Source organism: Thalia democratica, chromosome 1 (genome assembly GCF_965202585.1).
Source record: "Thalia democratica chromosome 1, ktThaDemo2.hap1.1, whole genome shotgun sequence".
Taxonomy (NCBI): domain Eukaryota; kingdom Metazoa; phylum Chordata; class Thaliacea; order Salpida; family Salpidae; genus Thalia; species Thalia democratica.
Window position 1 is genome coordinate 31,649,356 of NC_139165.1, and position 72,089 is coordinate 31,721,444.

At 25.6% G+C, this 72,089-nt stretch overlaps 1 protein-coding gene across 2 annotated transcripts; it reads right to left on the reverse strand.

The window, feature by feature from the left end:
• Positions 1-21,896: 21,896 nt before the first annotated feature.
• Positions 21,897-38,576, reverse strand: LOC145830240 (NAD-dependent protein deacetylase sirtuin-3-like). Of its 2 annotated transcripts, XM_082938176.1 has the most exons (12): positions 38,528-38,576; positions 35,283-35,354; positions 32,715-32,773; positions 31,430-31,548; positions 30,614-30,763; positions 26,276-26,409; positions 25,685-25,786; positions 25,138-25,238; positions 24,543-24,713; positions 23,518-23,589; positions 23,125-23,268; positions 21,897-22,275 (listed from the first exon to the last, which is right to left on the reverse strand). In XM_082938176.1, the coding sequence occupies exons 2-12, from the start codon at positions 35,284-35,286 to the stop codon at positions 22,237-22,239; spliced, it is 1,095 nt and encodes a 364-aa protein (XP_082794302.1). In that variant the 5' UTR covers positions 35,287-35,354; positions 38,528-38,576; the 3' UTR covers positions 21,897-22,236. The 2 variants fall into 2 exon arrangements, with proteins under 2 accessions (XP_082794302.1, XP_082794310.1); XM_082938184.1 differs by lacking the exon at positions 38,528-38,576 and having other exon boundaries at positions 35,283-35,551.
• Positions 38,577-72,089: the final 33,513 nt, after the last annotated feature.

Genomic DNA, 72,089 nt, shown 5'->3' on the forward strand with positions numbered 1-72,089 from the left:
CACGAAGGTTGCTGGAGGGAATCAGTAAATTTATTTCAGAAAAGCGGCCGCCGGTGAATGGCTTTCAAGACTCCAATGGGAATCCTTTAATCAGCAGCTTGAATCTCTTTCACAGTGGAGTTAATGAAGGGACAAGTTTAAGTTTAGTTAACCTCAGTTGTGTGGTATATAAATAGTATTTTGGAGTCTTATGAATGTGTAAAGCTATTGATAACGAAGTTTTGTGTTGACGTATTTTGTGTTAGTACGTTTAAATAAACTTTTTTGTTTCAATAAAAAGTTTTGTTTTAAAGAAATATCTTATCATCATTTAAAATAGAACATTGCAAGCTTTAATTGATAGTTAAACAAATACGTACAGTATAACCTATAGTAGGAATATTTTACTGTATCTTAATTTAAACTATTTTTTTGTTTATACATTGTTATGATAATATTAAAAGTATGACTTCGTTTAATTAACATTTTCAGTTCGTACAAAAATAATATATCTAAAAAACTTTACCGCGAGATTTTAAGAAGTTTTATTTATACCGGCAACAACTGGAAAAACTTAAAATCACTTAAAATTAAAAAGACCATGTATGTTTTCTATACATATATATTAATTAAAGATATTACCTGGATCTATTCGGCATTTTACTTTTACTTTGTCCTAATTGTGTTTTAGATTCAAAAATACTCATGTTTTTTGTTTTGCAAATCAGCTTCAATTTCATTACTTTTTAATCAATAAACTAATACGGCAACTATGATAAACGTAGTTGAAACGACATAGTTGAATATGACCTACTTTTTGTACTAAAATCTTGTATAAACGTGAAAATTTATATTTTTAAATTGTTATGTAACTACAAGAAACTAAGTAACAAACTAAATATCTAGATAGATCTAGGAAGCGGGTTTTCGGCAGGTCATAATTATCATTAAGTCTGTCACAGGCGGAACTTGTTGAAAAACTTTTTGAAGATCTCTCTTTTGAAAAAAAATATATAATATATAAGAGATAACTTATTTTTAGGTAAACTTTTTAACAGCTCGGATAAAGTTAATGAAGTTACTGGGTATTTATTTATGACCAAGATATAAGATACAAATCAAATTAAACTAATATAAAATCAAATTTAATACACATAGAAGCATTTATAGTGTATGAAGATTGCAGTTTAACACATGTGGTACTTCAGAAAAATCTGCATAATACAGGTATCATTATTATAACCACAAAAAAACTTGAAAAAATTAACATTAGTGACGCATACAAATAAGTTTTCCTATAAAAACTAAATTTTCAAAAATTTAAGAAGGAGTAACAAAAAGTTTTTGTATAGATAAACTCAAATAGTATACAAACTTAGCTAAATCACCATACAGTGGTTTATACAAAAAGAAGAGCTGTAAAAGTAAAATTTAATAAGGTAATGCAATTTTGTTTTTTATTATATATATCAATTTGCTGTTGTAATATATGTTCATGTTTATATTACTTCTTATATATTTGGCAATGATTTTTTTGAAAATATTATCCAAATTTGTCATAATTATTTTTTGATTGTTTTGTTTGTTGAGTAAAATATGTTCTGTTTTAATTTGAGTTTAATTTTCAATTTCTTTACTGGTCTTTTAGATGCGTTGTGTCTAGTTTTTTTTTTTAATGTTGTGTTTTATTTTAAAAGCCGTTTGAGCCATTGAAACGTCAATATATGATGAAAGATTTAGTTTGGTTTGTTTGATTTATTAGAAAACTCTGTTTTGAGCTCTAGAAGTAATGTTAAGTAAGTTTCGAAACATTTATTAAAATACTATGGAACTTGTTTTGACTAGAACGCAACGAAAAAAGGCTTAACTACAAAACTAACATATGAATTTTTGTACAGTCGAAACACAACTTACGCGCATAAGTTCAGCACGGAGAGACACTTTAGCACGGTGTCACTACAGCACGGCGTCTTGTTAATACAGACGCCGTGACAATTTATCACAGAGTGTCACGTTAGCACAAAGTGAAACTTTAGCACGAAATGAAATTTATACGGAATAATTTTAAATCTTTTTTAAAATGCTGTTTTAAACAATTTTTATTAAATTTTCAACTATTTGGTTAACAATTGAACAAATGTGAAAATTAGTTCTAACACTTTTGGAAGCAATGTACCGTCTAAAAAATTTATAAATAAATTATTTACTAGGATAACTTCGAATTAAGTCGGTTGTTGAAATTTTAAACCAATAAAAACGAGTAATTAGCAATATGGGTAGAATGTTTATTTAATTTATTTTTTTTTACCCTTCTATTAGTACAAATAGAATTTTTATAACACATAGTTATGCGTGTAAAAAGTTACGAGATGCATGTACGAAGAAGTAAAAAAGAACTTTATTAATAAGTCTTTTTGCGTTATGATGTTGATAAGTTATGTATATTAAAATTGAAAAAAGTAAGTTTTATACTTTTATATATTTCACATTTTGCTCAAAATCTACTTTTAAAGTTAAACGTTATGAAAATTAATTTCAACCTGTTAAAAAGTTTTAAGAATTCTAAAGAGTGTATATATTGCTGGCTTTAGAAAATTAGTTTTAAGTCAAAAATCTAAAAATTAATGTACCAAATAAAATAGTTAACAAAGTTTGTATACACACAATTGTTTTAGTTTAACTTCTAGTTTAAATGTTGCTTAGTTCGCAAATAAACTTTTAACATAATAGTACTAATGTTATTTAAGCATATATGCAGAATAATTTGTGTGCTAATGTGACACACTGTGCTAAAGTAACATCATACTTTTCTGACCCGTTACCAAAAGGACACCCTTAGTTTTTTAAGCTTTCACGTTCAAAATTTTTAAAAACATTATTGATACATATCTAAAGGTTACTTTGTAATAGATAGATGATGATAAGAAGTTCTTTTATAACTTGTTAGCTATTGATACATAGGAATACAAATCAAGTCAACATATTACTGCGTTCAATATAATTATACACATTTACAAGACTAAAAAGTACTACTTATAACCTAGGCAATGTAAATAAATTAAACAAACAATACAATCTCGCTTACAGAAGCAAAATAATTACCCATCCCTTCTAACTTTGAACGGTTAAAAACTTTCGAAAATAAACTATACACCTCCAGGAATATTTTTTTCGGTAGAAGCCAAATATGCACGAAGAAAACTTTTTGCGGGAAGGGCGAAATATGCACGAGGACACTTTTGCATGGGTTAAAAATTTGTTTTTTTATTCACTTTAATTTATATAATATCTTAATTAACAACAGTTTCATTGAAAGTTTTTACTATCACTACAACCCCTAACCATTACCCTAGGTCAGTTTTTTTTTGATTTCAATTTAATAACTTTTGCATAAATTTTTAGTTTTCGTATTTTTAGTTTTTGATTAATAATTCTTATTAGATATATATTTTTTTATCACTAACCCTTTTGGTCGGTAACTTTTGTGTTCTTTTTTGGTTTATACTGTAATATTTTTATTTTTTAGTTATTTATAAAAAAAATGTTATTTTATATTTGTTCTTATTTGGTTTTTATATCACTCTTACCCTTAACATTTACCCTCGGTCGGTTATGTTTTTTAAATGATTTTTTTATATGTTTTTTTTTTAATTTATTTATTATTTTTTTACTCCGTGCAAAAATGAACATTCTTGCAAAAGAGACTCTTTATGCAAAAGCGCCTTCGTGAAAAAATGTTTTTATGCAAAAATATTCCTTCGTGCAAAAAAAGTCTTCGTGTAAAAGAGTTTCTGTGTGTATATTTGATCCTTGGTACATAAATGTTTTTGTGCATTTTTGACACTTTCTAATTTTTTATTCCGTGGTGCTAAGATTACTTAGTCTACTAATTTCTCCTTATAAAAGTTACACAATATATCATCTTGTATAAAGATTTGACATTTTGTTATATGAAAACTTATGCTTAGAAAATGTTTAATTTTTTAAAAGTTAGTACATTAAAACATAATTTAAAATATAACTATGACTTATAATACTCTACTTATAAATTTGATGCATTTGGAAAACATGATGGAAAACATATAATATACTTTTCTTATATTAACTTTTTACCAATCATTTACAAGTAATAATTATAGGATTTTGTTAAATTTCTTTTAATTTTACTAATATTACTCACAGTAACAAAACTTAATTTATTTTTCTAATAATTTTAACCTTTTTCTTTATTTTAAAAGCTATTGAGAGACATTTTTGATACTATTTGTATATAATAAATCCAAATTATGAAATGATAACATTAAAAAAAAATTTCAAGACATTCTATAAAAAGTCATTTTTAAGACAATACACAAAATGTTCTTAGTCGTAAATAAAATTTAGTTTATTATAAAGAGTTATTACTAAGAAAATACTTCATGAAAACATTTATAAGAAATTAAGAAGCATTTTGCAAAAAAAAATAAACTAGAACTAAATGAAAATCTCTAGCTAAAAATACACAACGAAAAAAACTAATTTATTAAACTTTAAATTAAATCAAACTAAACTTAAAACAACTCTTAAAGGCAAATCAATTTTTTGTGATTTTGTTTATAACTTATATAACAAAACCTTAAACAAAAATCAATTACAATAATGACAGTATAATAAAACGTACATTGTTTAATAAAGTATAGATGCTTGATGAAAGGTTTTACATTCATTTCAACAAAATATCTAACTAAATTCAAGTTAATTTAAAAATTGTTTAAAAACATTTTCATTCAAACAGCTTACAGTATTTGGAGGATTATAAAGATGCAGGTTATCATACATCTAGAAGGCAGTTTTCACGTGATCAATGTTCGAAACCAGCCTATTGAGGTGTCTGAGATCAAGCAACGCATCCACAGTGAATGCGGTGTGCCCGTCGCAAGCCAGACTTTGTGGGATTTTCAAGCGGACGGTATGAGGGTCTGCAAGAGTACTGACACTTTAAATGCGAACATGTCAAACGAACAGATTAATTTGGTTCTTCAAATGCTGGACGGAGTTAGCGCCTGGGCGTATTTTCATATTTGTTTCTCGCAAAGTTATGACAATGTTAATTTTGTTATGCGAATCGCTTATCACAAATTCGCGAAGATTGCCGCCTTGAAGCAATTTATCTCTTCTACAGCAGAGCGACCACTAAGTTGCATTCAATTGCAAAACGCAAACAGGAATGTTTTGAAGGACAATTCGAATCTCTATCAGTGTGGAGTTGCTAATGGAGCGAGATTGTATTGTTTGTTTAATTTATTTCCATTGCCTAGGTTATAAGTTATACTTTTATAGTGTTGTAAATGTGTATGAGCATTAATAAAGCAATTATATGTTGACTTGATTTGTATTCCTATGTATCAATAGCTAACTAGTTATAAAAAAACTTCTTATCATCATCTATCTATTACAAAGTTTCATTTAAATATCCTTTAAAAATTTTGAACATACAACCTTAAAAAACTAAAGGTGTCCTTTTGGTAACGGGTCAGATAAGCTCGGCGTTACTTTAGCACAGTGTGTCACATGAGCACACTAACTATTCTGCTTCAACAACATTTATACTATTATGTTAAAAGTTTAAATGCGAACTAAGCAACATTTAAACTAGAATTTATTAACTATTTTATTTTGCTACTTTAATTTTTAGATTTTTGACAAAAAACTATTTTTATAAAGCCAGTATTATATACATTCTTTAGAATTCTTAAAACTTTTTTAACAGGTTGAATTTAATTTTCATAACGTTATTTTTAATATTAAATTTTGAACAAAACGTGAAATATATAAAGGTATAAAACTGACTTCTTACAATTTTAAAATGCACAAGTTGTAACATCATAACACATGACTTTAAGTTCTTCTTGTTTCTGCATACATGCATCTCTCAATTATTTACACGCATAACTATGTGTTATAAAATTGTATTTGTACTAATACAATTATAAATAAAAAAAATTAAACACATTTACTACCCATTTTGCTATTATTTATTTTTATTGTTTTAAAATTTTAAAAACTGACTTAATTTATAAAATATCCTAGCAAAAAACTTTATTTTTAATGATATCAGACGGTACATTACTTCCAATAATGTTAGAAATAATATTAACTTTTGTTCCTTAGTTAACATAATAATTGTAAATTAATTAAACACTTTTTAAAACAGTGCTAACGTGACCCCGTTCTAAAGTGTAACTCCGTGCTGAACTTATAGGCGTAAATTATGTTTAGACTGTACAAAAGTTTATATGTTAACTTTGTGGCTTAGCTTTTTTTCGTTGCTATTCATTCGAAACAAGTACAATAGTGTTTTGATAAACATTTTAAAACTTTACTCAACATAGCTACTAGATCCAAAACAGAGTTGTTTAATGAATCAAACAAACCAAACTAAATCTTTTATCATATATTGTCGCTTCAATGACTCAAACGACTTTAAAAATAAAACACAACATCAAAAACAAAATCAAAGACAACGCATCTAACACGTAAGTATAAAACTAAAGGTTAAACTTAGATTAAAACAGAACATATAATATTTAAAAAACAAAACACTTGAAAAATATTTATAACAAATTTGGATAACATTTCAGAAACATCAATGCTTAATTTAAAAGAAGTAATATGAACTTGAGTATAAATTACTAAACTGATATGAAATATAAAAGAATAAATTGCATCAGCTTACTAAATTGTTCTTAATATTTTTTTTTAATATAAACCACTATGGTGAATTAGCTTAGTTTGTATTTGATTTGAGTTTTGTTAAAAGTTTTGTTACTTGTTGTTAAGTTAGTTTTTCTATGAAAGCCTATTTGTATGCGTCACTAACGTTAAGGTCTTTTTTTTGTGTTTATAATAATGTCAAATTTATTATGAAGGTTTTTCTGAAAAAAAAAATAGTTTTAACATAACAGCATAACATAAATCCTTTAATGTTTCAGCTATATACTAGATTATGGAAAATATTTGAGCCCTAAAAATTAAATTAGCTGTGTAATAAACTTGCGTTAACCTGTTACTTTAGTGACATTTTAACTAATTTAAGTTATTTCCAAAGTGCTTGTTGATTTTAGTATGAACTCGATTTTATATTTGTAGTGAAGTTAAACCAAACACATTTATTTAAAGTCAGTTGTCGGTACCTACATAGCTTACGTTGCAGTTCTGATTTTTTAACACTTCATTTTTAAAAGCTTAGTAAACGAAGATCTAAGTGTAGAATTAAATTAGAATCGGAATTATATAAAAAAATCGAGTTCATAAAGCTCTGTATAAGGAAGACGGGTAATTTTTCACGGGGGTTCTCTTTTAATTATAAAAAAATCAGTAGTCTGCTGCTATGATACCCATTGCTGCTCGAATTGTTAATATTGAATTTTATATTACTAAAATGTTTACCTTTGTTAAATTATTAGAAATTAATATGAAAACTATGACGAGTGTCGTTAGTTTATTTTATTACAACCTACATGTTATAGTAAAAACATTTATGTATATTTTAATTTATGTATTATTTTATAATTGTTTCAAAATCTTCCGAAACATATGAATAAAATATAGTTTGGCAGAAATATACACGGTCCTAAATCATATACATTTACAAGACACGTCAATTTAACAAAACACTAACTTTACTGAGGCGACTGAGATGCATTTACTTCACAATCGTTTTAAAGTGAGATTTAGATACGGTTTTTTAGAGTAATTAAAATGTTTCTTAAAATAAAGTTTGTAATAACTAAAACTAAAAAGTATTTGTTAATCGACCTATAAAGAAACACATTTCTACTAGTGGTTCGTAGGCACACATTGTATTAAGTACACACTTTATGCTGAGTCCGCACTTGCTATTCAGTGAGCGGTTTATATTGTATTCTATAGGTTTACGATGATTGACTTTCAGTTAATAAAGTCAAAATATTTAATCCCAGCTAGTATTAATGTCTACGAGTTTTTAAAAAGTAGTATAGCCTAATCAAAACGTCACTAAAGTTACAGGTAAAAACAAAATAATTACCCAGCCCTTTCAACTTTAAACGTTTAAATACTTTCGAAAATAAGTTGTTCAGCTCAAGGACTATTTGTTTTCGGTAGAAATCTTATATGCACGAAGACACTTTTGCATCGGTTTGAAATTTTTTTTACGTTTACTTTATTTTATATAATATCTAAGATAACAAAACTTTTATTAAATTTTATTTTACTATCATTGTAACCCCTAACCATTACCCTATGTCAGTTTTTATTTTTAATTTAATTTTAATAAATTTTTCATAATTTTTTCATTTTCTTATTTTTAGTTTTTGATTAATAATTTTATTAGATACACTTATTAATTTATTTTTATCGCTGTTACTCCTAACCCTTACCCTCGATCGATAACTTTTGTTTTCTTTTTTGTTTATATTATATTTTTATTATTTTTTCGATTATTTACAAAAAAAATTTTGTTATTTTTTTTGTTCTATTTTTATTTTAATATCACTGTTACCCTTAACCGTTACCCTCGGTCGGTAACTTTTTTACAAATGTATTTTTTATTTATTTATCTTTTTGTTCCTGCGTGTATATTTGACCCTTGGTGTATAAATGTTTTCTTGCATATTTGACACTTTATTTCGTGGTGCTAAGATTACTTAGTCTACTAATTTTTACTTATAATAATTACACAATATATCATCTTGAATAAAGATTTGACGTTTTTGTTTTATGAAAACTTATGCTTAGAAAATGTTTAATGTTTCAAAAGTCAGTACATTAAAACATAATTTAGAATAAAACTATGATTTACAATACTCTACTTATGAATCTAATGTATTTGGTGTGAAAATACACCCAGGCGCTAACTCCGTCCACCATTTGAAGAACCAATTCAATCTGTTCATTTGACGTGTTCGCATTTAAAGTGTCAGTACTCTTGCAGACCCTCATAAAATCCGCTTGACGATCCCACAGAGTCTGGCTTGCGACGGGCACACCGCATTCACTGTGGATCCGTTGATTGATATAAGACACCTTAATTGGTTGGTTTCGAACATTGATCACGTGATAACTGCCTTCTAGATATATGATAACCTGCATCTTTATAATCCTTCAAAACTGTAAGCTGTTTGATAGTAAATATTTTTAAACAATTTTTAAATTAAATTGAATTTAGTTAGATTTTTTGTTGAAATGAATGTAAACTGTAAAGTTAAACATATGTAAAACGTTTCATTAAGCATCTATACTTTACTAAACAATGTACGTTTTATTATACTGTCAATATTGTAATTGCTTTTTTGTTAAAGGTTTTGTTGTAGAAATTATAAAAAAATCACAAAAAATGATTTGCCTTTAAGAATTGTTTTAGTTTAGTTTTATTTAACTTAAAGCTTAATAAATTAGGTTTTTTCGTTGTGTATTTTTAGCTAGAGATTTTCGTTTAGTTCAAGTTTCTTTTTTTTTTGCAAAGTACTTCTAAATTTCTTAGAAATATTTTAATGAAGTATTTTCGTAGTAATAACTCTTTAATAAAAACTAAATTTTATTTACTCTTCAGAACTTTTTAATTATTGTCTTAATTATGACTGTTTATAGAAAGTCTTGAAATTACTTTAATTTTATGTTTTTATATTATGGATTTATTATATACATATTGTATAAAAAATGTCACTCAATAGCTTTAAAAATGAAGATAAATGTTAAAATTATTATAAAAATAAATTCAGTTTTGTTACTATGAATAATATTAGTAAAATTGAAAGAAATTTGATTCATTCCTATAATTATTACTTAGTTATGATTGGTAAAGATATAAAATAACAAAAGTATATTATATGTTATCCATGATGTTTTCCAAATACATTAAATTTATAAGTAGATTTATTAATAGACTATATTGTAAATCATAGTTTTATTTTAAATTATGTTTTAATATACTAACTTTTAAAACATTAAACATATTCTAAAAATAAGTTTAATATAACAAAAAAGTCAAATCTTTATACAAGATGATATATTGTGTAACTTTTATAAGTAAAAATTAGTAGACTAAGTAATCTTAGCACCATGGAATAAAAAATTAGAAAGTGTCAAAAATGCACAAAAACATTTATACACACAGAAACTCTTTTACACGAAGACTTTTTTTGCACGAAGGAATATTTTTGCATAAAAACATTTTTGCACGAAGGCGCATTTGCATAAAGTGTCTCTTTTGCAAGAATGTTCATTTTTGCGCGGAGTAAAAAAATAATAAATAAATTAAAAAAATATATATATAAAATTATCTAAAAAAACGTTACCCACCGAGGGTAAAAGTTAAGGATAAAAGTGATATCAAAATTAAATAAGAACAAAGAAAAAATATTTTTTTTTATTTTTAAATAAGCTAGAAATGAGAAATCTACAGTATAAATAAAAAAGATTACAAAAGTTACCGACCGAGGGTAAGGGTTAGTGATAAGAAAAAAAAGAAATAAATCTAGTAAAAATTATTAATCAAAAACTAAAAATAAGAAAACTGAAAATTTATGAAAAAATTATTAAATTCAAATCAAAAAAAAAAAAAAAACGAAATAGGGTAATGGTTAGGTGTTATAGTGATAATAAAAAACTTTCAATGAAACTGCTGTTAATAAAGATATTATATAAATTAAAGTGAATAAAAAAAACAAATTTTCAACCCATGCAAAAGTGTCTTCGTGCATATTTCTCCTTCCTGCAAAAAGTTCTCTTCGTGCATATTAGGCTTCCACCGAAAAAAAATAGTTCTTGAGGTGTATAGTTTATTTTCGAAAGTATTTAACCGTTCTAAGTCAAAAGGGCAGGGTAATAATTTTGTTTTTACCTGTAACTTTAGTGAATTTTTGATTTACTAATTAAAAAAACTCGTTGAAATTTTTACGAGTTGGATTTAACTATTTTTGTTTTATTAACTTAATGTCAATTATTTTAAACCTATAAAGTTCAATAGAAGCTGCTCACTAAATAGCAAGTGCGGAATCAGCATAAATTGTGTACTTAATACAATGTGTGCCTATGAACCACTAGTAGAAATGTGTTTCTTTATAGGTTGATTAACAAATAATGTTTCATTTTAGATATTACAAACTTTATTCTAAAACACATTTAAATTGCTTTAAAAGACCGTATCTAATTCAAGCTTAAATCTCAATTTAATCAGATTTTATATTGTATAGTAAATGTATCTCAATCTAAGTAAAGTAAGTGTTTTGTAAAATTGACGTGTCTTGTAAACGCATATGATTTTCGACAATGTGAACTTCTGCCGAATTATATTATATTCATAGATTTCAAAAATTTTAGAAATAGTTATAAAATTTACTTTCAAACTATATAAATGAGACTCAATTTTTAGAACAAGATATATTTCATGCTTCTTTCATCAGTTGAATACTAAGCAATAAAAATAAAGTTTGAAATTTAACTTATATAGTGGAAATGCAATCAACGTAATTAATAATAATAAAGCAAAGAGTAATTAACAATACATAAGTACTTATAATTACAATGCAACTAAAAAAAAAAATAATAATAATAAAACAGAGCAAAGCAACAACTTATAAAACAATTTAAGAAAACAACGAAACAGTATAATCAAAATCTTTATGTTTACATAACTTAGGTTTTCTTAATAAAATACAAATAGCCTCAAGTTTAATTAAATCCGAAATGTGAAAACATTTTTTAACAATTTTAAATATTTTTAAATTATAATTACTAGCACAATCAAGGTTATTTACTAAGTGTTCAGAAATAGCAGATCGTTTTGAAGCATTTATTACTCTAATAGATTTAATTTTCTCATTACTCTTACAAAATTCGTCAATACTTTTTGGAATATGTTCTTTTATTCTTTTGCCAAATTGTCTTAAGGTCATCCCGACATAACTGGCTTCACAGAAGCAGTTAAACTGGTAAACTACCATACTTTGTTTAAATTCTGCTATCGGATCTTTTCCTCCAGGTCTGAACATTGGTTTCGATATAAAAATAACAATTGGCTTAGCCGAATGATACGTCCTACTTACAAATTTACAAATCTCTCTTTCTAACACACCTGAGTTCTTATTGACATAAGGCAATACTAAAGGAATCAAGCATTTCTCAGGCCCTACTGGCTTTATTTTGTTCAAACTATTAAGATGTAAATTTATAGCTTTATTAACAAGTTCTTGTGGATAACCATTTTGATTTAATATCAATTTTATCTGTTTTATTTCATCATCAATTAATTCTCTTGAACAGATCTTATGTGCTCGATGGCAAAGTGTTCTTATTAAATTTGTTTTTCTCTTCATGCTACAGAATGAATGGAAGCTTAAGTAGTTACCAGTAAAAGTTTTCTTTCTAAAAACGGTTGTCAAAAATTGATTCTTGTTTCGTTTTACTAAAACATCAAGAAAAGCATGAAATGTATCTTGTTCTAAAAATTGAGTCTCATTTATATAGTTTGAAAGAAATTATTCTAATGTCAAATAATGTTTAATTATCTAAAGAAAAATTATGACATACATGTTGTTAAGCTCTGTAATAAGCTTATAATGACTCATTGCAAAATTACTAAGAAAAGTTTATGTATAGAAATGTTGAAACAATGTAGCCTTAAGTTTGTATTACCTAAATGGATCTTATTTAGAATAAGAAGTTCGAAATTAAAAGTGTCTAGTAAAGTTGAAAATTTGTTTTTGAAATGTGAAATTGTGAAAATAGAGAAAATTGTAAAGTATTTAAACTCTGAAATTGAACTTATGACGAATAGCCTGAAAAATGAAATTAAATCTGAGGACTTTAAGAATTTTTTGGAATATATAAACTCTGCAACCACTAAAAACAAGAATAAGTTAAGCATACAAAACCAAAACAAACTACAAAAACTGATAGCTTTAAAATATGGAAAACTTGCCAAGTGTAGCGTATTTAATTTATCTAAAAGAGAATTATCTAAAGAAGAAAGTTTTGCCCTGAGTTTAGGCCTTAATTTCTCCCTACCGACAAGACAACCTGACAAAGAATCAGTTTTCTTGGGTTTTGAAAAGTTCTACAAACAGCTTAGTAAATTGAAACCTATATAAAATTCAGAAGAGATAGCAACGAAGGTTAACCTTACTGCATTAGCACATAATTATTGCAAGCTTAAGCCAGATAAAAGTGATTTATTAAATATATCTGAGATAAGAAATGTTATTAAAAACTTGAAAAAGGATGATTCTGTGATAATTTCTAAACCTGACAAAGGTAATGGTTGTGTAGTTTTGGATAAAACAGATTATATAAGTAAAATGCTTGAGATTATTGAGGACACAACCAAATTTACGCTTCTTGGTCCAGCAAATAAGTTTGATAATATCAAAAAGGTTGAGAATGAAATTGTTAAAATTCTTAAAAATCTACTTTTTACCAAAGAAATTAATGAAGACATCTATAATTCGATCAAACCTGTTGGTTCCATTACTCCAAGATTGTATGGCTTACCAAAGATACATAAGAAAGATGTTCCTTTAAGACCAATCCTATCCATGGTGAACTCTGCTCAACATAAGTTAGCAAAATTTCTAAATGACCAACTTTATCCGGTATTGAACATTTCTCTTCTTATATGCTAAAAGACTCATTTTCTTTTGCTGATCAAATAAAAAAGATTAATTCAAATAACACTTTTATGGCATCCTTTGATGTCAAGAGCTTATTCACAAATGTACCGCTAGATGAAGTATTGGATATTTGTGTTGACACTTTGTATAGACTTGAGACACCCAGAATAAGCAAAAACAATTTTCGTGAACTTTTAAAGTTATCCACTAGTGGTGTACAATTTACATTTAATTCACAAATTTATTCCCAACATGATGGAATAGACATGGGCTCCCCGTTAGGGCAAACTTTGGCAAACATATTTATGGGCTTTATAGAAAGAAAGGTGGTCTCTAAATACAAAGTAACTTATTATAGATATGTCGACGATTGTTTTGTACTTGGAAAAGACGAGAAAGACATAGATGAACTTTTTGATGTGTTGAACAAAGCACATTCTTCAATAAAATTTACTTCAGAAAAGGAAAACAATGATGAACTAGCTTTTCTTGATGTTTTAGTAAAACGAAACAAGAATCAATTTTTGACAACCGTTTTTAGAAAGAAAACTTTTACTGGTAACTACTTAAGCTTCCATTCATTCTGTAGCATGAAGAGAAAAACAAATTTAATAAGAACACTTTGCCATCGAGCACATAAGATCTGTTCAAGAGAATTAATTGATGATGAAATAAAACAGATAAAATTGATATTAAATCAAAATGGTTATCCACAAGAACTTGTTAATAAAACTATAAATTTACATCTTAATAGTTTGAACAAAATAAAGCCAGTAGGGCCTGAGAAATGCTTGATTCCTTTAGTATTGCCTTATGTCAATAAGAACTCAGGAGTGTTAGAAAGAGTGATTTGTAAATTAGTAAGTAGGACGTATCATTCGGCTAAGCCAATTGTTATTTTTATATCGAAACCAATGTTCAGACCTGGAGGAAAAGATCCGATAGCAGAATTTAAACAAAGTATGGTAGTTTACCAGTTTAACTGCTTCTGTGAAGCCAGTTATGTCGGGATGACCTCAAGACAATTTGGCAAAAGAATAAAAGAACATATTCCAAAAAGTATTGACGAATTTTGTAAGAGTAATGAGAAAATTAAATCTATTAGAGTAATAAATGCTTCAAAACGATCTGCTATTTCTGAACACTTAGTAAATAACCTTGATTGTGCTAGTAATTATAATTTAAAAATATTTAAAATTGTTAAAAAATGTTTTCACATTTCGGATTTAATTAAACTTGAGGCTATTTGTATTTTATTAAGAAAACCTAAGTTATGTAAACATAAAGATTTTGATTATACTGTTTCGTTGTTTTCTTAAATTGTTTTATAAGTTGTTGCTTTGCTCTGTTTTATTATCATTATTTTTTTTTTAGTTGCATTGTAATTATAAGTACTTATGTATTGTTAATTACTCTTTTATTATTATTAATTACGTTGATTGCATTTCCACTATATAAGTTAAATTTCAAACTTTATTTTTATTGCTTAGTATTCAACTGATGAAAGAAGCATGAAATATATCTTGTTCTAAAAATTGAGTCTCATTTATATAGTTTGAAAGAAATTATTCTAATGTCAAATAATGTTTAATTATATAAAATTTACATAACTGTTTTTACTATAACATGTAGGTTGTAATGATTATGAACCATCGAAATTTATCATAGTTGTCGTATTCATTTTTAATAATCTACCAAAGGTAAACATTCTAGTAGTATTTGGTTCAATATTAGCAACTCGAGCAGTAAGGGTATCAAAGCAGCTGACTACTGATTTTTTTTATTTTAAAAATAGAACCCTCGTGCAAAAATAACCCGTCTGAACTATACAGAGCTTTTAAGATAAATTTATTATATATAATTGCATTGCTAAAATATTTCTATATTTAGATCGTCATTTATTAAGCGTTGAAAAATTAAGTGCAAAATAAAATCAAAGCTGCAAAGTAAACTATGTAGGTACACGACTTAATTTATGCTCAAGTTTATATTACTTCTTTTAAATTGAGCATTGATTTTCTGAAATTTTATCCAAATTTGTCATAAATATTTTTCAACTGTATTGTTTATAAAATATTATATGTTCTGCTTTAATCTAAGTTTAAGTTTAGTTTTATACTAACGTATTAGATGCGTTGTCTTTGATTTTTTTTTTGATGTTGTGTTTTATTTTTAAAGCCGTTTAAGTCATTGAAGTTTCAATATATGATGAAACATTAACTGTATTTAACTGTTTTTATTTCATTAATTAAGTGTCAATTATCGTAAACCTATGAAACTTAATATAAACTGCTCACTGAATAGCAAGTGCGGACTCAGAATATAGTATGTGCTTAATAGAATGCGTGCCTACCAACAAACAGTATAAATGTGTTTTTTTATAAATCAACTAAGAAGTAATTTTTCAATTTTAGTTATTACAAACTTTATTTTTTTTATTTCTTCAAAAGACCGTATCTAAAAAAAGCTCAAATCTCAATTTAATCAGATTGATTTTTAGTTGTGTAGTAAATGTATCTCAGTCTAAGTAAAGTTAATGTTTTGTTAAACTTGACGTTTCTTGTAAATGTATATAATTATTGACAGTTTAATTCTTGCTGAATTGTATTCATATGTATCATAAACTTTTGAAATAACTATAAAATAGTACATAATTCAAAATTTACATAATTGTTTTTACTTTAGAATGTAGGTTGTAACAATAAAAAATTAACGACATTTATTGTTGTTGCTATATCAATTTTTTTATAATCGAAAAAGGTAAACATTTTAGTAATATATTATTCAACATTAGCAACTCGAGCAGCAATTGGAGTCAAAGCAGCAGACTAGTGATTTTTTTAAAGAGAACTCCCGTGCAAAAATGACCCGTTTTAACTGTACAGAGCTTTTAAGAATACGATTTTTTTATATTACAGCAATGGAAGATAGTTTCTATATTTAGATTTTCATTCGTTATGCCTATAGCTGAGATGTTGTGCAACAAGAAAAAAAGAACTGCAATGTAAGCTATGTAGGTACACAAAAGTTGATTTTGGATATTTTTGTTTTGTTAAACTTCACTACAAATATAAAATCAGACTAAAATAAATATCGAAAAACATTTTTTTAGTAGTTTAATTAAATAAAAATGTACCTAAAGTAACAGGTTTACAAATGTTTATTACGCAGCTGTTTTAATTTTTAGAGCTCAAATATTTTCCATACTCTAATATATAACTGAAAAATTCAAGGATTGTTTTTAATGCTTTGATGTTAAAACTATTAATTTTACTAATTATTATCCCTAAAATAAGAACTTCACGGTAGTCTATATAACATAGAGCTTTGTTTGTTTTTTTTCTAACTTATGTCTAGTAATTTTTAAATGTGATAACATTTTTTGTACAAACAGCAAAAACGATAGTTAATATTTTAAAACCGAACTATGACAGACGAAACTTCCGTTAAATTAGTTTTTGATAAATTACTACCAAGTAATAATTAGTTTAATAACTTAAACCTCTTTGTCATTTATTAGAACTTTGTTTTGTTAAAATCTTCAAATAAAAACAACAACACATGTATGTGAATTTAACACTCGTTCGTATTTTAAGTTATAAATTAATCTAAAAAGTTCGTAACTATTCTGCAGAATTTCAAAACATTTTGCTTCTTCTTTCAGCAAAAAGTATTTAAACTAATTTTATTCTGGTTGTAAAGGTTAGAAATAGAAAAAATTTTAGATATTAAAATATAAATAAAAGTAGTTACTTATTGAAATTTATTCTGTAAAATCATGTAATGATTAAAAAACACAGACAAAACGATGAGACAGCATTTAGTTCTATTTGAACCTAAAAAGTTACCTTATTTGCATAAACTAAAAGCCAAAGTTTTGTTTACGTTTTCTAACTGTAGCTCAACATTTTATAAAAACTTTGTGTATAAGTTAGGTATAATAACTTTTTTAAAGGTTTGTTTTAAACGGACAATTATCATTTTTAAATTATATAAGCTAAGAATAACTTATGACGTTTAAATTTAAAAACTTTTAGCTCAGCTAATTTTTGGACAACTTGTATAATTTTTAACAGTTTCATTTATTTTCATAACTTTTGTTTAGTTTTTTTTTTTCTGAAATCAAATAACTTCAGATTAGAATGATTCATTTTTACTCATACAGTTTACTTTACAGTACAGTGTTTTAAGGCACTCTTTATACGAAGAAGTTTGATACTATTAATATAATTTTAATGCAAAAAAATTTTAAAAGCTAATATCAAGAAATTCATAAATTAAAAACTTATAACGATTTTTTTAGAAACTTAAAAATGTTTTTTAGGACTTAATCAAGTTTTTCGAATTAAAATACTCTTTTTTTTACGTTCAATTATTGGATTGCCTTCATTCATGGTTAGTATCTTTTTTTACCAAAAAATCTATCAATGTAATTTATACAGACATTCAGAAAGCGTTTGACTCTGTCTCTCATTTTAAGTTAATTAAAACTTTATCTCAATACAAAATTAATAGAAATCTAGTTGAATGGTTTTAAGAATTTCTTCAGGAAAGAACACAAAGTGTAGTTATCGGTAACACGTTCTCAGAATCTTTACCAATTTTTAGTGGAGTTCCGCAAGGAGGGGTTATAGGTCCACTGTTATTTATAATCTATATAAATGATATAGCCTTAGAGGTTGATTCTAATAGCAACATTAAGCTTTTTGCAGACGACACAAAAATATTTAGTGAATCTAACTTAGTTTTACAAAAATCTTTAGATAAAATCTACCATTGGTTAAAAGAAAGGAGATTAAACCTAAATCCCAGTAAATGTCATGTTTTGAATATACACAAAAGTACACATATTCCAACGTTTGATTTTAAAATAAACAATGCAATCTTACCTAAAACTGAGGTATTCAAAGACCTTGGAACTTTTATTTCAGATAATTTAAAATGGAACCATCATATTAACTATATTTACCGTACTGCATCAGTTTTATCTTTTCAAGTTCTTAAAAGCTTTATATCTACGGATTTGGTAATTCTTAAAAAACTGTACCTAGTTTACATCCGTCCTAAGATGGAATACAACACACCTTTATGGTCTCCATATTCTATAAAAGACATCAACCAACTAGAATCTATTCAAAGAAAATTTACGAGATTAATCTTTAATCGGTGCAACATTTCATATACGTCTTACATAGACAGATTAATAAAGCTTAATATAAAAACTTTAGAATACAGAAGACTTGAATTTGATCTAATTACTTTTTTTAAACTGATTAACAATGAAACTACTATTGATTCTCAAACTTTCTTTAAACCTTATCAAAATAATTACTCACTCAGAGGTAATAATAGAAAATATACATGCAAATATCATTTCAACTATGTTGGTTGGCACGAATCATTTTTCTATCGTTCGGTAAAAATGTGGAACAAACTTCCAAATGAACTAGTATCGTGCAAAAATCTTAAACATTTTCGATTAAACTTAAAAATATTTGATTTAAATAAAATATTTACCAGTAAAATTTATAAGTGATTAGTTTTGTTCATCTCTTTAGCCATTGATTTGGTGTGTGGTATGTAGTTTATTGGTAGTTTAATCTATAAGCTACACCTTCCCCTTATAGATTTTAGGTACTTTTCAACTTTGATTTTTTCGGAAGGGCTGTTGTTAATGTGGTTTGGGCTTTAGATTTTGAAATTATTGGATACTCAGTTGATTCCTAAGCTAGGTTTGTGAACTGTTGCTGCCACATTTTTGAAGTGATTTTTGACTGAATTTGCCGTCATAACGAGTGGCAAATAGTAGCTCAGATCAATGTTCTGCGAGATGAAGACAGGTTCTGAAGATTTGACAGAAATGCTTGTTACAGGTATTTGTTGCTTTGGAACGTATAATTGGAGATTGGTGACTATGGAATCGTTGAATTGTGAAAGTTTTAATTTATTCAGTTTGTACTTTGTATAAGTTTTATGTTTATGTTTATTTAATCACTGTAATTTGTTTTTTTCTTTTTATGTTAGTGTCTTTCAGTTTAAGTGGCTTAGGTTTTAATGCCTAGGTCCTTTGTTGGACAATAAACTTAATAATAATAATAATAATAATAATAAACAAAAAGCAATATTAGTTTTGTTTTAACTCTTCGTTTATAAGGTTTTTCACAAGTTTACATCTGTATAAACATGAAGTCAACATTCTATTTGCCACCCTTCTTCAATTAAAACTGTTGGTCGGCCAAGTAAGTTTATTTCCGCCGAAGAACCTCTTTCGTCATCCTGATGAACCTGATCAAGGTTGGCGTCTGTTTGCAGACGAGCCCAACTTTTGATGAGAACGCGGGAAGCGAGGAAGTTCATTTCGTGCTCGGCAAAGTTTTCACGTGGTCGTATTTTTACTACCTGCTAAATAACGGGAGAGGAAGAAAAGTTAGATGAAAGGTTGAGTTTCTCCAGATTTGCCACGTTTGCTGATCTCAAAGGTTTTTGTCAGATTAGGGCGGCCAATGAACAGTTTCCGACTGCGTGCAAGCATCGTTGAAAACCCGCAAAGAAAACTCGAACCTCTTCCAAAGCGGAATTGAAAATGTCGCGAGATTGTGTTTGGTATATAATGTACTTCAGTTAAATCAGTGAAAAATATTTTTTTTTTCTTGAACTTATATGTCTAGTAATGGTGTTTATTAATTGTTTTTCCTAATTTTAGCTGATGTGTTCAATATTTTTGTGCTGCATTAAACTTTTTTGTATCTAAAAACAATTTCGTTTTTGAAATATAAGTTTTAACTAATCATTAATAAAAAAATACAGCAATAACCCCACCTCCCTCTCAAGCAGCCTAGAGTAGTTTTTTTTTTCAAATGTTAATAAAGGACTGATTACATTTTTATAAATTTTGCTTTTGAAATAAGTTAACACAGCCTTTATAAATTTTGTTAGCAGAGCTAATTTCAAAACTGAACAGTTAAAAAAAACAATAATAAAAGTGTTACATTATATGTGAAAATTAGTAATATGAAAAGTGCTTAAACTTTGTACTAGTGTAGCCATTGTTACCGTATACAAGTAAAAATTACTTACTGTTAAGTTTATATCTAATTGAAGAGGCGTTTTGATACATATTTAAGAAGCTCTGCTTTTCTTAGTAAAAGTAATAGACTTTATAATTAACATTATACTGATGAAGAAAAAGACCAACAGTGTGAGGGTACATGTACAAGGTACGCTTTTTAAATCCAGTAACTTTCATTAAAATCGTACTTACACTTTTAATTAGAATTTTACTTCTTCACACCAAATAACAGTCTTTTTTAATAAAAATTCGACCAATTAGTTTACAAGTTATTTTTTTGAAATATAATTGAGTCAAAATATAAATATTTATAATTAAATTGGTCGTCTGAAACCATAGTTTTGGTCATTTACTTTCACTCTTTTATTAAAATATTATGCAGTTGTTTTTATATTTTTGATCCTATACATGTTTGGGATTTAGTGCGTACCTAATCGATGTCTCTACTGTAAAATTATGTCGACGTGTTAGATGTGTGAACGTTTATAATTTTAAAACTTGTAGAAAAATTCACCCTGCTGGCTCACGCTACAAAAATGAATATAATTTTTTCAGAGCAAAAAGATTTAAAGAATTTTAGTTTAAAACTCAATTTAGGATAAATGTAAAATAAATAACAATTTTCCCAACTTCAGTACACTGAAAAAACTTTTCAATAGTTAGAAACAAAAAATATTAGAAATATGGTTTCCAATTCGAAGAACCTTGTCATTAAAACTATTGTTAGCAAGGTGTTTTAGTTTACATTGTTATACGTTAAACTTTATTTTTGTGAATACATTGTATAAATTTTATTTAACATTGTACATATTTAACGTAAATGAATCTACGAATCTATTTTTATTTCAAATCAAAAAAAAATTAAAGGTTGACTTTTGGTAGAAAACTCAATGAATGATAAATTTTCATAAACAAAACTTAAGTATATTGCTATTCTATAGCTATACACTAATAAAACAATTTTTTAAACATAAAATACCATAAATGTAATCTTGGATTGAGAAAAACTTTTTCATAAAAACTATTGGTTAGCAAGGCGTATTAGTTTACATTGTTATACAGTAATTTTTATCTCTTGTGAATTTAGTATATATATATCATACAATAACTTAAAAATAGGTTCGTAAATAAAATTACAGAAGACAGTTGAACTTAATGAAGTTTTTTTATTTGATATATCAAAATATTTTAAAAAATCAATTACAAACACGTTCTAGTTTTACTTTTTTTTTAATACTTTTCGGATAAATTAAATTTGTCTAAAAACAATACTTGCTAAGTAAGAAAAATATTTTTATAGTGTTGAAGTGGCATTCAATTTTGACAATAATAATTTTGTCATTAGTAAAATAAGTAGACTGCAAAAACAAAATGCAAGGAACAAAAAGCAAATAAACTAATGGCTAAAACTTTATTGCTTGAGTAGTGGAACTTGAAAAGAAACTTTTGAGGTAGAAATAAATATAGAGTAATTTAAGATGCATATTGACACAAACATACTTGGCTTGTTTAAACAACAAAAAAATATATAACACAATCCAACATTAAATACTTCCAGAATCAGTCCTCCAATCTTTTCTTCTTACGCCTTTTTTTCTCCTATACATTTAAATATTGAAATTACTATGTTATAGTTAATACATGATTAAGTGAATTATAAGAACTCTTAATATTAAAAAAACACTCATTGCGATAAGTTAAAAACAAAAATACTTGAAAAAAAAGATAAATAAAACGGTTTTTAATAGATTATCTAATTACTTCTAACATAGAATAAAATCAATAGCAAACAGATTTTTGTTAACTGTGACATACCTTAATTAGAGCAAATAATACGCGATTATTTTAATTAAATAAATATGTGATTAAATCAAAATTAAGAGACATAGTTTTCACTTAGTTTGATTTAATAGTTTTTTCTATATATACCGCGTTAAAGTTTTACTAACAGAAAAATATGTATACCAGTATTAGTTTAATTTTTTTTTTTAGTTATAAAAATAGCAGTGATCTCTACCAATTAATGATGAAGTAATAATTCAAAGTAAAATAAAACTAACATCAATTTCAAGTTATATTTACTACAAATTAAACTATCTAAAAACAAATTTAAAAAGATTAAAATCTGTTAAGTATGTTAAAATATCAAATTAAAACATTTCTACCAAGTTGTAAAAATGTTTATTCTTCTAATACACTGAGTATAATAATAAAAGTACTAAAAACTAATGAATGCTTATCCTTTCTTTAAACTAAATATAGTTATAAAAACTATGAATCTTTTTTTGTCAAAACATAATGATTAAAAGGTTGACTTTTGATATAAGACTCAATGTAGAATAAACATTAAAAAAAACAACTTTAGTACAATGTTAAAAATTATCAAGTAGTTAGAAATTGAGAAAACTGTTTTAACAACATAAAATTTAAAAACACAACATTCAAAACCTTGACGAGTATGCGCTGCCTTCCAATCATCTGATCAAGTTGGTACTCCCACCCCAATTTCAACAATATTTTCCTACAAAGATGACTGATGTCTCCGCACATTGAGAAGTCCTCTCTTCTCCTCCCGCTTAAGAATGGACCCACCTGATTGGGTAAGACTTATTAAGTTTATAATTATTTTTCAACTTAAATCTTATTTTAATAGTTAAAAAAAAATATTGTGCAATAAACAATTAATCAAACATTTACATTTAGCCGTTTAAGCACTTGTGGAGAATAAGTAATATTTGAAACTATTCAAATAAATAAACTAATATTGTTTTTCAATTTAAACAAGTTAAAAATAAAAAATGAACCTATATATTGTTTATGTAAAATTATTTAAAAATTCACCTTATCTCTGTTGACGAGAATTCTGGGCGTCTTGTTTGGTATTTCGTTAACAATCTTGGCAAATGGGTCGACCTTTCAAAAATATACTGCTATAAACTATTTTCTTTAGAATAAAAAAACATAAACAACAATGATAAATTAGTAATTGATAATTTGAAATAGATAGAAAGTGAAAAGGAGCTGCAACTTGAATAATGTAAATAAAACTTTTGATTAAATAAAGCATTAATTTTATTAAGCTCTACCAACAATACATTCAATAACAACGAGAAGCGAAAATAGAAGCTTATTTACAAAATTGGTTCAAAAAATATCATTGAAGACTTCTAGCTCACAGTTTTTATAATAGTCTAATAAACTACAAAACTAAAGATATTTGTGTATTGTATTGTTTTAAATACTAGTTGATACACATCTAGAAATATCGAAAAATTAATACAGATTATGTTTTAAATTTTTAATTTCAGATTCTAACCAAACTGTTTATAAGTTATAAAAACTAAAAAAAGAAACTAAGGGTCACTTAAACATGCCTTAAAAATGTATAAAAATACAAACTAAAGAGTTTTTCGAACTGTAGCTTTGACATTAATCCTTAGCATTGAAAACAAATAATACAATATTTTGGTTGGTATTAAAAATCATGAGGCTTTGCAATCTTAATTTATATCTAAATGATTTGAAATTAATACTAACTAATTTATATTCATCGCTAATAGCAATTCTATTATGAAACTTATTTTGTTATAAATAAATATTTCAATAAAATCGTAAATAGCTTTAGTTTCTAAAAATTTCAACTCAAAAATGTTTCAATACAATTATGTTTTTAACACACAATTTTGTAATAAAAAACAATACTAGTTTGCAAAACGAAATTTAAAATGTGATAACTAAATACTATTTTGTTTGAAATAAACCTTCAAATACTATACCAACCTGCAAAGAGGTGCCCATCATTAAAAATAGATAAATATTTATAATAATTATGTTTTTTAAAACACAATAATTTTCAAATTAAAAACCTGCAAAGAGGTGCCCATCACTATGAGGAGATCGCACTGTTCGAAATCCTTCTTAAACTTGTAGAAGTCCTTACTGAGATCCTCTCCGAAGAAGACGATGTCAGGTTTCACTACTGATCTGCACTTGGATGTCATGTGGCATTTGACGACTTCTCCTCTCAATATCTTGTCCTATGATGCAAATGTTTAAACTAGTATTTGTTGGTTGTTTGGTTTGTTCTTTTTGTTATAAACATTTTAGTTTTTTTAATTTACTTTTTTTTAAGCCTTAATATATTTTTTTAAACTTTCCTTTTCATAGAAAATGCAAAAATAACCATCTAGTTTTTAGTTTTAATCTAAGCCGTCATCAATTATAAGTAAAATAAATTAATTTCTCAATAAGGGTAATAAAATAATGGTTCTTTATCTGAAAAAATAAAGTCAGTTTCCAACAACTTAATAAAATCAAGTTTGTAATTAAAATCCAATAAAAAGTTCATGAATTAGAGCGATTAACTTTTACATTAAAACTTATTTAGCTTCAACTACTTATATCAAGATTAATTAAATTGCCATAGCAGAATACAGTTAAAAATATCAAAACAAAACAAACTTTAATTTCGCTGCCACTGCACTTCTTGTTGCACCTGAGACAGGTGGCGGTCGAAAACGTTCCGTGGCATTCCACTAGCTTATCAGGGGGAATTCCGGATACTGAAAACAGTAAATAAGTAAAATGTTTTAATCGAAAATGTTTTGCAGCATTCCAGTAGTGGGAAATACACAATACTGTGAAATAATATAAGATAAAACAATTAAATAGGAAAATGTTCCTGTACGTATTATTTAACGTAAAGGAGAATGTCTTTTTAATGCGGAAATATTTAATGTAGAATTTTAGCTTTTTTTCTAATAATTTGTTGTTTTTCATAAAAACCAAGTGCCTTTTTTTGTACTTAACAATAGAATGTTTTGTTCACATGCACAAATAAAGACTTTGAAAAAAAAAGTTACAAAATAATCAAATTTACCAAAAAGTTACCTTTTTTCACAAAACTAAATATCCCTGTATCTGAACCAAAACAAATTTGTACAACTACACTTGAACAACAAACAAAGCATAAAAAACCTTTAATTCAAACAATTTTTTGAAAACCAACTTTTTTCCAACCCGTCAATGTTCTGGGTGTAGACCTTTTTCAAAATCCCCTTGTCCGCGAAAATCTTCATCAAGAAGTGCGCTTCGTTTGGAAGGTACTTACCTTTGATGAATAACTCCTTAGTTAATTTTATTGAGTTTATTTAGCTTAATATAATGATCTTCAATATAGATTATAACAATATTATACAGCGTATCCTCTTCATTTATGAGTGGGCCTTGAGTTAATTTGTTTTAACAAACAATTGTCAATGTACTCAAATTAATTTCTAAAAATTAAAATATTAGACACAATTTAAATTAGAACCTAATTGTTAGTTAATTTAGAAAACAAGAACTTTTATTTGACTTTGTTAATTTGTTTTAACTAGCGATACTAATAACTCAATTTTATTTTTTTGAATAAAAAGCTTGAAGAAAGTTAGATTGGAACATAGTTCATAAGTGAACACGATTATCTTATATAGTTGCCTTTGTTTATTCGTTATAACCAACATTACCAATAAGTAAAATTGACTTTATAAAAATAAAAAAATTGCCACAACTTATACTAGAACCTCAACCAACTTAGAAAATAAGAGCTTATACTTACCTTGGGGATACAAATCTTTTGCAAGTTGGAAGAAAGGAGCGGGATTTTTGAGGAAGTATTTAAGGTCAAAGATGTCCTCGGCGTTTTCCAGGTTGAAGCGTTGCAGGTTGGCGTACAAACCCGTTTCTTTTGATCTGTTGGCGAAAAACAAGTTTGAAAAAAAAGCAATTTTATCAATGGTTTGATAAAATAAATAAAAGCAATGAACAGTACAAAAACTAAAAAGCAGACATAAATGCTGCACTGTTTGGTTACATATACTGTATAAAAGTTCAACTATCTAAAAACATACAAGAAAATAAATCAAAAAACATAAACATATCAATAGCTTGAAAACAATAAATTAAAAATTAAAAATAAAACACTGCACAGTTCGGTATACTATCAAAATCCACCCGCGTTCAAAATCCACCCGATCAAAATCCACCCGCGTTCAAAATTCACCCGATCAAAATCCACCCGGTTCAAAATCCACCCGATCAAAATCCACCCGGGTCAAAATCCACCCGATCAAAATCCACCCAGTTTAAAATCCATCCGATCAAAATCAACCCGAGTCAAAATCCACCCGATCAAAATCAACCCGGTTCAAAATCCATCCGATCAAAATCCACCCGATCAAAATCCACCCGAGTTAAAATCCACCCGATTAAAATCCACCCGGTTTAAAATCCACCCGATCAAAATCAACCCGGTTCAAAATCCACCCGGTTCAAAATCCATCCGATCTAAATCCACCCGATCAAAATCAACCCGGTTCAAAATCCACCCGATCAAAATCCACCCGGTTCAAAATCCACTCGATCAAAATCCACCCGGTTCAAAATCCACCCGGTCAAAATCCACCCGACTCTAAATCCACCCGTTTCAAAATCCAACTGATCAAAATCCACCCGATCAAAATCCACCCGGTTCAAAATCCACCCGATCAAAATCCACCCGGTTCAAAATCCACCCGGTTCAAAATCCACCCGATCAAAATCCACCCGGTTTAAAATCCACCCGATCAAAGTCAACCCGAGTCAAAATTCACCCGATCAAAATCCACCCGAGTCAAAATCCACCCGATCAAAATTCATCCGAGTTAAAATCAACCCGAGTCAAAATCCTACCGACACAAAATCAACCAAAGTAAAAATGCAACCGAATCGAAACAAGCACCTTGCTTTATTTATTTCTTTTTAAATCAAGTATCATTTAAACAAATCTCACCACTCTAAAGTACCAATCTCAAACAAGTTTTATTTAAAAACACTTATAAAATCTTGTATTTTTGTCCCTTATAAATTGAACTAAGAATAAAAAAACTGTACTACAGATTGAACTTATTTTGTGAGGTTTTTTGAGTTGTTATTTGGTATTTTCGCTTATTATAAGGAATTTTTGACAAAAATATTTTTGTTTTTTTGATTACTGAATATAATTTTGAATAGCTACAGCCGGCAAGCAGCTTTTAAAGGAACTGTTTTTTTTGACATAAGTATAACTATAAGAGCTAATAAAAGTTAAACGTTAAAGGTTTTAAAAGAAAAACTTACACTGTTTAAAATGAAAGTATTAATATTTGTTTATATTTTAACTAGTTTAACAAAATCACTAAAATTTTAAATACGTGATATGCTGTGCATTAAATAAAAAAAGATTTTTTTTAACTACTAAAAAGAAAATACAAATAAAATAATAGAAATTGATTAATATTTTAATTTTTAATATTTTAGATATGTCATTTCTAAAAAACTCAACTTATTTGTTTACTACTACAATTCTAAAGTATATAATTTCCCTAGCTAAAGTCTAACTACTAACTTTTTTAGTTGCAATTTACAAGCTATTTGAGCAAATTCAATGAATTGTAGAGTCGATATTTGTTTTATGTAAAGGACTTTAGAATTCATAGAAAAATGTTTAGCTTTTTAATTTGTACTATTAGTTAAAAACTAGCAAATTAAGTTGTTATCTAATTAAAAATAATTTATAACTTTAGTTACTTTAGACGAAACAATTTTTAGTTTTTTTCAAAAATAGATGGTTTATAAAAAAAACATTTAATTAAATAAAATTCAAATAACTTAAACACTTTGAAAAAAGATAATAGCAGCTAAAATTATTGTATAAATTAAAAAAAATAACTATAAAATATTTTTAACAAAAATTAGATAGAAAACACTAAAACTGTTTTAAAACAATTATTGATTTCTTACATATTCCTCATTTATATTTTTAGTAAATTAGTTTTCGTATTTTTAAATAAAATTTATGTTCTGTTTTTAAAAATTACTAATAAAAGAAACGTCAATAAATTGTTTACTAAAGACAAATAAAAGCGCTCAAAATATTTGGTCCTAAGTCCTCTTGCACGAACAAACCTTAAAGTTATCGAGTCGCACACCAAAAATATCTTTTAACGTCTTTTCCACGTCGAAAACAATAATGTTTAAAATATAATTAATAGGTGATAGTTTTTCCAAATTTAACAAAGGATTTTTATTTTATTATCACGTAGCAATTTTATATAATTCTTTATCTATATTTAATTTTTTATAAACACTGTTAGTTGAAATTTTTTTATAATAAAATATTGTATGTAATACTATTTTGAATTTTAAGTAAAGCACAAAACACAAAACTTTTTACATCAAAAAAAAAAGCTCAAAAATTTTAGATTAATATTTTAATTTTCTTTTTGTAACATTTTATTAACATTTTCATAAATTTATATTATTTGAGATTTGATTTTTGTAATTTTCTTTAGTTTAATAAATGTTATTAAAGATTCTTCAAATTTATAAACTTCTATAGTTTTGATATTTTAATTTACTATGAGTTATCCTTAGTAAATATTTATATTTAATTATGATTGACTTTGGGAAATTAAATTAGAAGGAAGTTTAAATGTATTAAAACTGAGCGTAATTCTTTTTTTATTTTTTTTTAACTTCTTTTTTTAAAAGTAACACCAACACTACTAACATTAATAAATTATAAACATTTTAAATACTTGTAAAGCTACTATGAATATTTTTTTAATGCTGTTTAATTATATTGTTTAACTTATTTTTTTAATTATTTTATTAAATAAATTAAAATTTCTTTCTTTATAAATACTTACTCTTTTTTATACCAATAGTTGTTTAAACATATAACTTTATTCAATATTGCAAAATTCTATTAGAAATTAATTCTTATTTCGAAAAAAAATGAACTCGGGTTGATTTTGTTCGGGTGAATTTTGAACCGGGTGGATTTTGATCGGGTGGATTTTAAACCGGGTGGATTTTGATCGGGTGGATTTTGACTCGGGTTGATTTTGATTGTGTGGATTTTAAACTGGGTGGATTTTGATCGGGTAGATTTTGAACCGGGTTGATTTTGACTCGGGTGGATTTTGAACTGGGTTGATTTTGATTGGGTGGATTTTGAACCGGGTTGATTTTGATCGGGTTGATTTTGATCTGGGTTGATTTTGATCGGGTGGATTTTGATCGGGTTGATTTTGACTCGGATGGATTTCGATCGGGTGGATATTGAACCGGGTTGATTTTGATCGGGTGGATTTTGACTCGGGTTGATTTTGACTCGGGTTGATTTTGATCGGGTTGATTTTAATCGGGTGGATTTTGAACCGGGTTGTTTTTGATCGGGTGGATTTTGACTCGGGTTGATTTTGAACGGGTAGATTTTGACTCGGGTGGATTTTGACTCGGGTGGATTTTGATCGGGTGGATTTTGACTCGGGTGGATTTTGATCGGGTGGATTTTGAACCGGGTGGATTTTGATCGGGTGGATTTTGACCCGGGTGGATTTTGATCGGGTGGATTTTGAACCGGGTGGATTTTGATCGGGTGGATTTTGATCGGGTTGATTTTGATCGGGTGGATTTTGATCGCGGGTGGATTTTGATTGCGGGTGGATTTTGAACGTGTCCCCACAGTTCACAAAAATGCTAAATTTGTGTTTTAAGGTTATTAACTTGTTATACAAAAAAAAACTTGTATTGTATACTTTTTTTCTTAACATACATCTATAAAAATTTATGTAAATATAACTTGAAATTAGGGCATATGGATCAAATTTGTACAGTATAAATAAACAACAAATTTTGAAAAAACAAACCTAAAAACATGATTTAAAGAAACAAAAAGTGAAACATCAATGTTTTAAATGTAATGATGATATAAAAATCAAAATGTTTAATGCAATAAAAATTATTAAACACTAAACTAACTAAAAACTCAGCTGATAGGAGTTTTTTTCAGCTTGTTTATATTTTATATAAAGAAAACTTGTGTACATTAAAAACTTACAGTATAAAAATAATTCATAAATAAAATTCACACCTGAAATCAGGTATGCCGCTCTTAGTGCTGATTCCCGCCCCCGTCATGAAGATGACATTGTTGATCAGTCCCCTTTGGATTTTGGTGAAAACGTCTGATAACTTCATGCGTTCTTCAGGGTCACTTTTCTTCGTCACTGTGCTCCTCGAACTTGAAATGAAAACACAGTTTGGGTTTTTGCTTAGATAAGTGAAATTAAACTTTAAAAAAAGTGAAGCAGAACTTTTTATTGCTCGTTTCTAATATGTGCGCAGTTTTGATTTTGTTACGAAATCATTTAACTTTTTAAGAATAAAAATTTTAATGAAATGATCATCAGATACAAATAAATTAAGAGCCCCATTGTTTTATAACAGAGCATTCATTACCTTGCATTTTTTGCACAAGTTACAAGCTAAAAATATGTTATAGACCAGGCGCCACCTGTTTACTATAGTTTGCTGAGTTCCAGTGTATTGTTCATTAAAAACTAAACTACTAGTAAAAATAAGCACTGTTTAGAAAGTTTTTTTTTTAACGTACAGTGATGTGTTTTAACAAAATAGAATAAACTTCAAAAATTTCCTCAAAAAACAGTAAAAATAAAACGTCTAAAGATTAATTTCATATTTAATAATCAATTTATTATAACTTTTGTTTTAATAAGTTGCTACTTTATACCTTGTAAACAAAGTTTTATGAATTACCAAATTTTTGTATCTTAATCTCAAAAAAACATTAAAGTAACACCCAATCTACTAAGTGATAAAAACTAAAATATAAACTTATTAATCAAAAACTTAAAATTTAGCAACAAAAACAGCATTATAAAGCTACCTTGATTGAGATTTTGACTTCAACTTCTTTTGTTTCCTTGATTTTTTAATCGAATCTTTTGATTCAACTTTTTTGAAGACAGCGCAAGACGGGAATGGAACATTTATCTGCCTGTGACCCTATGTAAATTATATGTTATTAATTACTACTTGTCATAACAACATTTTATTGCTATAAATTTAAGTGTTACAAATCAGTATTATAGATTAATTAGTTGTGTTTTTTTGAATTTAATAATTTAATATTAACATCTTTTTGCAGACATACAGTACATGAATTAACGAAGCCAAAGTTAACATAAAGGTTTTACCATGACACTTTGATCATCAGACCAAAAGCCTTTGTTAGACTGAGACCTGGGTTTCAATCTACAAAAACTAGTAGTTATGAAACTTACATCATGAAACCACTACTTGTTAATATGATCAGTGACGTCAGCTCTGTCCATTTGCTACCAATGACTGATACACTGTCTATTAGGCAAGACAGCTGGTACAAGCTTAGCTTGAATGCAATCAAAGAATATTAGCAAAAACAAAACTCATTTGTAAAATGACAACTGCAGATTTTTAAGTTGCAACTGACTGATAATTTTAAATAAAAACAAAACCCAGGTCTCAGTCTACTAAACACTTGTGGTTTAAAGAACTTAGTGATATGATCAAACCTTTATGATTTTTTAAACTAAAATACTTAGTCATATACTATATATTTGTAACTAGATTATCATGTTCCAACTTATTGGATTTGTAAGATTTGTTTTAGCTATAAGAAAATTTTTGCAAGAATTAGCTTTTAAAATAAAAGAAAGCATATAAAATATTTCATTATCTATCTATTTCTTTTAGAGATTTTTTTAGTTTTTTTTCAGGTTTACTAGGTTTTAAAACTTAACTTGTGGAAAATTACAACAGTCACTAAATTTAAATATTTATCTACCCTTTAAAAGTGTTTTGACGAAATAAAAAATTAAGAGGAAGTATTTTTCATACAAAAAACTATTACCATTTGTAAAAAAAAATTCTTAAAATCATAAAGTCTAACTAAAAATTCAAATTTTTAAGCTTTACTTATGGTTTATACACACATTATTAAATTAGACAAGAATGTATGTTGTGTTTTGTAAGAGTTTATAAGTGTCTCAAAAAAAAAAATTACAACGCTGATCAAAATATAGTCACAAAACAAATGAACTTTATTAAGAAAAGTAAACTACAAACATTATCATTTTTACCAACTTTATTCTGATTATTATTTTTTTAATGCTGGATAATTAAAAACTTACAAATAAATTTTCTGATTCTGGGATGATGCTTATACCTTTCAAACGTTTTGACAAATCATCTGAATAAAATATAGTTTTTATGTTACTAATAAAAATTAAAATACAACAAATATGTTCTAAATGTGTCTTACTATAGAACAATAGTAAATAAAACTGAAATATATATATAGTAACAAAGTTTGTGATTATTGATGATTTTAAGGTTATATTGAATATCAAACTTTTTACAAAGAAAGATTTGTCTTTATTTTTAAGTATAGATAACATGTTTATATATAGAAATTACATAGGAAACTTTACACGCAATATAAAAGACTATTTAAATTTTTGAGATATAATTACTGTGTGACAGTTTTTGATACAATTGTATTAACCATAACTGTTTTATTACCGATTATCTTAAAACTAAAACAATGAATTAAAACCCATCTATTTTTATTGAGCTTTACACCTCCAAGTTTCAGTAACCGTAGTTTAAAATACTTAAATACATTTAAAAAAAATTTATTTTGATCAAATTGAAAAAAAAAAATTAAAAAAGTGAAAGTATATTAGTAGAAAAAAAGTTAAAAACCGCTAACTTATATACTTTAAAAACTAGAAATAGATATATTTTTAGTGAAATAACCCATAAGGAATCTATTGATCCAGCTTTGGTGTCTTTTATATTGAATGTTACTTTAAATTTTGTCAAGTTGTAAATAGTGTCTAAAAGATAAAAATTAGCATAATAAGATTAGCTTGTAAAAACCAAAGTGAATCTAATACTTTAATCATTTAAACCCTATTTAAGTTGCCAAGACCAAATTAAACAACAGAGAAATAGCTCTTAATTTCTCTAATTTGTTTCAAAATACTACTGGTTGTCTTTATACTTTAAAAAAATTAAGCCTATTTGAGTCTATGTATAATGGTTTTAAATATAAAAAAACAAAATTAAGTTTAAATTATGAAATAAAAACAATTGTTATGCATGTGGCCAACATGGGAACAAAGGGACACTTTTGCACAAGAGTAAAAAGATATTAACAAAAATTATTAAAAAACAAGAAAAAAAAAAAAAACCTATGCAGGTAACAGTGATAGTGAAAATAAAAAATTATTAATAAAACTAAAAAAAAAGAGTTAAAAACTAACTTATTAAAAATAGTTAAAAAATGAAAGTAAGGGTTACAGGTAATAGTGAATTAAAAATAAAAAATAAAGTAAAAAACAAAATAACAAGTAAACATTATTAATAAAATAAATCAAGAAAATAAAAATAAAATAAACTATTTAAGAGCATAGGGAGTCCACCTTGATTTTTACAAGTTGATCTTCTTTAAAGAGTTTTATCTGAGCTATCAGACGTTTTTACCCGCTTGAAAAAATTCAAAATACTTTTTTTTAAATGAGCGATCAAAGTTTGTGACCTCCATAGGTTCCTAATGGAAAGCACAAACTAAAAACTCGAAAAAAGACCATTTCACTAAAAATCTATCTTCTCCTTCATTTTTTAAGAAATCTTCTTCAAATTTTCACAGAAAGTGTATTACTAAATTTTAAAGCGATTTAATGCAGGATGTAATCTAAATTCTGAAAATTAAAATTTTTATTAAAAAAACCCACCTATTTTTGTTTTGTTTTTTTTTAGATAAAATTTTTATTTTTAAAAAATTTACAAAATTCCAACATTCAAAGTCTTCTAAATTACAAAAGGAACCTTTCCTGAAAGTTTGAGGTCTCTAGCTCAAAAAATGAAGGAGGAGATAGGTTTTTTGTGAATTTTTAAATTTCCAAGAAAATTTACTTTGAAAAATTTGCAGTCCATATATTTGTATTGGAAAAATTTCATAAAAACTACAATACCTCAAAAGTTAAATAAGATTTTTAAGTTCTATAAAAACTGGCTTGTAGTTTGTACTTTAAGCTTTCATTTAAGATACAATGTTATTTTTAGTAAAAAAAAATGTTGGACCCCCCTATGCCCTTAATAAAAAAAACAAAGGTTAACAACCAAGAGTAAAGATTAATATCATTAAGATCTTTTAGTATCTTCAATAAATTTTTTAAACATCTAAACATTGAATGTAGTAAACATAACATTTCAATATGTATGCACAATACATAAATAAACATGTTTACATTTGAGAATAAAAAAATTCATGGTAAAACTGAAAACCTACAGGGGTAAAAAATAAATTACTTATATTGTTAACTTTTATTTAATTAGGGTTTAATTGTTACTATTTTTTATTTTATACTAATTTTATTAATTTTGTTTACTTACTGTGTGTATTCTTTTATAAACATGTTTTGAAAAACACATAGTTGCAAATGAAAATTTCAAAAGTAATAAGTAAATGGGAAATAAAAAAATAGATGAAAAACAAATATTTTGCTTATCTTGATAATTTTTACAATACTTAAATCTTTAAATAGTTGATACCAAAAATACTATTAAAATAACAAAAACATTACTAATGTTAAAAAAAACAAAATTGCAACAAAACTCAATATATTGACCATGCTAAAACCATGCATTAAAAAAAAAGTATGAAATTAATGAACTAAATGTTTTAAACTTACCCATGTTGATATAAGGATGGCTAGTTCTTGCACAAAATACAGGACAAAATTTTTATTTAAAACTACTCAAGTCTGCAATAAAAACATATTACGTTTTATTTTACTAAAGTATTTTTCTAAATCCCCAAATTTTATCAAAAGTTGTAATACTTTTATTAATTTACAAATGTTAACAACATTTATGTTTGCTTCAATCAAAATTTATTTTCAACCAAATGAAAAACTTCGCAGCTTTAAATCTAAAACAATGCTTGTTATTTACAACATTATTGTATAATCACTGACTATTGTTTTCAAAATTGATCACTACAAATTTTATTTTTAGAATGGGAAGAAGGATAACTGAAACATTCTAGAACTAATCTAAGGTCTCTTTTTTTAAACAAAATTCCACAAAAACAAAGTTCTTGAAAATTATGCTGTTACAGATTGATAGTTATCTAAAATTTTGTTTTATATTCTTTACAAAGTATATAAATATCAGTCAAAAGCACAATTATAGTAGAAAACAGAAAAATGTTTCACTTACAACCTTTGAGAAATCACTTATTTATTGAAGTTGACATTTATAATGTTTTTATTTTTTCAAATGTTTTAATAATAGTGTTAATATTTAACCTTTCAAAGTAGTATTGTAATCTTTAGTCAGAATGTAAAATTTCAATAATGTAAAAAAAACAATACAGTTACAATAACAAAAAGCTTTAAAAACTTTAATTTTGCACATTTATGGTGATTATGACGCCATAATACATCAAATAAGATTGATATGTCTTTAAATATATGTCAACAAGTATAAGCTATCATTTAAAACATAAATTATAAGTATAGGACATGTATAAGTTATTTAATTACTGCTGAAGTCAAAAAATCAAAAAGTATGTGATTTTGGGGTTGAAACTAGATTTTTGGGCTGCAAGCATACTTTTATTTTTACTAACTATTTTTTTTAGATTCTTCTAAATGAAGTAAAAACAAATCCAAATTATATGGACTGATAAGTCCAGCAAACATCTCCCAAGTACTCCCTACCCCTATTTTCTCTTTAACATTTTGTGCTAATTTATTGTATAAATAACAGTAAGAATAACATTATGATTTTCTAATGAACATAATAACGCAAATTTAAAAAGCTTAGGGCATGGGGAGGTAAATCTCTTTTTTCACAATATGATCTTGCTTTATATAATTTTAAGTTAGCTACAAGATGCTTTTTACAAACTTTAGAAATTCAAAAAAAAAATTGAGAAATAGCAGGTCAAAGTTGAAAGCAACAATATGATCCTTATTGGAGGCGCAAACTCAAACCTCTTTAAAAGACTATTTTGCTAAAAACTTATTTTCTCCTTTTTTTGAGATAAATACCTCAAGCTTTTAGGAAATGTTCCTTGCAACATGTAAAAAACTGTGTTAAAAAGAACAATAAAAATAAAATTTAAATAAACATACAAACTTTTTTTTGTCATAAAATTTTAATTTTTTAACATTTTGAATTTTTTCAGACAGATTTTTCTAAACAAACTTGATCATACCCAACTTGATCAAAATAGACAAAATCAGTAATCTGTTTTATTGCGTACTTCTTGCTTTAAAGGTTGCAATCAAAGTTCTCGACTTATAAAAAGGAGAATAATTCAATGATAAATTTTTAAAAATTTGTCATCGAATCTGTTTTATTAGTAAAAAGATGATTATATTTTATTTAGTTTAAATATCTGTAACTACTAGAAAATTTATTAGTTATAAACATTTAATGATGTTAAAAATAAGAACTGAACTTGAATAAAACCATTCACTTTATATTAAGGCTTATTTAACTTATGCACAGGTACAATTTTTGTAACATGTTTATAACATTTTAATATACCAAATAAAATATTATTTTTCATAGCAATAAATATTTTAAAAGTCTGAAACTTAAGGTTTTTATTGATATTTAAAGATATCATATTCACCTATACAAAAAAATTATCATTATTATGATTATTTGAAATTAATTTTGTCTACATACAGGGTGGCTACTGGTTTATGTGGGTTTATGCAGGGCTACTGGTTTATGCAGGGTTGCCATTCTTTGGGTCAAAAAATTTTCCCTGAGTGACTAAAATCTAATCTGAGTGACTAAAAACTTCCCTGAGTTTTTTTTTCAGATCCTTGAAAATTTTATTTTATTAAAAAATTTCAATGTTAATTCCAAGAATATTAAAAAACTAGCCGCAAAGCTTAAAAAATTCTAAACAAGCTCTTGAAAGTAACAAAACTAGCTGTTTTGAAATTTTGAAAAATTGAAAGAAATTTTGAAACTGGATTTACAAAATCTCATTTTAGATCTAATAAAAAATTTCTCTGACATTTTCTGAAAATCTTTAAATTTTCCTGAAATTTATAGAAAAAATCAAAACTGCCCTGAGTTTCCCTGAGCTTAAAAAAAAAGAATCAAAATTCTGAGTTTCCCTGAGACTTTTGATGACATGAAAATTCCCTGAGTATCCCTGAATTCCCAGAGTGTGTGGCATTGGTGTCTCTTTGGGCTACCTTTTTCTAGACTACCTTTTTGTGATTGGCTAACATGTTAAGGTTATTATAGTTCAACTTTGAAAAAGGTAGCCTAGAAGTAGGCTACTTATTTTAAATGTTTAGCCGTTATAATGTCCTAACTAAAGAACAGAACAACAAATTTTTAATAGTTTATGTTTAAACGTTTTAATAACTTTTTTAATAATAATTTTTAATAAAAAACCTGTTTGAAACTTTAATTCGCTCTAAAACAAACAATTCTCAAAGCTTAGTTAGCTCTTGAACTTGCAATTCATAACATAAAAAACTTTTTTCAAACTTTAGTTCGCTCTAACTCAAACAATTCTTTACAGTAATAACTCAAACTTTACATTATTGTTTTAAAGTGTATTAAAAAATTGTGCTTTAAATTTTAAAGCTCTAGCTAAAGTTGTGTGAAAGTAATAGTGATTTAAAGTTGTACTAAAGGAAAAATAAAAAAATACTTTTTTCAAACTTTAGTTCGCTCTAAAACTAACAATTCTTTACAGAAATAACTAAAACTTTGCAGTAATGTTATTAGGTGTATAAAAAAATTTAGTATTTAAAGATAACAACTAAAGATATCAAATTATTAGTAAAAGAAACATTACCACTTTAAACATTTTATTTTAATAATTTATTTTCAAAACAATGTTTAACTCGAAAAAAATTATCAGTTAATAATAAGTTTAAAATAGAAAACTAACTTTTTTCCAGCCCGTCGATGTTCTGGGTGTAGACCTTCCTCAAAATCCCCTTGTCCGCGAAAATCTTCATCAAGAAGTGCGCTTCGTTTGGAAGGTACTTACCTTTGAAGAATAACTCCTTAGTTAATTTCATTGAGTTTATTTAGCATAAAATAATGATCTTCGTTATAGATAGTAACAATGTTCACAGTGGATCCTCTTCATTAAGAAGTGGGCCTTGAATCAATTTGTTTCAACAAACAATTATCAATGTACTCAAATTAATTTCTAAAAATTAAAATATTAGACACAATTTAAATTAGAACCTAATTGTTAGTTAATTTAGAAAACAAGAACTTTTATTTAACTTTGTTAATTTGTTTTAACTAGCGCTACTAATAACTCAATTTTATTTTTTTGAATAAAAAGCTTGAAGAAAGTTAGATTGGAACATAGTTTATAAGTGAACACGATCTTATATATTTACCTTTGTTTATTCGTTAAAAGCAACATTATCAATAAGTAAAATTTATTTTATAAAAATAAAAATTTTGCCACAACTTATACTAGAACCTTAATCATTTAAGAAAAAAAGAACTTATACTTACCTTGGGGATACAAATCTTTTGCAAGTTGGAAGAACGGAGCGGGATTTTTGAGGAAGTATTTAAGGTCGAATATGTCCTCAGCGTTTTCCAGGTTAAAGCGTTGCAGGTTGGCGTACAAACCCGTTTCTTTTGATCTGTTGGGAAAAACAAGTTTAAAAAAAAAGCAATTTTATTAATGGTTTAATAAGATAAATAAAAGCAATGAACAGTACAAAAAACTTTAAAGCAGACATAAATGCTGCACTGTTTGGTCCCATATACTGTATAAAGGTTCGATTATTTAAAAACAAACAAGAAAAAAAAATTCAAAAAACATAAACATATCAATAGTTTCAAAACAATAAATTAAAAATTTAACATAAAACATTGCAGAGCTAACAAAAATGCTCTTGTTGTTTTAAGGTTATTAACTTGTTATACAAAAAAAAAACTTGTATTATACACACTTTTTCTTACCATACATCTATAAAAATTTATGTAAATATGACTTGAAATTAGGGCATCAGAATCAAATTTGTATATTGTAAATATAATAACAAAAAAAACAATAAATTTTGAGAAACACACCTAAAAACAGGAATTTAAAGAAACAAAATGTAAAACATCAATGTTTTAAATGTAAAGATAATATAAAAATCAAAAATATATAATGCAACAAAACACTAAACTAACTAAAAACTCAGCTGATAACAGTTGTTTTCAGTTTGTCTATTTTTTATACAAAGAAAACTATACTTGTGTATGTTAAAAACTTACAATGTAAAAATCATTCATAAATAAAATTTCATACCTGAAATCAGGTATTCCGCTCTTAGTGCTGATTCCCGCCCCCGTCATGAAGATGACGTTGTTGATTAGTCCCCTCTGGATCTTTGTGAAGACGTCTGATAACTTCATGCGTTCTTCGGGGTCGCTCTTCTTTGTCACTGTGCTCCTTGAACTTGAAATGAAAATGTAGTTAGGGTTTTTGCTTAAATAAGTGAAATTAAATTTAAAAAAATTGAAGCAGAACTTTTTGTTGCTCGTTTCTAATATGTGCACAGTTTTGATTTTGTTACAAAATTAATTAAGAATTTAAAAATATAATTTTCATGAAATGACCATTAGATACAAGTAAATCAGGAGCCCTATTGTTTTAAAACAGAGCATTAACTTGCTTTTTTTGCAAAAGTTACAAGCTAAAAATATGTTATAGGCTAGGCGCCACCTGTTTACTATAGTTTGCTGAGTTCTAGTGTAAAAATAAGCACTGTTTAAAAAGTTTAGTTTTTTGATGTAAAGTGATGTGTTTTAACAAAATAGAGTAAACTTCAAAAATTTCTTCAAAAAACAATGAAATAAAACTTATAAAGATTATTTTCATATTCAAATACCAATTTATTATAACTTTTCTTTTAATAAGTTGTTACTTTATACCTTGTAAACAAAGTTTTATGAGTTACCAAATTTTTGTATCTTAATCTCAAAAAACATTAAAGTAACACCCAATCTACTAAGTGATAATAACTAAAATATTAACTTATTAATCAAAAACTTAAAATTTAACAACAAAAACAGCATTATAAAGCTACCTTGATTGAGATTTTGACTTCAACTTCTTTTGTTTTCTTGATTTTTTAACCGAATCTTTTGATTCAACTTTTTTGAAGACAGCGCAAGACGGGAATGGAACATTTATCTGCCTGTGACCCTATGTGAATTATATGTTATTATTTACTACTTGTCATAACAACATTTTATTGCTATAAATTTGAGTGTTACAAATCAGTATTATAGATTAATTAGTTGTGTTTTTTTGAATTAAATAATTTAATGTTAACATCTTTTTACTGACATACAGTACATGAATTAACGAAGCCAAAGTTAACATAAACGTTTTACCATGACACTTTGATCATCAGACCACAAGCCTTTGTTAGACTGAGACCTGGGTTTCAATCTCCAAACACTAGTATTTATGAAACTTTTATCAAGAAACTACTACTTGTTAATATGATCAGTGACGTCAGCTCTGTCCATTTTCCATCCAACGACTGATACACTGTCTACTAGGCAAGACAGCTGGTGCAAGCTTGGTTTGAATGCAATAAAAGAAAATATAAACAAAAGATTATCAAATACAAAATCATTTGTAAAATGACATATGCAGATTTTTAAATTGCAACTGACTGATAATTTTAAATATAAACAAGACCCAGGTCTCAGTCTACTAAATACTTGTGGTTTAATGATACGATCAAACCTTTATGATTTTTTAAACTAAAATATTTTGTCATATACTATACATTTGTAACTAGATGATCATGTTCCATCTTGATTGGATTTGTAAGACTTGTTGTAGCTACCAGAAAATTTCTGCAGGAATTAGCTTTTAAAAAAAATAAAGCATATAAAATATTTCATTATCTATCTATTTCTTTTAGAGATGTTTTTAGTTTTTTTCAGGCTTACTAGGTTTTAAAACTTAACTTGTGCAAAAATACAACAATCACTAAAGGCATTTATCTAGCCTTTTAAAGTATTTTGACGAAATAAAAAATTAAGAGGAAGTATTTTTAATACAAAAAACTATTACCACTTGTAAAAAAAAAAAATTAAATCACAATGTCATAAAGTCTAAGTAAAAAATTCAAAATTTTTAAGCTTTACTTATAGTTTATACTCACATTATTAAACTAGACAAGAATGTATGTTGTTTTTTGTAAGTGTTTATAAGTGTCTCGCAAAAAAATTACAACGCTGATCAAAATATAGACACAAAACAAATGAACTTTATTAAGGAAAGTAAACTACAAACAATATTCTTTATACCAAACACTAATTATGCTGAATAATTAAAAACTTACAAATAAATTTTCTGATTCTTGGATGATGCTCATATCTTTCAAACGTTTTGACAAATCATCTGAATAAAACATAGTTTTTATGTTACTAATAAAAATTAAAATACAATAAATATGTACTAAATGTGTCTTACTATAGAAAAATAGTAAATAAAAATGAAAAATATATATTGGTAACACAGTTTGTGATTATAGATGATGTTAAGGTTATATTGGATATCCAACTTTTTACAAAGATAACTTTTGTCTTTATTTATAAGTTTAGATAACATGTTTACATATAGAAATTACATAGGAAACTTAACATGCAATATAAAAAAAACATTTTAAATTTTTAAGATATAATTATTGTGTGACAGTTTTTGATACAATTGTATTAACCATAACTGTTTTATCACCGATTATCTTAAAGCTAAAGCAATGAATTAAAACCCATCTTTTTTTGAGCTTTACACCTCTAAGTTTCAGTAACCATAATTTGAAATACTTGAATTCATTTTAAAATTTTTATTAAGATCAATAAAAAAAACAAAGTAATTAAAAAAGTGAAAGTATATTAGTAGAAAAAAAAAGATTAAGTTCACTAATTTATATACTTTAAAAACTATAAATAGATATATTTTTAGTGAAAGAACCCATAAGGAATCTCTTGAACCAACTTTAATGTCTTTTATATTGAATGTTACTTTAAATTTTGTCAAGTTGTAAATAGTGTCTAAAAGATAAAAATTAGCATAATAAAATCAACTTTTAAAGAACAAAGTGAATATAATACTTAAATCATTTAAACCAGGGGTTCCCAACCAGGGGTGCTCGCACCCCTTGGGGGTGCGAGGTAGCATTCCAGGGGGTGCGAGATGGCTTTTAATTTTCGTATGATAAATAAGGAGATTTTTACTCTCTGATAAAATTTATAAAGTAAAAAAGTACATTTTGTTATAAAAAGAAGTTAGCTCTAATTTTCTAAATAAATTAATTTTATTAATACGTCATACAGCAAAAAAGCTTTTCTAGAAGTAACTTAATTTTACTAATTTCATATAATAGCTGTTAGTTTAGAACTTACATTTTAGTTAAGCTTTCTTAGAGTTTTACACCTGTGAATTTTAATCATCTTTTCTTTAAATATTTTATTTTCTTAACGGGTCATTAATTGTTTAAAACAGTTTATGAGTGAGCATCTATTTTAATTGAAATACTTAGATAAAAATTAGTATCTTCAGAAAGTCTTTTTAAGAATAGGTTCTGATAAGTCTATTACATTTATAATGTAATCTTTTATCAAGCTTAGTTGTGCAGAAAGTGCTGCTTAAAGGTTTAACATTAGTAAATTGTAAAATTCACTTAATACCATTTACCTTGTTTTTAGCTTAAGTGAAACCAACTTTTATAGATCAGCAAATGTATTCAATGCATCAACTTTATTTCTATTCATTTTTTTTTTTAACTAAAACCATTTACCTTTTTCAATCTACTTTTTTCTATTTGTGTTGTAAGCATACAAACTTTTTTTGTACTTGCTTTTATACATATCTTTTGACAATTTAAGACTAAATATCTTTTAACTTTTAAAAATCTAACTCAGACTTTAATTATTTTGTACCTCCTAGCTGCCTACAGTTTTGAAAATAATACATTACATAAGCTTAACTTTTAACAGCTGATTTTTATTTTCAAGTACATATATTCATTACAAAATGTATAAAAAGTTTAGTTTAAATTTTAAGCCTAATATTTTTTACTTTTCTAGTGCTTTATAGTTTATTTTGTTTTTAAATTTTCAAGTTTTTTATTTTTGTTAATATAGTACATACACTATCATAAAAATTAAAATCCAAATTGTTAATTAATGAAATCAATGATTTTATAATCAAAATATTAATAAATAATTATAGCATATAGTGTTAGGGGTGCGAGATCAAATTATGAGACTTTAGGGGTGCGGGGCATCAAAAAGGTTGGGAACCACTGATTTAAACCCTATTTTAGTTGCAAAGACCAAATTAAACAACAGAGAAATAGCTCTTGATTTCTCTAATTAGTTTCAAAATACTACTGATTGTCTTTATACTTCAAAAAAAAAAGTCTATTTGAGACTGTATATGATAGTTTTAAAATAAAAAACCTAAAATTAAGTTTAAATTATTGAATAAAAACAATTCTTATGCACGTGGCCAATATGGGAACGAGTCAAATATGCACAAAGGGACACTTTTGCACAAGAGTAAAAAAATATTAACAAAAGTTATTAAAAAACAAGAAAATAAAGTGAAAAATAAAATAACCAATAAACATTATTAATAAAATAAATCAAGTAAATAAAAATAAAATAAACTATTTAATAAAAAAAAAGTTACCAACCAAGAGTAAAGATAAGGGGTAACAGTAATAGTAAATATAAAATCAATAAATTAATAGAAAAAAAGTTTGAACCTGTGCAAAAGTGACTTTTCATGCAAAAGTATCCCCTTGGTGCATATTTGACACCTACCTGGCCCACATACCATAGTTTGCCAATCTCTGATTTAATAATTTATTAAAAATTAATATCATTAATATTTTTCAGCATCTTCAATAGTTTTTTCAAATATCTAAATATTGAAGGTAGTAAACAAATTATTTCAACATGTATGCACAATACCTGTAAAACCTGTTTAAATTTTGAGAACAAAAATATTCATGGTAAAACTGAAAACCTACAGGGGTAAAAATGATATTACTTTTATTGTTAACTTTTACTTAATTAGGTTTTACTTGTATCTATTTTTTTATTCTATACTAATTATATTAATTATAAGGTATTTTAATTTTGTCTACTTACTACGTGTATTCCTTTATAAACATGTTTGAAAAACACATAGTTGCAGATGAAAATTTCAAAAGTAATAAGTAAATGTGGAAATAAAAAATAGATGGAAAAACAAATATTTTGCTTATGTTGTTAATTTTTAAATAGGTTATACCTAGTGCTAAAAATGCAATAAAAATCAAAAACATTTATTAGTAATGTTTAAAAAAATTAAATTGTTGAAAAACTCATTGTATTGACCATGCTAAAACCATGTATTAAACAAAGAAGTATGAAATTAATGAACAAAATGTTTTAAACTTACCCATGTTGAAATAAGGATGGCTAGCTCTTGTACAAAAAACAGAACGGAGTTAAAACTACTTAAGTCTGCAATAAGAATATCTTAAGTTTAATTTTACTAAACAATTTTTTTAAATTTACAACTTTTATCTAAAAGTTTATACTTAATATAAAATTTTATTATTATTTACAAAACTTAACAATATAAACGTTTGCTACATTCAAAACTTAGCTATAAACTTAGAAAAACTTTGCAGTTTTAAATCCAAAACAATGTTTGTTATTTACAACATTGTTGTATAATTACTGACTATTGTTTTCAAAATTGATCACTATAAATTTTATTTTTAGAATGGGAAGAAGAATAATTGAAACATTCTAGAACTAATTTATGGTCTCTTTTTTTAAACAAAATTCCACAAAAACAAAGCTCTTGAAAATTATGCTCTCACAGATACAGTCATGCTTATGTAACCTTGAAGGTTATCTAAAATTTTACTAAGTAAACTTAATTACAAATTACATGAATATCAGTCACAAGAACAATTAGTAGACAACAAAAAAAATTTTCACTTACAACCTTTGTAAAATCACTTATTTTTAAAGTTGACATTTATAATGTTTTTAATTTTTCAAATGTTTTCATAATAGTGTTAATATTTGACTTTTTAAAGAAGTATTGTAAACTTTAGTCAGAATGTAATTTTTTAATAATGTAAAAAAACAATATAGTTACAATAAAAAAAATTTAAGAACTTTACTTTTGCACATTTAAGGTGATTATGACGTCATAATACATCAAACACAGTTAATATGTCTTTAAATATGTGTCAACAAGTATAAGCTATCATTTAAGACATAATTTATAAGTCTAGGACATGTATAAGTTATATTATTACTGCTTAGGTCAAAAAATCAAAAGGTATGTGATCTTGGAGTTAAAATTAGATTTAGAGCTGCAAGCATACTTTTATTTTTATTTACTATTTTTCAGATTCTTCTTGATAAAGTTAAAACAAATCCAAATCACATGGACTCATAAGTCCAGCAAACATCTCCCAAATACTCCCCACCCCTATTTTCTCTTTAACAATATTGCTGCTAATTTATTGTGTAAATAACAGTTAGAATAACATTATGATTCTCTAATGAACATAATAACACAAATTTGATAAGCTTAGGGCATGGGGAGGTAAATTTCTTTTTTCAAAATATGATCTTATTTTATATATTTATTAAGTAAGCTACAAGTTGCTTTTTACAGATTTTTAAAAATTCAATAATTTTTGAGAAATAGCAGGTCAAAGTTGGAAGCAACAATAGGTTCCTTATTAAAGGCGCAAAATAAAACTAAAACCACATTAAAAGAGCATTTTGCTAAAAATCTATCTTCTTCTATGTTTTTTAAGAAAAATACCTCAAGCTTTTATGAAATGTTCCTTGCAACATTTAAAAAACTGTGTTGAAAAGAATAAAAAAAAAATTAATTAAAAATAAACATACAAACTTTTTTTTTTGTCATAAATTTTTTATTTTTTTATTTTTTGAATTTCTTCAGACAGAGTTTTCTAAACAATCTTGATCATACCCAACTTGATCAAAATAGACAAAAGCAGAAATCTGTTTTATTACCACAAAGATGATTATATTCTATTTAGTTTAAATCTCTATAACTACTAGAAAGTTTGTTAGTTATAAACGCATGATGTTAAAAATAAGAACTGAATTTGAATAAAACCATTCACTTTATATTAAGACTTGTTTAACTTTTGCACAGGTACAATTTTTGTAATATGTTTATAACATTTTAATATACCAAATGTTATATTATTTTTCATTACAACTAATATTTAAAAAGTCTGAAACTTAGGTTTTATTGATTTTTGAAGATATCATATTGATCTATATTAAAAAAAACTATGACTATTTGAAATTAATTTTATCTACATATAGGGTGGCTACTGGTTTATGCAGGGTTGCCACTCTTTGGGTCAAAAAATCTTCCCTGAGTAACTAAAAACTTCCCTTAGTAACATTTAGCTTCCCAGAGTTTTTTTCAAATCCTTGAAAAATTTATAACTATTAAAAAATTACAATGTTAATTCTAAGAATATTGAAAACTAGCTGCAAAGCTTAAAAAATTTTAAACAATCACTTAAAACTAAATAAAATTAACTGTTTTGAGAAAAATTTTGAAACTGGATTTACTAAATCTCATTCTATATCTAAAAAAAAATTCTCTGACATTTTCAAAAATCTTTTAAATTTCCCTGAATTTTTTAGAAAAATCAAAATTGCCCTGAGTTTCCCTGAGCTTAAAAAAAATCAAAATTCCCTGAGTTTCCGTGATATTTTCGATAACATGAAAATTCCTTGAGTTCCCTGAGTGTGTGGCAACCCTGTATATGATAAATTTAGTTATTTGTTATTTATTATAAGTTTTTGAAAGTACATGCGTTTTGGTCTATTTTTAATTTCAAGTTAAGTTGAAGTAAAAAACTGTGTAAAGTAGTATAAAAACATTGAAAATATACTGTTAAGCTACTTAAAATTATTTTATTATCAGTAACATAGATTTCTTGTGTCAAATCAAAATCTTAATACAATATGTAAAAATTATTAAAACTTTAAGTTTTTAGTGATTTTTGTTTAAAATTTTATTTTTTTCTTGTCTTTTTTAGCATAAATTGTCAATTTGAGTTTTTTTCAAGATTCTTGGTTGAGTGGCCACTTTGCTACAAAGAATTTAATAAGTTGTTGCTAAATAAACTAAATATTGATTAGAATATCAATTCTTAACAATATAAAACTAAATATTATTTTTTTAATTTTCTGCTCATCAGGTTTACAAAGAATAATTTTGCTAATAATTTATTTTCAAGATTTAAAAGAACATTTTTTCAAGGTTTTTGACAATTTAATTTAACAAAAAATAATAATAATTTTTGACAATTATCAAAATTTGGCATAAATAAATATAAACAATTTTCAAGCTTATAAAGACTTCAATTGGTTTTCATGAATTAAACTTGAACTATTATGTCTGCATCAGTATGGCTACAAATTTATATTATACTTTACTACATTCAAAATTAGCTTGTAAACATCAAAAACTACTATACTAAAAAGGTTCATAGTTCCAACCAAACTGTTATAACATAGTTATATTCAAAAAAGTCAGCAGTGTTCAAACGGATAGCTTCAAGTTCCACTACTGTTTTTGAATTGCTTGAAAATCATACAAATGTTTTGCATATTTGGTAAGTCAAAAAATATTCTAACAGCTTATTTTAGTTATTTTTTTATTTATGCCCTTAATCCTGACCCACCTTACTTAAACATAAAAAAACGAGTAAAAAAACTAAAACTTTATCATTAAATAAGAAATAAGAAAAATTGCTGACTCATCAAATATGCAAATCATTCGCATGATTTTTAAGCAACTCAAAAAAGTAGCGGAAATCTAAAGCCACCCATTCAAACTGTAATAATTCACGTAAACCTAAAAAAAAAGTTTTTTTTGTACCCCAAGTTGTAAAACATTGCGCAACTAGTAGTAAGGAATAAGGATCATACAAATAACTTAAATGGTTTTTATAAGGAGACTGCAGCAATTTCTGCGCTTGTTGATTAATTTTAGTTCAATTATATATACAAAACTCCCACAAACCTAGGCTGTAATTGTTGAACTTTTTTATCGTTGGGCGTTTTTGTTTCATCAATAACAGTTTTACAAAAATATCTAGTTTTTGTGCTCGCTAGGTCCACCGAGTGGGAATAATCGGTAGGTTTTACAAGTTATAGTGGAAACACGCAATACTTGAAAATATAGCCCGCTTGTAAATACAACTTACTGAATCAATTTTTTTAACTTACATTAGATATTTTAGAAATAAAGATTATTTGCAGAAAAAAAAGGTTTTCAGAACAATTTATGGTAGGTATGAAACTTCGGTAGTAACAAAATAAGTGGATTTTTACTGGCATTTTGTAGAAAAGAACTAAACAGGTAAGTAGCTAAATGAAAATAAAACGCTCCAAACCAGCTAATGTTAATTTTTTCATTAAGCTGTTATTTAAATGGCCAGCCAATTAACAACGTTGCCTACTCATATATAAAGTATAATTCAACAATAACACCATTAAACTTAATATGTCTTGTTAGCTGAATACTAAAAAATGTTTATTGTTGATTATTATTTGATTTGAACACAAACGCGCAAAAAATACTTAATATTAGCCGTCAAAAAGACAAATCCGTTGAAAGCTGGATTTCCATTTGATCTTTGTACTAAATATGTATGTTTACTTGACGTTGCGTTAGTATTATGCGTCTAATTCCTTATCCTGATTATTAGGTGTTACAATTATTGCATTTTTAAGAATAAAAAGTTTAAAACTAAATAAAAATAAATTTATTAATAAACGTTAATTTTACATCGTTAATACTTTATTAATATTTTAATACATCTCTAAAAAAGTGTTAAGCTTTAGAAAAAAAAAACTTTCATATTTTAAAAATTAATAAAAAACATTCAGCAATTAAAAATAAAAGTTAAATAATAATTAAAGAAAATGTTATTCAAAACGTTGTTATGTTTTACTTTTATTTTAGCTTTAAATGGCAGAAAAAAAAATATTTTTAACTAAAGTATAAAGATATTAAAATAAATTTAATAAAATTTTTCAAGTTAAATTTTCATATTATAAATACTTCTTATCAAGCTGTATTTTAGTAAGTGCACAAAAAATAATAAGTTTACTGGTTACAAGTCATATCAAAAAAAAAATCTGACTATTTTTAAAGGGTTTTCAGTTTTGAAATAAAAGTTTAGCCTAGTAACTAAAAACTAGTATTAGTAGATTAAGTTATTATGAGTTTTCTAAAAATTAATTCCCAAAAACTTAAAAGCTAATAGTAACAAATTAAGATTTTCTAAAAAAAATATATGTTTCAAGAAAACTCACTTATTCTTAGGCGGACTGAGTGTTTTTACAAAAGAGTTTAACCAGCCTGAATTTTTCTGGCAACTCTGAGTTATACCGATAATTTGAGCAGGTAATCGAAGAGTTGCACGAAATGTATCAGTTACAAACAAAACATTGATTGGGTCATCCTGAGTTGTTGAAGAAATGGTTTAAAAAAAAAATACAGTTTATTAATGTTGAAAAACTCAAAAAATTTAATGTATAAATAAAAGGATTTGAAAGATAGATTTTTTAATGATAGTTAAGAAAAACACATTTCAAAGCCATAAAAACTAGCCTGAAGATTGAGAAACAATCCAAACTAGCTTAAACTTTACAAGAAAAAAAAAACAATCTGAATTATTTATAAAAAACATTCAAAAGATCAGACTAGCCAATAGTCATAGTAACATTAAATTAATTTAAGCTATTTTCGATTATTTTTTCCTCTACTAATTAAAATCAGAATAAAAACAACCATATCTATAAAAAAAATAATTTTAGTTTGTTATATCGAGAAAAGATGAGCTTGAGTTAAATAAAAGAAAAATATAATAAAATTGAAACTATTTGAACCTTGAAAAAATTTCTTTGTACATATTTAAAAAGTAGTGTTTTTATACTTTAGATAAAATTAAAAATTCACAGTAAGCCATTAGTTTAACTTTCAAGTAAAATCATTATATGTAGAATATATAACAATTGCTGAAAATTATAATACATATAGTATTTATTATTGTCTAGGATATCAAAAAAGAAATGTTTAATAAATATTTAGAATTGGTTCTTACCTTATCTAACAATATATTGTTATTCATAAAATCTTACAGGGTTGCCACGCTTTGGGTAAAAAAAAATTAGCTACAAAAAACTGTATGAATGACCTTAAATTTTCCTCAGTCATTAATATCTTTTTTATTAATTTTTTAAACGTTTTATATGAATATATAAAAGTAATAACAAACCTTTTTAAACATTATAAATCAAGTTTTTTTTTAATTGGTTATAACATTCGAACATATTAAAACTAGTTTAACTAACACATTTTTAAGAGTTGAAAAAGTATCCTAAAACTTGCCTCAGTTTTTGTTGAAACAACCAAGCTGTCCTGAGTTAGTACAAAATCTAACACTATCTCGAGTTTTCCTCAGATTATAAAAATCTGTCTCGAGTTTTCGTATGTTTATTAAGTAATCATAAGTGTGTTACAAGCATGATTTTACTAGACACCTCTTATTTCCTAACTTTATAAATTTTATACTTAATGCATTTGAAAATAGTTTAACTACTTAATTAACAGAGTAATTTAGTAAATGAAAATTAATAATAGGTTAAGTAAACTAGTTATAATTTTTGATTTCATTAAGGTTTTATGATTTCCATCGTTTTTGTAGCTGATAACCGAAAGGCCTTCACAAGTGCATTGTCAATACTTAATATACTTCTCTTTTGTTTTGTTTTTATTGCTTTGCTTATATTTAGAGAAGAATGTTTAAACTAAATTTATTTCTGCCTTGAAATCACACTAAAATGGTCAATTGGTAGAATAGTAATAATATTAAATTCAAAATGTAGCATCAGGACTGAATTTAAGTTTAATGCTGAACTATATCGCTTAAATTTAGCAAAAAAGAAAACTAACTTTAACTCTTTTATAGACGTTGAAATTTCGTGCACCCATAATTTAGTTTTGTGCACTTTAGAAACTTGGTGTACCCAAAAATAAAATTTCGTGTTCACTAGCGTGATCCAGTGTTCACTTCGAAGACCACTGGTATAAACAATGTTTTATAGTTTTAGACAGGGGCGTGGCTTGACTTTTTTCAAATAGAGTTCACAGTTTTTTTTTTGTTTTTAATTTTTTTCGCTTAAGTACGCATTTCTTAGGTACGCACTGCCAGTTAAGTACGCAATATCTAGCCGAAAAATTCTGTGTTTAAAATGCTATTTTTATGCTTAGAAATAAAAAAAAAAAACATATAAGTAATAGTAGAAAAATAATATATTTTTTTATATACTATTCTGTATTAAACTTTGATAAACTAAAACTAAAAGAACCAGAAAAAGGTTATGAACTTAAAAATAGAATACCAAAATTGAATCTGTTATTTAAAACAAAAATATTAAAGACATAACTAACTTACTTTATGAAAAATTAATTTTTTATCAGGAAACAATACTAAAAAATAATTAGAACTAGAATAAACTTTTATAAAGAGAATTTTCAATTTTGAATTAAATGTGAGTATAGATGGAGTTCTTACAAATTTTTCTTTTAAATTTTAAACTTTTTACATTAATCTGTCTATTTATAATAAAATATTTTTTTAATTAATTTAATCTTATAAATTTAAATTTCACGAAAAAAAATGTTTAGACTTATACAATTAAATTAGAATATCTTTAAATTTAAGTTAAGTGTTTGCTTGATGGTGCAGAGATTCTAATGATGGTATTAAAATTTCATTGAGTTAAACATTTCAAAAAATCAAGAATTAACTTTGTGACCTACAGATATACAAAAATAAAGCAATTTAAATAAAAACATTAAGATACCATTAAATGGTAAAAGAATAAATTGCCAGGTGGTGTAGTTGTCTAAAGATGATTTTGAAAACTCACTGAATTGAACTTTTCAAGGTTTAAAAACAGTTGTTTGACACATAAACAAATTTTATAAATGCTTAAGTACAAACACAACACTATTATATAACAACATAACACAAAAGTTTCACGCACATTATTTTAAACAATAAACTAAGTAAAATAAAACTTAAGTGATTATATCGAACATTTTTTAAGTAAATTTAACTTACTAGTTCAAAAACAATACTTATTTAAAAGTTATTTACACTAAGTAAAAATTTGTAATGGGAACTAAGAGTATCTTAGTAAGAAGTTTCCTAGAAAAATAATTGCTACTTTAAAACTTATACCTATTATGACATCACAATCAAAATTTTCCATGAAATTTATTTCAGCTGGGCAAAAACGAGCATGTTTTGTTAATGCATCATTTTAATCTTCTAGTTTTATAAATTCAACATTAGTTATTCAAAGTTTATTAAATAACGAAAACAAAATCAATAAACAATGTTTTTAGTGATATTCTAATAATATTTTTTTTTTCTTTTTCTTTTTATTTTTTTCTGGGGGTTTACAGGAAACCAGTCAAAATACGCCCCTGGTTTTAGAGTTTTTTAAGTGTTTAAAGTTCACACTAGTTAAAGTTTTGATTCTTTTAAAAGTTAATTGTTAAATTGTTTGTATTCTTTATAAAAAGATTGGTAAAACAGGCTGTCTGATTTTTACAAAACATCACTAAGTATATAAATAAGTAAGTACTTAATTATGAATAATAGTATAATACACTAAGGCAAACAACAGAATCAGTTAGACTGCAACTTCACAAAATAATAAAAGAAAAAAATCATTATAAAGGCAAAATTGTTCAATGATTAATCTATCATTAATTGTTCTTAAATTTTTACAAAATAAAACTAATTAGTAGTTATGATCAAGAACGTAATGAGGTTTAACTATTAACGAACGTGTATTCTTTTAAATCAGTTTCAGTTTATAATAGCTAAATGCAACTATTTACTCAATCAACTTAAAAGAAACTAATTCTTTGAATATTATTTTGACATAGCAATTTTCTAGATTATTTAACCGTAATATAACTGCTTTTAGTCAAAAGCTTAAAATTATTTTGATAACTTATCTACTTTTTCACCAATAAATAAAAACTCTTAACATTTATCGTTTATTTTTTCAGATTTAAAATATTTTTAAAAAACATTCACATATGTATAAGAATATTAAATGAATTTATCTAAATTCATGACATTTGATAAATTTTATATTTACGTCAAATTAAGTTAAGCGATGGTAACAACAAACCAATCAGTCACACATGAATAAAAAGAGTAGATGAAAATTGTGAAAAAATATTGGCGGAAAATATCACATCAATGATAAAAACACGGATTCATTTTGGGAGTTGTATTAGGAATATACTCATGAAGTCGGGAAAAAAAAACAAACATTTAACTAAGACTGAAGATAACAAAAATGGAGGTCCCACGTCAGTAGATCTAGATTCGAGATTTCTGGAATGCATTACTGAAAGGCAATTTGATAAAGATAAAATAGACTAATTAAAAAATAAAAAAGAAATAAAAATAATTTAACCCGTGCAAAATTATCTGCTCGTGGAAAATGCCCCCTCGTGCAAAAGTGACCCTTATTAAAAAAGTGTCTTTGTGCAACTTTGACTTCTTGCAGTTTAGTCCCCTTCTACAATTTTTCTGCTCGTACAAATCTGGTACCTACCAACTTTTTTAGTTAGTCTAATTATCACAGAATTGCTTATTTTACATCGGATGAGCTTGTATTAAAAGGAATACAGAATTGAGATAGATTATTTTTTCTCTGAGATACAAAAATTTCAAAATTATTATTGATTGATACTAAAAATTAAATACTTGTATTATAGGTATCTTTAATGAATTAATTTTCTTTTTTTTATATAATTGTTTTCATCTAGCTAAATTCTAAAAAGCAAACCTTTAACTTATACTTTTAAATATTAGTCAAACTAATATACTTTTAAGACTATCATCTGTATCGTGTAATAAAAGCTTGTGGTCAGATTAACTCAGGTGAACCATTGCTGTTAACAAATTTGAGCTTAATACATCATTTCCAATATATATATATATAGATTAACTTAAATGTTTTGAAGAACTATTTTACAGATTCAAATATGTCTGACAAAACGTTAATTTGAAATAGAAACAAACTGTTAAAAATTCACGTTGGCAATACACATACACGAAAAAAAAGTTCAATATAGTCTCAATAAAAGTTACTCGTGCTATTAGTTTAATATACTTTTTCCTTTTACTAATTTTAATTTTAATGCAATAATAAACTTACTATTATAGAAAATTTAAGACTCAGTTTTAACTTTGTACGCATATAGTTTATTGCAATATTAATAGCGATATCAAAATACATAATTTAACACAATAAATACTAAACATATACGTAAAGTTTAAAAACTATACAAGCTCTAAAACTAATAAAAATTTGCTATTTTTCTTATTTTTTTTGTATGACAAGGTTTTTTATTCCCCAGTCAAATCCTATCTGCTTCTATATCTGCCTTTCTTTTTCTATTTATTTTTTTTTTCTGATGTCTTTTTCGAGTCTGTATTTTTGTAAACGTACTTTGTAGCTTGGGCAAGTACATGAGGATTAAAATCCTTCGAAAAGTTGTTCGTTACAGTATAAACTTTCATTGTGGTTTTGTCAACAGCATTCCGCTTCTTAATACTGCTTTCATTCATTGAAGGGACTTTTTTGCTGACTACAATACAACCTGGTGACACTGAATTTATCAAGGAGTTTTTAATAACAATGTTGTTTGTTAGAATGTGGGTTTTAAAGATACTTGGTTTTACCACATTACAATGAGTTGAATTTACACTGAGTGCAGGATTTGAATAAACAACTGACTGTACTTTTTTCGAGTTACTCTTTATAGTAGTTTTATTTTTCTTTGGAAGCAGGTTTTGTAGAGAATGGGAAAAGTAGTCGTTGACAAATGCGAAAATTGCTCGAAAGTAGAAAGTGTTGGCAGCTGACCTTTTTGCTAAATCGTTGCAAATTACAATTCTGTTTTCAATCAGTTAGTTAAAATTTTGATATGTAAAAATAATCGGTAAAAGAAGTTAAAAAAAAAGTTGAAACGTAACATGCTTAAAACCATCTTTTATTCTCCTAATAAACTAAATATATACTAAACTACGATAGATTATTACCTAGTACATTCCCATGAATTCATGAAAATTTTTGCAAAATCACTTCTTAAACCTTTAACAAAGTTAAATACTTTGTTCCCAACAAGACGTCTTAACGAGCCAGACAGACTCTTAAAGTTTAGCTCACTTGAAATAAAGTCTTCAAGGATGTCTTTTATATCGCTAACATGTGGTGAAAAAAAAATCAGAAGGATAAACTCTCTAAATATTTTATTTAGTTTTAAACATAATAAAATTGATTTTTTATATTAAACTAAATACTAAAAAATACTTTATGAGAATTATCAAAAAGGTAAAACAATGCAATTTACTTATAAAATATATTTTAAACTAACTTTTACTTCTTCAAAGTTTATTTCATGGAGTTCAGTGATCATTTGTTCTACTAGCATCGCATTATCAAAATTTTCAGGCATGTTTTGAACATTATAAACTATATTAGTTTGCATTTTAATTCTGTGAGAAAAGTTTGATACTTCTTTTATCTGGAAATAATCAATTTTATTGATACAATATGCTTTTAAATTCTGTATAAAACAATTATTTTCATGTAAATCATAAAAAGGATTTAGTTTAACTTGATTTTAATTTATTAAGTTAGAAAATCAATACAGATCAACTACGTAAACAATACTACGTACACAAGTTTTTAAATTAAGACTTCTGTTTTACGTACAGTAATTTTTCAGTAGTATATAGTACGTTTCAACAGCTATAATTTCTTTAAGTTTAAGTGTTATAATATGTAATTTGATCAATTAATTCTTTTGTCTTACCTATTTAAATACAAACAGTTTAGAAATTTTCAAAGTAGAACGCGTAGACATATATTTTAGAAGGCCATAGAGAAACATTAAAGTATATATTCCTCCATTTTCATTCAAATTATTTTTTTAACCGAATAACTTTACAGAACCTTTTAAAATCAAGATATTTAAACAATATTTAAAACTTATTTTACCTTCGTACTATTTAAACCGTCCGGAACTTGCATACCCTTAAATACATCAACCGTTTCCTCCTCAACTTTATCTGCAAATTCCCACAAATTCTGCAAGTGATCAGTTGGCATCGGTTGCAGCAGATCTGGAAGAAGTTTCGCGAGAAGCATTTCGTACATAGCATTGTGTTTTTCTCCTATCATTTTCAGAAACTCATCATGCCCGCACATTGTAAGGAATTTGCTGCAACGCTGCTTGATCCAAGACCAAAAATTGTACAGGACACTTTTAATGTGGTCAAAGTGGTTGTTCAGAGCATATTTAAAAGTCGAAGCAGTGATTGCAGTAGGTTGAATTTAACCATTCGATGTCGTGCTGAAAATTTAATTTGATTCGATTTTTATTAGCATGTTTTTTATTCAATTCGAAAAAATAATATTTGTTACTTGTATTCTTATTTACGAAAGCAATTGTTTTTTAAAATGTTGTACATTATAAGAAAGTTTAATAAACTTTGTCAATTATATCAGTAGTTATCATTATGAAATCAAGCTCACAACTATTACATTTGGATTTTAAACCAAAAGCTAAAAACATTATTTACTTAAGGTTATAATCCATACCTTTGAAAAATTAAAGCGACAGAAGAAATTTGGAAGTTTGTTAATTTCATTCATAAAAACAGTTTTAAGTTGTTCCATTATTTCCTTGGCATCGTCCATATATTGGTTGTCACCAGGTTCTGATTGCTTTACATATTCTATTGCACTCAGTTTTCTTTGAAAATATATATGCTTTATATTACAAAAAATTTATAAATTAATAATATAATCGTATTAAAAACAAAGAAAAGTATTTTAAAAACTCAACTCAACACTTTGTAAAGTTTGAAAAATTTTCAAAAAAAAAAAAACTTACATATCTAATAGCATTCAGTTTTCTTTATAACTATTTCTTTTGTAATAATTATCGAGACATATGATCAATAAAAACAAACAGGTACTTAAAAAAACTCAGCTAAATACTTTGTTAAGTAAAAAAGTTTACTTAAGTAAAAACAACTTACATATCTGTTCCACCATACATAAACTACGAATTATTTCTGTAAAAAAAAACTATGATTAGTATAATTATGAGTACAGGCGAGTCAATTTGATCAAAAACTATAAACAACAAGCTCTATGATAATCTAAAATAAAACTTTTAAAGGTAATATTTTTAAAAATACTTTTAACAAACTTAATAGGGTTGCCCAAATCGAGTCGAAAATTTTTTCCTGATCTTTCAAAATCATATTCTTAATTAAAACTGATTTAAGAATACATAATCAATGACTTAAAAGACTTTAATTCATTTAAAAAAATCACCTATAGATTGAAAATAAATTAGTTGAAAGGCAGTTTTTTATAGAAATTAACATAAGCAAAATGAAGTTTTCAATTATGATAAACTTTTTATTAAGAGCATGTTTATATTAAATTTCCTGTCTTGCTTTTAGAAAAACCATTTTTCCATTAATTTCTTGATTTTTCTCAGTTTTTTTTTTCCTGACTGTCCTTACTTTGTGACAACCCTTCTTAAACACTTAACGCATAATGAAAATTTAACATTAGTTTACCTTGGTCCGTGCCTCCTACATTCTAAACCTCCGAAAACGGATTTGACGCATTTTCCTAATGTCCCATTGTCCACGTGATCGAAATTACACTTCTTGAAGTGGAAGAGATACACGCTATACAGAACCTCTCTGCTCAGGAAATTACCATCTTTTACTTCGATATTGTTTCTTATCCACCATTCAGTAATTTTCTTTCTGTAGTAAGGAGATGTTCGTGTTCTGTCCATGCGGTAATGCTTTGGTGTTGTTTCTGTAAAGTCACTGAAGTTTTCTGCCGTCAGCTTGAGTTTAGGCAGCAATGAAGAACTTGATTCCTGTTAAAAATTACATTGTGAGTTTTAACTGGAAATAAGGTAGCTCTAGAACTTCAAAAAAATTTAATTTAAAAACGTAGATTTAAATAGTTTTAATAAAAAATCAGTTAATTTTTACTTTTGTTTCATAGAGGAATTAGATTCATTTTGTTTAAACATAGTTTATTACAAACTATCAAGTTTAGCTAAACTAATACCTAAGTTTTTATTTTATTTAACACTAGTAAAAGCTTACTAATCCAAATTCTACCTTAAAATCTTATTTTATTATCTTTTTAAAAGTAGGCAATTATAACTTTAAAATGAAATATAATTAGATTTATTAAAAATGTAAAAACTGATTGCTGCAAATAAATGTTTGTAAAGTAGTATCCTATTTTGTTGCTTACATTAACATTGTAATTGTTTTTGATGTTGTTGATATTGTTTTTGTTGTTGTTGTTGATGTTTTTATTGATGTTTTTATTCATGTCGTTGTTGACGTTTTTGTTTGTGACGATGTTGTTGTTGTTGTTGTTGTTGTTGTTTGTGACGATGTTGTTGTTGTTGCTGTTGTTGATGTTGACGTTATTGTTTGTGACGATGTTGTTGTTGTTGTTGCGGTTCGTGACGATGTTGTTGTTATTGCTGTTGTTGCTTGGCATACCTTGGTCACGTTGATCTTGTTTACAACTTGTTGTGTTCTGAGAGCTGCTGCAAGTTAACTTATAGTAAGTAATAAAATACTGTGTTTTATATTTGTGAACTGTTTTAATTTTCTTATTTACATAAATTACATTGTGAATCACACAAAAACCATATAAATTTTACTCAATTGTTTTAATTGCAAACAAAACTAACGATGCAGGTAGTTCATTAATGTCGTTTACTCTTTCAAAAGCTGTTCTAGCTTCAACGTGTCGTGTCTTCAACAATAGTAGCTGTTCAAATTATTTTTTTAATATTGTATATAAGTATATAATGTTTAAGTTTAACTTACAAAAACGGTTACAAAACGTTATCCATGCTTTTATGCTATGGCATATAACTGGTTTATCATTTTTTTTTAAACATATAAAACAAACTTACGCCTTGAACTGCCAGGTCCAATCCTTCATTACAGTTTATTTCAGACATCTTTTGTACTACTTTTAATATACAATTATTTTAAAAATAAGTCTGTAGAGTTTAACATATGTGATTATTTTATGTTAATTAACAAAAAAGTTAACCAGTTTACTTCTTTTCTATTAAACTGCCAAGTGATTATTAGTTAAAAGAAAATATACAAAAAATTTTGTCCACTGCGTTATATAGTTAAACCTTAAAATACAAAAACATTTGATTGTTCATTTTCAAGGCTACTAAGTAAAAATAGTTAAAAAAACTTTTATTTCGTTTATATGATACTTACTAGCAGGGACGTAGCTAGCTCTAAAAAGTGATGAATCTGCAAAAATTAAATTATCTAAAATGACGTGTTATAACGTCCTAGCGGGAGCTCAGCAATTTAAACTACCTCTAATATATATATAAAGTTATGTTAATACTACAAAAACGGAATGTTGAAGTATGAATGATAACTGAATACAAGACAATTTGTTTTGCTCCACACCCAATATGACTCTTTATGTGTTGCCACTTGTGTAAACCTAAAAAGCGTTCATTGAAAATAAGTATAAGAAAATCACTATTTAACTTAAAGACATTTATATTGTTTTCAAAATCAAACATTTAACGTAGTCAATAATTTACAAGAATAAATAATTTTTAAATTTTAAATAAAAAAAAAAGCTACAGTTCCCATTAGAATCAATTTTGTAATGCAGCTTTTAGTCAAATATAATATTTAATGCGCTAAATGTACACAATTTAGATGTGTTTAATTCGTTTTTTAATTTTTACGACACTCAAAGTGCTAAAGAGTCCATATATGTCAAAATTTTTTCTTAGGAGTGCATAACTAAGTATAAATGAAACTAAAAGCTAATAAAGTATAGCTTATTCAAGCTGAAAAAAAGCACGTTTTCGCGCACATAAATATGCATTTCTGATACCAAGCCACGTGTTTACAGGTGAAAACATAGGACATAAAACAAGATAGAAAAAAACCAAGATATTAAAAAAACATTTAGTCTTTTTTAATATTTTTCTGCCTTTATAATTAGGTTATGTAAGATTTGAACGCGGATAAAGACGACTTTTTTAAGTGGGATACTAAAATATTTACGTGTTAGATAGCAAACTAAACTATTTCTAAATTGAGATCTACTCTTATTTTATTGTAATTGTAGAATACACGTAAATAAAACCACTAATTCTAATATTGTCCTAATACTAATTTATTAACAACATTTCAATTTAATATCTATATTTTAAGTTTTAGCACTTATTTATGAACAGTTCTAACTTTGATTAGTAAAATTGAATAAATAAATTAGTATACATAAACTTAAATGAGAAAACAAAATGTTGAAAAGAACATATGGTAATTCTTTGTTCTTTTTTTTAACAAACTTTTTTAATACAATACATAAACTCAGTTTAAAATTGATATCACAACATTTCCTTCTATAACTTTTTTTTAGTTCAATTTTTTTTTTGCTTTTCCATAAAATAAATAACTTTAACTTGAAAAAGACTATATTTTCTTATTACCACCAAATAATTTAAATTAAAAAAAATCTCTAATATTATGTACACTAAATATAAAATACTTAAAAAACTTAGATGGATTTATAAATTTATTAAACCAAAAATGCATCTATGTTAAGAGCACATTCTTCTACTTGTTTATATCTCCGAAATTTTACTATTCATTGTACATACAATTTTGGCTTTTTTTTTAATTATTTCAGTTTTGTCATGGAATAAAATAAAGGTAAGTGTAAATTTACCATAAATAGAAAAATATGAATACTGAATAATGTTATATTTATATTATTTAAAATTTTACTTGTTAGATGTTAAGGTTATTCAGCAGAGATTTTTAATACAACATTCTATAAGCTGAAGTCTACTGTTATGTTACACTATTAAATATCAATTAGTAAAATAACGTAATCATAATAATATTTTAAAAATAATTTATAAAAATTTTAATTAGTTATCTGTTATTTATTTTTTTAACCACTTACTTATAAACAGTTTTCAAGTTTGATCAGTAAAATTGGATATATAAAAGTAAAAAAAAATCCCACCTTTAAAAGATAATTTTTAGCATTCTTAAACTTACAAGAAACACAAAATATTTCGAAAGAGAATATTTATAACTTAATGTGATAATCTCTAGTTATTTTTTTTAAACAAACTTTGTAAAAATATTTTATAAAACCTTTTTTTTAATAGATATCACAACATCTCCTTCTGTTTTTTTTAAGTTCAATCTTTTCTGTAGCTTTTTAATAAGAGAAATATTTTTATTTTAAAAAGGACTATATTTTATAACTATCATAAAAAATTTTATCTAAAGAATTTTTAACAATTATCAACTCTAAACATAAAATACTAAAAAACTTTTGGTGGAACAGCACATTTAATAAACCAAATGTTGTATGTTATTTTAGGAGTATCTACTTCTACAAATGTTATCTCTGAATGAAGATATATTAAAAAATTACGATCTACAGTATAACACAAATTAAGCTTTTTTTTAATGGTTGCAGTTTTTGTCATAAAATAAAAGTGAAGGTAAGTGGAGATTTACCATAAACAAAAAAATCTGAATACTGAATGAAGTTATATTTATTTTATTTAAAATTTTACTTGTTAGATATTGAAACATATTTTGCAGTAACTTTTAAGAAAACATTTTATAAACTAATGTCTAGGATTATGTTACTCTATTTTTTCATTACATATAATAAAAAAAAAGTAATAGTACTATGAATATTAGTATTAAATTGTTAACATAATTCAATTAATTATCTGGTATTTTATTTTTTTAAACAATTATTTATAAAGATTTCTGAGCTTTGATTAGTAAAATAGGACAGATAAACTTTAAATAAAAACTTTGGGGCTAGTTATAGATTTTGCTAGTATACTATAAACTTGTAAAAATATATTCAAATACAGTATATTTATTTATAAAGTATAAATCATATGGTAAACCGTAGTTCTTTTTAAAACATTATGTTAAAACTGTCCATTAAACCCTGTTTAAAATGGATATCTCAGCATTTCCTTCTTTAATTTTATTTTCTATTTCACATAGTTCTGTAGCTTAAAAAAGAAAGAAATAACTTGATCTTGAAAAAGACTATACTTTCTAATGAGCATCAAAAAACTTTAACTAAAGTTATCTCAACAATTATAAACACTGTGTATAAAATAATAAAAAACTTTAGGTAGATTAATACATTAAATAAACCAAAAATTGTATGCTAGTTTTAAAGTATGTTCTTCTACTTATGTTTATCTCCGAAAAAAGAGATATTATAAAATTTACTGCTTATTGTACATACAATTTTGGTCTTGTTTTAAAAATGGCTATAAATTTGTCAAGGAATAAAAGTGAGTGTAAGTTTAGAGTTAACATAAATAAGCAAATCTAAATACTGAATACTTATAGAGTCGTATTTATTGTATTGAATTCTTCTTGTTAGATAGTAAAGTATATTCTACACTAGTTTTAAATAAAAGACTTTATAAACTGAAGTCTACGGTTATGGTATTCTATTTGCTAGATATATAAATAAAAAAACTTAACCATTATATTATTTTTATAATAATTTATCAAAAAAAATTAAATTTGTCATCTGTTATTTAAATTTTTAGGCATTTATATATAAACAGTTTCTGTTTATTTTATAAACAGTTGGTTTAGATAATTGTCATTTTAGTTTGTTTAAATAAGACTAACATTAGTTTACCCCTTCTGGATTAGTCAACCGAGAGTTTTAGTTTTTTAAAAAGTTAACATAACTATAATAAAATTAAACTAATAGCTATGTTTTAGTTTCAACTTTAAATAAAAAAAAATCCATATGCTAGCATAGTGTTGTGTTGTTAGCTTAACAATTATGTTTGAAATGACAGGTATGTAAAAAATGGAACCTTATTTATAACATAAAGCTGAAAATTGCTTTAATATACTGTAATCTACTGTAATATAACCATGATATAATCTAATGTTCTACTTAAATTAGAATATGATGTTTTGAACCAGATCTTAAATAAAGTAAATAATATAAAGGTATAAATATAAACAAATGTAGTTCCTAATTCTAAACTTTAGAATCTAACATTGTACTTTTGTAAGAGTATTCAGTGTTTAACTACTTTTTGGAAAATAAAAGTTAGTCTAGTTCACGAAAAACTAGTTTGAGTAAAAAAACTGAATAAAAAGTAATACCACTAGCAAAAGTTCAAATACTATAATTCAAAACTGTTGAAAAAGTTTGGTTACCAACTTTAACAAGTGAAAAAACAAAATATAATAAATTACTAAGCTAAAACACGTGTGTGTATGAAAAATAAAATTACAGTAGAACAGATGGTAGTACTTTTACACAAAAAATCAAAACTAGACTGTAAAAATCACAATAACTTTTGCAAAAAAATAATAAAATAAACAAGCCTATAAAAAATTTGAGTTATTCTAAAATAACGTAAGTTAGCTTTAGTTTTTTTTTAAACTTCAAACTAGCTTACCTTACCCTAAGTAGCCTGAGTAATTGTGGTATCCTTGATTTTGAAAAATTAACTGGCTTTATGAAACAAACATACATAAGGTGTTTTGTGATAAAAATTAAAGAGGAAAAGTTAATTTTAAAGTAGTAAAGGAAACATAAAAAAAGGGTTTTAAATTTAATGCTTATTTACTATTTTGTTGCAGTAGTTGAGTATTTACATTTTGTAAAGCGAAAAAATGTTTTCAAACCAGCTAAAAGGTTTTTTAAACTTCAATCACTAATTATGCTGTTTAGCTGAAGACGAAAACAAATTCTAAGAGGAAAAAAATAAAAAAAGGTCAAATTTAAGAGTAGTCAAGATTCATAATGCTTATTTTGCAATACCATATGAAAATTTAATACTTCTAATTTTTACAATGCCAAAAATTACTCAAGAATGACACTTATGTTTAGGATATACACTTGTTTATCCAATGTTCAAAACCCTTTCATTGATCAAGTCTTTCAAATCTGCTTGAGTAAAAGAGTAAATATTACTGGTATCAAAAATTTAAACCAGTTTAGTATACAGAATAGCAGTATTAGCGTTTAACATTAAACAGCAAATCAGCTGCGCTTGAACAATTTTTTAGGAAACACTTTAAAAAAATTTTATGTTTAAAAAACATTGTTAATGGTATTTTTTAAAGAAAATAAAATGTCTGAAAAAACTTATGTAATATATAGTTCTGAATATTTTACACTTAAAAAAGTTAAAACAGCTAGTGTTACGCTAACTAAAAAAACTTTAATTAGAAAGAAATACATTGTTAAAGTTGGATGTTAAAATCTTTGGTACTCTTATAATAAATATAATAAAAGTTACAAACAGTAAGCTAAATAATTGCAAAATATTGAAAACTACAATTGAAATAACTATAAGCAGCAAGTTTAAACTATATATATCTTATTGATATAAAGAAGCTTTTGTAGTATTTTTTTAAAAATAATTAACACGGTTATAAGAAGGATGGTAACATTAAGGCTAACTCAGGGTAGTTTTACACTTTCAATAAACAGATAAACTCGAAATTATTGAAATTTAAAAAACGCCAGGCTTTTTTTTGTTATAAGTTATATGAGACTAAACTAATAGTTTTCTACATTTAAGTTAGCTGGTAGCCTTTGATTAATACATATTAATTTCATAGTGCTGATAACAGTGATAAGGTAAATTTTCTACCCCATAGCTGTACAACTTCTAAATTGTTTTATTTAAGAAGAATATTTTTGGTTATGTGATAAAGGTTTGTTATAAAAACATAAAAAAGTTTAACAGTTTTTGTCTTTAAGTTATAATAACTTAAAATTTTTAAGTTAAAAATAATATATAAACTTAATAATAAAAGTTTGAAATACCTCTAAGCAGTCGTTATGCTTAATTATAATTAGTTCTTTTTTTAAACAAAGATCACATGTTTGCTCCTAATTTATAATATAAGCAGTTAAAAACCTTCAACTTGATGATTGAAATAAATTTTATACAAAAGTGAGTTTTATAGTCTTGTTTAAACCTAGATAGTGAATTTTTATTTTAACTTTTATGCAATTAGTATGTTTATATCAAATTATAGTACTCAGTTAAGCTAGTTAATAACTCATAGTGTTTCCTATAACAGCTATTCAATTAGTTGTTAATTTTTTTCCTTTAGTTCTCTAAAGGAGTTTATAACTATTGTTTTAAATGTTTTTTTTTGAATACATGTTGGCTATGTTGCAAGAGAATATTTGGAAAAATCTAAATTAATTTGAAAATTAAGGCGAAATATACTGATCGTATTAAGAATCCGACAACTTTTTTCTTACCAAACTTGACAAACCTATATGTTTAAAAAGTTTTATACATAAATAATGAAATATAAATTATTTATAAAGTATAAATTATAACCTTATTCGTTTAACATTATGAATTTTATTAATTTATGAATACAATCAAAGTAAAGTTTTTATATCTCGTAACTTTATACTGCTAAAACTTTAGTGCCTTAGTTAATATTTTTACTAAAATTTACAATTTAAAATTATGTAGACAGCACATACCAATGATATGCAATTAAATTGCAAATAAAAACTTTTAAGTGAGTAGCTTTCTAAAAATATGCGTAAATACGATTAATTCATTAAATTTTTTTTTTACAGAAGATGGAAATATACTTCTGGTTTAAAGTTTCTCTATTGCATGCTGTGATCTTAAAACTAATCATGGTGTAGTATTACGAATACTTGAACGAATCTATGTATGATGTTTGATGACCCCTTTGATGATGATAACTGGCCTTGTGAAGTATTAGAAAGCTTAATTGTGCTTTCCATTTCACATATCGTGCTGCTGGTTGCAAAATTTAGAGAAATATCAGCAGTAGATTGCTTGAGTGCTTAACAAGGTTTTAATTTCATACAAGTTACGTTGACAGTTAATTAATTGATTGTTTTGCAAATTAAAAAAAAAAATATAAATATAAATTAAAGCCGAGCTTGTGTTTTTTACTATTAATAGATTTATGTGATTTTGTAAGCAAAGTACATCTTAAAAGTATTTATTAACTGTGATTAATATGATAATAACATTAGACGTTAATTAAAGCTAATTTATTAAACAACAATATCGAGTATTATGATTAAAAATACTGACAGTATACTATTCAACTCTAGTCAATTTATGTAAATTTGATAGCGAAAAGTTGTATTTAAAATACAAATAATTTAAATTAGAACGAGTGACACTAAAACATAATAAACACATTATACTATCCTTTTAAATTTCAAAATTAAAATTAATTGTATAGCTCTCAATAAATAACTAATATAACAGCTGGTTGGTTTCGTTTAAATTTAGTTGAAACAGACATGCCTATCTAAAAAGAATCTATTTTCACATCAAACGGTTATTAAAATTCATAACAAACAAGTTTAGAGTAAAGTTTAAGAGGTTTAGTATAAGTAAAAATTAAAACACATGAAGTTTAAGTACACCGTTCTATTTAAGAAAAGTAAAAATTTTTAGTTTTAACAAGTGCCAAAGTTTATTTTGTCAGCTACAGTTGTTTCGAAGCGCAATGGTTGTTGTTCTCTTCAGGCCTCCACAAAATAATGTCAAATACTTTTCAGGCAAATAATAACTTATATTACCTGTTCATGCGTGAAAAAAGAAAGTAAGTAAGAGAAATAAAATAGAGAGAGAGAGTAAAAATGGTTTTGGTTAATTAGATTAAGTGTTAATCATTCGATTAAATTAGAGTGACAATTAATGTTTTAAGGTTACAGAATAAAACAATATTTTTTCAAAAATGGCTTTAATTAAATATTATTTATATTTATACAGATCTATATATTAATTTATTTCAACATTAATTAAACAAATCGAAACAAAATCAAATAAAATTGAAATATTAACTGGCAAAGATAAAATACAATACAGTGCTTATTAACTTATGCGGACATGTTGGGCAATATTTTTCTATTAATATTTCCGGAAAACAAAAGTTCCGGATAAGTACAAAAAATCATTCTTTTCATAAAACAATATAATTGCTGCATATAATGCAATGCATAAAAAAAGTGTTATAGTAAAAACAAAAACATAGTGATAGTGAGTAATTTATAATAAAATGATAACTAATAAAAGCTAAACTTAAGATTGAATAATTTATTTTTTGAGGTAGAAACACATTAGACTTACTAACACTCTTCAACGATATACGTTATTTTTAGAATCAAGCAAGTAAAATTCATTATTTTTTAATTTCACTTGCCCTAACTAACAATTAAAAAAAAAGATAAATGTTTGTTCAAGAGAAAATATAAATTAAACTTATCTTTTAAAGTAAAAAAACAATGTAAATCTATCTCTAAAAACAGACATAAAGAAAAACGAGAAACTTTAGCTAAGTTTAAAGTCAATTTAGCGAAAATATATCACTCCTAACAAACTATTTTTATTGGACGTTTTACTAAAACAAGAAAAATAGACATTCGTTTTATGGTTTTTTCACATTTTTCAGCAGAAAACTCATGGAATTTAAAAAGTTGTGAAACTTTGTTTTGAATCTATAAATTTTGGTTACATTTATTTTCAATAAAAGGATTCAGGCAGAACTCCAGGGTTATTTAAATAAAATAAAATTATAAAAGTGTTTTTTGATTAATAATTTTTGTATAAAATATTGCAAGTAGTAAGAATAAAAGTAGAATTTCGTAACTAAAAAAAGAAACTCTGAAAATTATTAGATTAGTTAAAAAAAAAGTTAAAAGTTTAATACTAATATTTTAATAAAAGCTTTTGTTAACGAAAACCTGGTGGTTTAATTTCTTTTATTTAGTTTTTTAGTTAGTAGATAATATTTGTGTTGAAAAAGTAATAACGACTAGTTTTTACTAATTGAACTTAAACAAAAGTAAAAAAAAAGAAAATATACGTTTCGACACATTTCCGAAGTTTTCAGATAAGTTTTAAGTTTCTTAGAAGTGGAAATAGATTTTTTTCTTTTTATGGTCATTTTAAAAATACATACTAACTATTTGTACCTTATAATAATATATTAGCTAAACTAAAAAAGAGTGACCATAGGATCGGAATTTTACTAAAACACATAGTTTGTAATACTGATTTAGTAGTTTTAGTTGTTAATTAAAATTTGTATTTACTTTATTTGATTTTTTAGATTGAAAGAACTGCTTTGTTTGTAGTTAAGAATAAGTAATAAGAAACGTCAACTTATTGGTATTATTAATAAAAATCAAAGAGATGGGAATGTTTCCAGAAAAGCACAAGCAGAGAAAGAAGAGGAAGAAAATATTTTGTCTTACTATTTTTTTTTCTTATAAATTAAAACTAACAGACAAAACTACTTTAGATCAAAACTTGTCAACAACGCAAAACTAATGTGTGGATTGTGAAATGTAAAGATATTGGAACATAAGTGACTAGTATATTACAATAAGTTATAGAAGACACACACTTTCAAAAACACCAAATATATTTCGATCAATTCTCTTCAGTAGAGTATCCCCCTTGGGAGCAACATTAGCAAATATATTTATGGGTTATATTGAATTAAAAGTTGTTCCTGCATTCAAAAATAATTTATTGTATCTAAGGTATGTGGATGATTGTTTTGTTTTACTTAAAAGCGAGAAAACTATGCATAAATTTTTTAATATTTTGAATAATGCTCATGATTCTATAAACTTCACAATAGAAAAAGAAAACAATGGTGAACTTGCATTTTTAGACGTACAAATTAAACAAAAAGAAAATAGATTTTTAACTTCGTTTTACAGAAAGAAAACTTTTACAGGATGTTATTTAAATTTTCAATTAAACTGCAGTTTAAAAAGAAAAGTAAATTTAATAAGAGCTTTGTGTCATCGGGCACACAAAATTTGTTCTCCGGAGTTGCTGCTAAGTGAAATCAAACAAATCAAAACACTATCAAACAAAAACGGTTACCCACAAGAGTTAGTTATCAAAACAATTCATTTACATGTAAAAAATTTTTATAGAATAAAGACAATAGGACCGGAAAAATGTGTAGTTACTTTAAAAATTCCATTTATTAATAAAAGCTCAGAGATGTTAGAAAATAAAATTAGACAATTAGTAAGAAATACTTATTATGCAGCGAACCCTAGAATTGTTTTTTCCTCTAAATCACTAATAACACCAGGTGGTAAGGATCCAGTATCAAAATTAAATAAAAGTATGGTAATCTACCAGTACAGTTGCTGTTTTACAGCAAGTTATATTGGATTAGCAACTAGACATCTTAGGAAGAGAATAAAAGAACACATACCAAAATGTGTAGAGAATTTTTGCCTGTCAGATAAGAAAGATGATATACCGGTTAAGGTTTTAAACGCATCTAAACGTTCATCTATTTCAGAACATTTAGTTAGTAATCCAACTTTTGCAAACAATTATAATATAGATAGATTTAAATTATTAAAAATTGTAGCTATGTTTTTGATTTGATTAAATTAGAAGTCATTTTTATTTTGTTTAGGAAACCTGGTTTTAAAACCTGGAAAAGGTTTTATGTAAGCAAAAAGATTTTGACTATACTGTTTCTTTATTTTCGTAACACTTTATAAGAATTGTTTTCATTTTATTTATGTTTAGTTTTACTGTAGATCGATTATATCAAAAATGGACTTATTTGGTTTTAACTTTTACTAATTGCTTTTGTCTTTTATTAATCTCTTGATTACTTGATTACTTGGTTAGTATATAAGTGTGTAAAATCTTATCATTTGTTATCATTGTACTCTACTGAAGAGAATTGATCGAAATATATTTGGTGTTTTTGAATGTGTGTATTGTATAACTTATTGAAATGTAAAGATATAAGTTTAAAGGATAAGGTAAAATTTAAACTATTAATAGCTAATTAGTTAATTACATTCTGATCATTTTAAAAGTATTAAAGTGCTATTATAATGAGATGAATTGTACTTTCAATGGTTCTTATAGTATCAACTTTCAAGTTAACTCCTGAAAATTTTATTTTTTTTACACCTAAAATTTTCTATGTTCTATAACATAGCTTCGAAACAACTTTAAATATTTTTTTATTTAGATGTAAATATTTGAAATATTTTATAATATTTAATCATTTATATATTAACTGACATAAAAGGGTATGTAGAATTTTTAATGTCAATAAATAACCAAGGCTTAATATCTAAAACTTTAAGTGCATCATTTAAATAAATTTGTAAAACAGTAAGTAAATTATTGAAGTTATATTTTTTGTTAGTACAAATTGTAATAGTCTTTCTTATTGAAAATGTTGCTTAAACTATTTAGAAGATTATATTAAGCATAAGTGCTTCAACAGTCAATTACATTAAGTTATCTAAACGTAGTTACTCTAAAACAACCGAAAAACAAACTAAGATTTTGCGCAAACGTTCGTTTGAAAGCTTTAGTGACGTAACAATGCGAATTCGGCAGAAAGTCTACAGTTTTTGAATTAAATTGAGCTATGTTTTTATGCTTAGTTAAACTGATAGTCAGTGCAACAAAGTGACTTGGCAAACATTTTGAAGAGGATGTGTTATTCCTCTACATACACAACTTAATTAAATAGTATTTGATAGTTTATCAATTAATGTATTACAAGTGTTGATTCAAAGATAATCTTTTGTACTTATTTTGTAATTAGTTAAAGTCTTTTCTTGTGAGTCAGTTTTAAAGCAAGATGTAAGCAAATTTTTAGTTCAACAATAAAAGCAAAAAAAAATATTAATACATTTTAACGAAGTAAAATAAAAAGGTCATCTACAATACTTTAGTTTTTATATGTTCAAAATTTTTAAACTTGATTTAAATTTTATTTAAAAGTTTAAAAATTTAATCAAACAAAATTTCAAATACGACATCTGAATAGATAATCAGCTGTATTAAGTTTTTCGATAAAAAAAAGAAATAAAAGAGCATCTAAATTATTATTGCGTGTACTCACAAATAAAAACTGTCGGGTTTGAGCACACTTACACTATTACAATTAAGTATTTTATTTAAGTTTTGAAATCGTTTTATGTGCTTAGTAGTTCTTTAAACCTATGTTTCAACAATAAGATTTTTGTACTGTGAAATCACTAAAAGTTTTGAATTTGGTTAGAATTTTATTTCAGTTTAAAAAAGCAAAAGGCACGTTATATAAATCATTGGTACATTAAACTGCTATCTTTACAAGATAATCCTTATCTTTAACGAA

Bases quoted from the DNA above. Each gene is read 5' to 3' on its own strand.
- LOC145830240 (XM_082938176.1), bottom strand. The intron at 24,714-25,137 runs GTTTGTTTTGTT...TTTGCATCATAG, and splicing joins GCAGTGGCAGCGAAATTAAA to GACAAGATATTGAGAGGAGA. The intron at 23,269-23,517 runs GTGAATTTTTAA...TTACCCAATCAG, and splicing joins TTCTCGTCAACAGAGATAAG to GTGGGTCCATTCTTAAGCGG.